The sequence below is a fragment of the Lepidochelys olivacea genome (assembly GCF_965140295.1).
Source record: "Lepidochelys olivacea isolate rLepOli2 genome assembly, chromosome: 7".
NCBI lineage: Eukaryota > Metazoa > Chordata > Testudines > Cheloniidae > Lepidochelys > Lepidochelys olivacea.
This window is the reverse complement of record NC_140417.1, coordinates 84,617,985-84,679,014: the sequence shown is the minus strand read 5'-3', so window position 1 is coordinate 84,679,014 and position 61,030 is coordinate 84,617,985. Positions and strand designations below refer to the sequence as shown.

The following is a 61,030-nucleotide window of genomic DNA, read 5'->3' as shown; positions in this document are numbered from 1 at the left end:
AAATTCTGAGGAAATATTAAAATTTATCATTTTTTTTAATTTCTGGGGACTTTAAATATAAATATTTGAGCTACCTGAATGTTGTATTTGTTTTTAATCCATTTTTGGATGAATCTCATTTCAGCACCTTGAGCAACTCATGAGTCCGGAACTGTGGCACAAGGAGGAAAAACCTAACTAGAAAGCCTCAACCTTTTAAAAAGCCACATTTATTGCTGTTTTAATCACCCACCAAATATGGTTACTGAAATAAGTGGAATTCAAACTGCGAATAGCGAAAATAGCTATAATGCTTTGTTTGTTTTTGGTTATAAATCAAACACCAATCAGCTGGAAGATTGTAGTTAAAACAGATTGAGTGTTATTTGTGTTGTGTTAATCAGCCATAGATTTTCATGAGAGGCCTTTTGGTCATCTTAAAAGATTTTATTCCTCCAATTAGAATTACTCCTACCTAAACTATGTCCATGCTCATGCAAAGACTTACACATTTATTTAACTTTATGTGCTGCAAGTAGTCCCTTTGACTCTGCAGTACATAAAGTTAGTCACAAGCCTAAATGTTTGCAGGATCAGGAGGACCTATATTTGCCTAATCTGAATGCATAACAATTGTGTAAAGAATTAAACTGTAGTCCTGCAACTGGTTTCCTGTGGACAGATGACTCACCAGCACAGAGACCCATTGACCTCAATGTGGTTCCATGTAGTGTGGCAGTCTGTGAGGATAACAACACAGGATCTGAACCATAGGGTGGAGGAGGGAATGAGGAGAATTTGAGCATCAGTGTATCTTGCTCTTATAATCAATTACTCCTTCCATAATTACACTGACAAAACAAATAAACTAAATAACAGGAGAACTGCAGTGTTTTGAGTTAGGTTAGTTGGATTGACTTCATATTGCGAACATTCTATTCTAAATCTGTAGAAACCATTTGCAGTGAACAATTCATTCAAATTAAATATGATCCTTTATCTTTCCTGAATTTGTCGCTTTAAATTTAATCTATTACTTGAAATTATTCAAATAACTATATAAATTATATTGCAGATTTTTGTGAATAAATTTCAGTCTATGAATTGTTTACAAACATTGTCTGCCCGGTGTTCATTAGCACTTTGGTCACATGATATTGTTTTTGTTCCTTGATTGGATAAGTGAAAATGTTGTTATAAAGGGTATATGTTTGTGTGAGATCTAGTCACTGGACCTTTGATTCTCTCAGGAAAATGGGTCAAAGAGGTTCGGAGTATCTGTAGGCCTCACCTGAGATGACACTACGAGGCAATATATTTTAATATTGGTTCATGCTAAACTTAAAACTAATGTTTTCTTGTGGTCAAAATAATTGTGTGTGGTGTCAATTGTAAAGTGGGTGTATGAACTATTTAACTGCATCTATGCCAGGATTTTTGCACAATCCTAGTTCTGAAGGATGTAATTACATACTCTTGACTTCTCATTTAAATATTAGTGCAAGGGATTTAGTCAACACAGGGAATCCTTGGAGGTCCAGATCGGCTGACTTTACAGGTTCTTTGTGCTACCAGAGTAGCTCACAGTGGCTGTAGCTGGGCTGGATCAGCCCCAGAGACATATACACTGTAATTTTAGTCAATCAATGTGGAGTAAATTAAAAGGAAATGGGGCTGGTGTGACATATGACACACTCATAATGTATTTTAAAAAGCCAACACATTCCTCACTCACATCTCCTATAGGCTATCATTAGTTGAAGCAAAGGTTGCAATTCCTGTTTGTAGTCAGATTGTGGAGCCATGTTTAGCATTGGGAACATGGGGTTGAGGAGTATGCATTATGTTTTGAGAATTATGCCTGGATTTTGTTTACTGATGTTTTAATTGTTGATTCCCATTTTTTTAATGAGCTGGTATTATGCTTAGGTTAGCAACACTAACTTTCTACAGTACTGGTTTTTGTTTTTGAATTATCCTAAACTTGACTTTGACCAACATTTGTTTCTAATTGTAGCCTGAACGATTTGATGCTTGACTGATGTAACTCCAATTGCTTTGTTGTGAGACCTAATGTTTCCCTCAGTAATTCTATTTATTATATATCACAGTAATGGCCAGAGGTGCTAGCTAAAATTATGGCCCCATCATGATAGACACTATATAAATACAGAATAAGAGACAACCTTTGCCCCAAAGAGCTATACAATCTATAGAGATGAGACATCTAAAGGGATGGAGAATCAGACACAGAGAAATAAAGTGACTGGCCCAAGGTCAGTGGCAGAGCCAGGAATAGAACTGGGGTCTCCTGATTTCCAGTCTAGTACCCTTTCCACTGTACACTGTTGTGTGTTTTTTTTTTAAATCCGTCCTTATAGATTGAACAACTACACATCTTACTGCTTGCCACTTCTCCTTCCCTTTTTTCTCCTATCTTGCCAGATTTATTTTCTCGTTAGAGTGAGCAGGTTGCCTCTGATATGGGATCTTGATGTCACCTTCATGATATTCTTCAGCAATCTCAAGCCCTACATACAATCTCAAAAGAATTGTAGAAGGATCAAGTGTTACTGAAATTTCCAGTTTCAAAATCTTTCTTCTAAACCTTTCTTCTTATAAAAGCATTCTAAAAAGGGAGAGGGGTATTGTGATCCAGGAACCTGTTGGTGCCAGCTGGCAGAGGGAGTGCAGGATTTTAGAGGGATCCCCTGGGTCAGATATATGCATAATAGTTCACCAAAGGGTGACATGTGAGGTCTCTGACAGCCAAGAGCCCACTGGTTGTCATATAATCAGAGTGAAATGTATGTTTGGGTAATATTTAAGGAATTATATATCTAAACTAAAAATTACATTAAGGCCTCAGCATTGGTAGCCCCATCTCAACTCTCTATCTTCCTGTTAGCTCTTCAGGGATGTGGAAACAGACAGGAAAGGGCTAAAAGGTGTGGCGCACATGCATATTCTACCAGGCTCAAGAGCTGGGCACAAAAGAAGGAAGTAAGCTGTGGAAGCCTGGGTCGGGACTGACTAGGTAATATAAAGAAAGAGAGAAGGCTGGTCTCCTGCTTGAATCCTAAAAGCAAACCACTTTTATTTGAAAGAGGGTAGATAAAGTCTGAAGAGGGTACTATAGCTATCCACATCATAAAAACCCTGGTGAAGGTAAGGGTATTTCTTTGTCAGACTATTCTATCGCACGCAACTGAAGGCTAATTTGTTTTCATTTGGGTGTAGACTGCTCACACCTCTGGCGTGTGTGGTGTCCGCCCAGATACTTGCTCTGTTACAACACTCTTCACCTGCCACTAATGTATTTTGTTTTAATCCACCCACTCCAGAACATTCCTAACCTCCGAATTCTGAACAGAGGATGGGGTTTTTGTGCTGCAAGATCACCCCTAACAAACCATTCCATGATGCCATACAGAGTGGGGTCAGGATGGAGGAACTTTTTTTATTTGATTTAAAAAAAAATGATTTAATGAGTATTTATAAAGGCTTCTGAAGTTCTTTCCTTCTAGAATTAAATGTGGCTGGTTCACAGCTGTGCCATTACTACCGCACTACACTCTTATGTCACTATCTACATGCCAAGCTTCAGGCTGGTGTAATCCTGTGGCGGCTGCTTCTGTCATGAAATGATCAGCTGAAAGAGGTAATGAAGATGATTGCGTGAAAAACCCACTCTAGGCACTGGCTGCAGTGGACTACTGACATAGCCTTACACAAGACTGAGTTCTGAGAATGACTTCAGGATTCCGAATTCTAGTGCTGGCTCTTCTTTTCCTGAGAGAGAAGCAGTAAGGAGAGAGGCTTGAGGAGTTTAGGGAGTAAGGAGGATGTGAAAAGAGATGTACATAGAGCGATGTTGTAGCGTGTTCAGAGTAAGGCTGCAAAGGATAAGAATGGAAGCCATTGAAGGGATTCAGACTGCCCAGGGTTAGATCAAATGATGATATGATTGTTAGCAGCACTATTATAGTGACATACTAAGGGAACAAGAGGTGAGAGGCAGGGAGCTTGGAGAAGAGGAGGTCACATTAATCAAGCTGTGGGAAAGAATCTAGACCTAGAACAAGAGTTTTAGCAATGACGCTAATAGGGAAAGGGTGGATTTAGGTTAAAATATTGACAGGCTTGTGCAAGAGGCTGGATAAAGAGAAGAGTCGATACTGACACTAACATGAATGTGGGAGATAGAAAAGAGGTGTCGAGGAGGGAGATTATGGGCCCCTTCCTGAGCTGGGCAGAGAAGCATGGTACAGGTCAGGCATGGTGTATGCACAGTGGCCTAAAGCAACCCTTGTGCTCCCTGTGTATCTATACCAGGCCAGTGCCCTTTCCGATGTCGCTTTAGTGCACTAGTCTAAGTGGGCTGTTGTAAACTGGGCCAGCTGTCTGTGGCCCCCAGAACCTGTGCCGGCCGCTGGGGCTTGCTGGAGCAGAGCACCCCTGAAGAAAGGTCACTCAGTTGTCACCTAAAAACTTGAACATTTTCAACCAGCTGCAACCCCTGGTAACCTCCAGTCCCCGGCACATCTTCTCCGCACTGGCTGCAGGAAGAAAGGGTAGCCCCCGGCCTGCTGTGCTAGGGGAGGAGCCCTTGTACAGCAAGAACCCTTGGGCGCTGCATAAAGCAGCACTGGGGCTGGTTGCAGGGGAAAAGTGACGCCAACCCACCATCCCCTCAAAGGAAAGCCAGGCTGAGGAGCTGTGGGCTCTGGCCTGTCTTGGGGGTAGGGGCTAAGGGGGGAGCCCCGCAGCGCGGCCTGGGTGTCGTCGGATCAACTCTGCCCCAGCAGGGGGCGCTGCGGCCGCCTCCCTGGTGGCGGGCGGGGCCCTGTTCTCTGAGTGATAAGGCAGCGGGGGCCGGGCGAATGGGGCCATTTTCGGGCCGGCAGCGCAGGCGCAGTGAGCGGCGCTGCTTCCAATCTCAGCCCGGCCTGCGCGCCAGGGCCAGCAGCCGCCGCCGCCAAGCCGCAGCGCAGCGCCCTGGTGGGCTGAGCGTGGGGCGGGCCCGGGGAGGAGGCGAATCCCGTCCCGTTCCGAGGGGTCCCTGCGCGGAGCAGCGGCGACGATGGTGAGCGCCGGCCCTTTCCCCCTGGTAGCTGGCGGCGAGGATCGGCGTGAGCCGGCCGGGGGCCGCGGCCGCTCGGGCTGTCACCTGGTCCGTGTCCAGCTGGGCTTTAGAGGGGGTTTCGGGGGCAGCCCCGGCCCGGCGGGTCGGAAGGGTCCGTGTGTCTCTTGCGGCGGTGTGAGCCGAGCCGCGCCCCCGGGAGAGGGGGTTCTCGGGGGGAGCTGGTGACGACCGTGGGGTTAGCCTGGCTTCTGAAAGGTGGGGGCGTCTTTCGTTGCTCGGGCACACTAGGAGGCTATGCAGTGAGGTTGTACCAGCCGAGATCTTGTCCGGACATAGAGGTTGTACTGGTTTAGTGGAAATCCGGCTTTCGTGAAATCGGCGCGAGTTTCTGTGTCTATAGCACGCTCTTAGGTTGTTTTAAAACCGGATGTATTGGTGTAGCTTACACCTGAAATAAACTGGGCTGAAGCCGCTATAAGTGTCTGCCCATGAAGTTGAATGAGTAGAAATTCACAGCTCTTGTTAAACCAGTGCAACTTTGTGTGTAGTTGTGGCCTTAGAAGAGTAATACAGACTCCTCCTTATTTATATTGGACAAAGGCAGTCCTGTCCGGCTGCTACAGGGTGATTTAGGACGTTCTGAGGAGGATTTACAATCGACCATTCTTGTATATTTCACACAAGGCACAGACAACCTGTGGGACTCTTTCGCAGAGAATATTGAGAAGGCCAAGACTATAACAGGGTTCAAAAAAAGAACTAGATAAATACATGGACAGTAGGTCCATACATGGCTATTAGCCAGGATGGGCAGGGATGGTGTTGCTAGCCTCCATTTGCCAGAAGTGGGGAATGGGCCATGGGATGGATCACTTGACAATTACCTGTTCTGTTCATTCCTTCTGGGGAACCAGTCATTGGTCGCTGTCAGACAGGAAACTGGGCTACATGGACCTTTGGTCTGACCCAGTATGGCCATTCTTATGTTCTTAGATCCAGAAATGGGAAGTTATTGAAACTTCTGGGGCTTGTTAAATGTGTGAATAATTAAGTCCATACTTGTAAAACTACTACCTCCAAAGCACTTCTAGTGGTGGGTGAGGTCACTAAGGCAAGAGCACCTATCAGAGAGAATACATCCTGTGTTCAAGTTAATTGGGCTGGGTCCCCTGTCATCTTCCTCTCTCTCCAAGGGATTTGCTTCCACGATGTTTCCCCCTTAAGTGTGTTTGCCTGTCTAGACAATTAACACAAAGAAAACTGATCCTTTTTCATCCGTTGTTCCTCTTCTGTCCCCCACACCAGTATATATCAGTGAAACTGATCTCTTTGAAGATTGGTTCCTCTTTATTTCAGGCACATCTGCACCCTCTTAATAAATAAAACTAGAATATGAAGTGTTGTGGGATAGTAAGCTGTCATTTGTCTGTCATGCGTTGCTCATTTCTATGGCTTGTTATGTGTGTTGTGAACTTAATTATTTAAAAGGTGTAATTAAGTAATGTTCCCTTATTGTAGGCTCTATCAATCTGACTGCTCTCTTGGGGCTGTGCTCTGCTGCTATAAAAATGCTTTTCCTATAGCAACAAACAAAAGGAGTTTTGTGTGGTGGCCTAGGGAGGATCAGATAAGATGATATCCAGAGGAGATTACAAGCAGGGCTAGAGTTTGGGGATTGGGGCTGAAGAACAAGCAAGCAGGTTGTTTTATAAACCTGATCGCCAGGAACTGTGTCCTAAAACTCAAAATTCAGTCTTTCCAAAGAAAGCTATTATTTCTTGATTGTTACTCTGTTGTTGTACAGCTTATTTTCACATACTCTTTTATGACTCTGATCTCCTTTTCTGTATATAAGGTAACTATAGTGACTGGCAGACTTGTTTAACATTAGGAGTAGGATAGCTGGTTTTACCTCCCCTCAGTTGCTGGGCAGCATCCTTAAATGCAAGTTTTACAATATTCTAGGAAGAGTTTAGTACAGTGATTCCCTTGGGTAGACTGGGGATGGGGAACTATAGGCAGAAAGCAAAGAGCTCAGATGTATGCGTGCGAAGGCACTTGCTACACAAACTACTTACCTTTCAGAGAAGGTTTAAGGATTGTGGAAAAGGGACGTCTGAGAGACAGTGTGGGATTTTCAAACACTAAAATGTTTTAGGAGTACATGTCATTTAGGAGTGTTTGAAAATCCAATCAACTGTCAAAAATGCATTGCACGTAGCTGTTCCCTCAGTGCTAGTGTTCTGATTGTACTGTACGTATACCAGAGTATTTTGCAATAGCAGTGTCCTGGGTATGCATTTAAATACAAGATGCATGACCAAACGTCATCTTAAACCAGGTTACCATGCTCTTATTTTTTTAGCCATGGGCCCTTTCAAAGTCAAATATAGAGTATTACAGAAGGTAGAACAAAAGATATGGTCCTACTTATTCTCTTCTCTCTCCCTTGCCTCGTCTTGTGATCTGATGGTATGAGCTGCCTAGCAGGAGAGCGTGACTTGTGGTTTCTGTTTACTGTTAGAATTTCAGTGAAGTAATGTCTGGTAGTGCCTATATATCCATTTATAGGATATGAGCAATACCACATTATATTGAGGAAACTTTGCAATAGCCAGGGCTGACACAGAAATCTGGCATGTGCAAGAGATCACTTGACAAAAACAGAACCTATTTTTTTCTTTTGCCAAAAGTGTTGGAGCAAGTAACTGCACCAGTTAGGCTGCGTTTGAATCAGGATCTCTTGAAAAATTGCTAGGTGTAGCGTATTGCTTGCAGATTGGCATACATGTCTGACTCTCTTCCTCAGAACTTGCATTCTAACAGCAGAACAGCATTTAACTGTCATGCTAATTTTTTTTTTTATTTTTTGAACTACATAAACACTTCGCATCTAGACTGGCCCGGTGTTCTAGAAGCCATACTGCATGATCGAAGTCTGTTTGGTCTACGTCCCTTCCTCTAAGAGTGCATTGAGAGTACCTTATCTTAACTTGCTCTTGAAAAAGCGGGACAGAAAGGACAGTAAGGAGCTCATTCGTAATGCCTATGAGCAAATAATAAATGTGGAGGAGGAGCAAACAGAGATGTTGAAGTCCATAATCATGCTACAGCAGAGGTAGGCAAACTACGGCCCACAGGCCACATGCAGCTTGTGGGACCGTCCTGCCCATCTTGTCAGCTCCCTGCCGGGGAGGCTAGACCCCAGCTCCTCCCCTGCTGGCCCCCTTCCCCTGCAGCCATGCCGCCGTGAGGGCAGCGCTCTGGGCGGCGGGGCTGCATGCTCCTGCAGGGTAGTGCAGCTGTGTGTCTGGCTCCGGCTGGGGCCCATGGTGGCCAGATATGCCGCTCTGAGCGGCATGGTAAGGGGGCCGGGGTTGGGGGGCTGGAGAAGGAGCAGCGGGTCCCAGGGGGCAGTCAGGGGATGGGAAGCAGGGAGTGGTTGGATGTGGCAGAGGTTCTGGGGAGAGCGGTCAGGGGACTGGGGGGGGGGGGGGGAAGGTTGGATAAGCGTGGGAGTCCCGGGGGCCTGTCAGAGGGCAGGGGTGTGGATAGGGGTCAGGGGATGGGGAACGGGGTGGGGGGGTTAGATAAGTGTGAGGTCCTGGGGGGCATGTCAAGGGGCAGGGTTGTGGATAGGGAGCGGGGAGCAGGGGGGTTGGATAGGCATGGGAGTCCCGGGGGGCCTGTTGGGGGCAGGGGTATGGATAGGGGACAGGGAGTACAGGGTGGAGTCCTGTGGGGCAGTTAGAGGTGGGGGGTCCCGGGAGGGGGTGGTTGGATGGGTTGGGAGTTCTGAGGGGGGCAGACGGGGTGGGAAGTAGGAGGGGATGGATAGGGGACAGGGGCCAGGCTGTTTGGGGAGGCACAGCCTTTCCTACCTGGCCCTCCATACAGTTTTGCAACCCCAATATGACCCTTGGGCCAAAAAGATTGCCCACCCCTGTGCTACAGTCAGAACAGATGCATGCTCGCTGCTGCCCCCCTGCACGTGATAGAAAATTGTTTTGTATTCCCTCCCCAAGCTCCTCCCACACATTCCTTGCAACTTTCCAGAACTTCTTGGTATCCCGTTCACTCCACCCCTTCAGGCAGCTTCCAAGATGATAGTTGGACTTATGCACGGCTCTGAGAGCCTCCAGTGCACTGCACTGTTACCTCTCTTCCCACCAAGGTTTTTGTGTGTGTTAATTGGTGTTTAATAAAAACACACTCTCTGAAAGATGACCAATCTTTATGTGTGTACTACACATAGTGATTGCTGCTGGTAGTAAAACATACATGCAGTTTAATCATTTTCTGATTACAAATCCCACTCAGGAATCATCACAAGCTTTAGGCAAAATAAGATAAGTGAAATTAGTGCAGCATGGAAGATTTGTCATATTACTGGTGCTCATTATCGAAATGTTGCCTCAAAGCCTCGCTGATTCAAAGTGGGCCCCCCCGTTGCGCCTCTCTAATAGCCATGGTATAGGCTGCTCAAAATCAGCAGTCAGGGGATCTGTCTCAGCACTCCACTCCTGGGGAAAATTTTCACTCTTAGCCTCAAAAGATTATGGAGCAAGCAGCAGGCTACTATGACCATGGGAATGTCTTCCTCATTTAGATCTAACTTGCCATAAAGGCAGTGCCAGTGCGCTTTTAAGCTGCCAAACGCACATTCCATGGTCATTCTGCACCCACTCAGCCTATTGTTGAAGCGCTCCTTGCTGCTGTCCAGGTTTCCTGTGTAAGGCTTCATGAGCCATAGGAGTAAAGGGTATGCTGGGTCTCCCAGGATCACTATGGGCATTTCAACATCCCTCACTAGACTCTTCTGATTCGGAAAGAAAGTCCATTCCTATGATTTTCTGTACAGGCCAGTGTTCCTGAAAAATGTGTGTGTCATGCACCTTCCCGGACCACCCTAGTGAAATGCCCCGGTGGATCAACAAGCACCTACAATACCATGGAGAAGTACCCTTTCTATTGATGTACTCCATCTCAAGATGGTCCAGAGCCAGAACTGAAATGTGCGTTCCATCTGTCGCCCTGCTGCAGTTAGGGAATCCCATTTCTGCAAAGTCATCCACTATTTCGCGCACGTTGCTGAGAGTCATGGTCCTTTGTAGCAGTATGTGATTAATGGTTTTGCACGCTTGCACTAATGCAGCCCCAACAGTCGACTTCCCAACTTCAAACTGATTTGCGACTGACGGGTAGCAATCTGGAGTCGCTAGCTTCCACACTGCAATCGCCACGTGCTTCTCCACCGAGATGGCTGCTTTCATTTTGGTGTCCTTGCACCACAGGGCTGGGGTGAGCTCTGCACGCAGTTGCAGGGTGGTGGCTTTCCTCATCTTAAAGTTCTGTAGCCATTGCTCATCATCCCAGACCCGCATAATAATGCAATCCCACCACCCTATGCTTGTTTCCCGAGCCCAAAAGCGATGGTCCACCGTGTGCAGGTGCTCCACGAATGCCAAAAGTAATCTGGTGTTTCTTTCCATGGTACTCGGTGTCCGGCAACTCTGATCCCTGTTCATATTGGGAGCTCATGATATACTGCATGACGATGCACGATGCGTTAACGCTTACCACAACAGTAGACAGCATTGCGGGATCCATCCTTTCACACAGAGGTGGCAGGTGCACAGCAAACGGGCCGTTGGAAAATGCTGCGAAAAGCAGTTGGAAATCTGTGGAAAGCTGGGACAGAAAATAATGCTTCATGAGTTATTGAGCCCGCACCCATGATGTGCTGCGGTTTACTCTGCCTTCTCACAAGTCTGAGCTGCAGAAGATGGCGAGTAGCACCATGGGATAGCTACCCACAGAGCGCTGCTCTCACCGCCCACGCGAGAGCACCAAGTGTGGATGTGCTCTGCCCACAGACGAGGCATAGTGTGAACATGCATTAACGATGTAATTATGGCACTTTTTGATTGACATAAATTTTGTTGGCAACTCTGTGTAGACAAGGCCTTGGTTATTTCAGCCATTACAGGGTGAAAGCAGTGATTCTCACAGGATTATTTTGTTCCTTAGAAAAATCCTTTTTAAATTGTTGAAGTGCTGCAGAACCTAATGAAACCAGCATAGACATCTTCCTTTTCCTCTTACTGCAGATCCTGTTTTGGAAGTAAGACTAATTTAGGAAACGTAATTTAGAAACTTATACAACATAATCTCTCTGAATTCTTATCTGTGTTTCTCCATCTCTTTGTAAATAATAGCATACTCGAACTATTTTAATTTTTTCCCCTTCTCTTAAGAGAGTAAAGAAACACTTTTTTTTTTTTTTTTAAAGTTGCTGGTTCTTTGTTCTAGGGTATTTAATTCCCTGGCTGGTCTTTCTATAGACTAAATGCTCTATTGGTCTTCCTATCAAATGGGCTCTTTCAAAGAACTATGAGCAACATGTTTATGCTTTCTTCAGTTTTCTAATGAAATCTGTGGAGTGGGGAAACTGAAATTGAGGCTTCTCAAAATTGGGTGTTTTTTTGAGAACAGCATATGGTCTGGCCTGTTGGCAGCTGGCATGATTTTTTTTGTAGTGGCTTGGTTTTTTGTTTTTGTTTTTTTGTAAAAGAGCAATGAAATTCTTATTTCATAAAATGTGCATGCAAATATAACTTGGAAGTTTTGAATTTTGAGACTGTGTCCCTTCAAGCTGACCAAGAATGATCCATGTATGCAAAATGTCAGTAAGGGCATATGACCTGCAATGAGGTATATTTCAAAACCTCTTGTTGTTCTGACAGCATCAGTATTTAGAAGGGAAGGTGTTTTGATTGTCACAGAGAAGGTGGATCCTTAATGTGTAATAGTTTCATTCATTTAGCGATTATACTAATGGTTTTCCGTAACTGTACAGTATTACCTCAGTTATGAATACCAGAGTTACAAACTGACCAGTCAACCACACACCTCATTTGGAACCGGAAGTACATAATCCGGCAGCAGAAGAGACTGCACCCCCCCGGCAAATACAGTTCTTTGTTAAAGGCAAACTACTGAAAAAATAAAGGGGAAGCAGCATTTTTCTGCATAGTACAGTTTCAAAGCTGTATTACATCAACATTCAACTGTAAATTTTTTGAAGGAACAACCATAATGTTTTGTTCAGAGTTACAAACAACCTCCATTCCCGAGGTGTTTGTAACTTTGAGGTTCTACTGTATTGGTTAACTGTGCCAGGCCCTGTGCTAGAATTCATCAAAAAAGCACAGTTACCATTTTCTAGTCTGCTTTACAGTTGTCTACTACTAAATTTCAGTATTTAATGCTGCTGATACCTTTGCATGGTGCTGTATAAATGGTAAAGAGTTTGTGCTCTAGAGAGCCATGAGAAAGTACATTATGATCACAACACACACCGTGCAAACCAAATCAGTCAATGGATTTCTGCAGATAAGTCATAGAAAACAAAACTGAACACACTGGTGTTCTGTATCCAGAGAGTTTTCAGGTCTCTGCTCTTCTGTGAACTGGGAGAATGGGTTCACTTTGGGAATCTCGAGGTAGCCCTTAAATCAATCAAGAGAGTTGGCAGCTCTTACCAATATGAGGTTACCTAGAAACCCATCAATTTCTTCTTAAGAAATTCTTGGGGTAAAATTTTCAGAACTGCCTAAGTGACTTTGGCTCCTATGTCACTTTTGCAAAAGTGAATTAGGAGCTTTAAAAAATGTTACCGAGTCTGAGAGAGGATGTGCCACCTACAAAATCATTGCCTATCGACATGAAGCTGGGGCTTGTTTACACTACCGTGGTAAGTCGACCTACACTATACAACTCCAGCTATGTGAATAACGTAGCCGGAGTTGGTGTACCTTAGGTCAAGTTACCACGAGGTCTACATGAGAAACTCTCGCGTCGACTTACCTTACTCTTCTCGTCGGAGGTAGAGTAAAGGGGTCGACTGGAGAGTGATCTGCTATCAATTTGGCAGGTCTTCACTAGACCCGCTAAATTGACTGCCAGTGGATTGATCTCTGAGTGTGGATCCTGGTTGCAGTGTAGACCTGCCCTGAGTCCCATTTTCAGAAGTAACTTGGGCTCTGTCCCTTATGTGCTCTTGAAAACTTTACCTCTGAGAAATGCGTGTTTTTTGTAAATACAGTTTATTTTAACAAATTAGCTTATACACAGCAATTTGCCTACAATTCAGAGTAAATGCTGTCGCTTTGCAACCTGGATTTGTGCTGGAAATCACTTTAGATAAGCTATTACCAGCAGGACAGTGGGGTGGGAATAGGTATTGTTTCATATTCTCTGTGTATATATAAAGCCTGCTGCAGTTTCCACGATATGCATCTGAGGAAGTGAGCTGTAGCTCACGAAAGCTTATGCTCTAATAAATTGGTTAGTCTCTAAGGTGCCACAAGTCCTCCTTTTCTTTTTGCGAATACAGACTAACACGGCTGCTACTCTGAAACCTGCAATTGGAGTGTAATTCTTGTTTATCTAAGGCAGTCAATATCTAGTCAGCTTTCTAGTGGGGACAACTGTAAGGTTTCTGGGGTTTGACTTTTTGATAAAAATCTTTGGTTTGCTTGTGATATCTTAGCCTTTACTTATCTTTGTCTTGCTCTTGGATTCCCTTGGGCACTTCATATAATTACACATTCTTTAAGACTTGCTTAAAGTGGGCCCCTGTCTTGCTTTTAATGGTTTTGTTTTTCCTTTGTAAGGTGGAACTTAGAATTCTTCTGTTTTATTTTTAGTTACTGCTCTGTTTATTCTGCCTCAATTTATTTTTGTGCTTGACCTGTACTAGGCCTTTGCATAGCCAGTCATCCTGATTTGCTGGGGCGGTTGGTACGTATGGGTGTTCTTTCAGTTTCTGTACCTTTAGTCTAGCATAGAATTTATCTGGCAGAGAAGTTTTCTTTCTAAATGGTAGCTTTTTATATTCATTTCAGTGTAGTAGTTTTTGGAATAAATTTAATGTTCATGTAACTGAATAAGTGTCGGTTATAAAATCTAAGGCCAGAAGAGACCAACAAATGACCTAGGCTGAACTCCTGTATATCACAGGCCACCAATACGACCCAGCACCCACACGCTAAACCAGGGATGGGCAAACTTTTGGCACGAGGGCCACATCTGGGTATAGAAATTGTATGGTGGGCCATGAATGCTCTCAAAATTAGGGGTTGGGGTGCGGGGGGAAGATGAGAGCTCTGGCTAGGCGAGCAGGCTCTAAGGTGGGGCTGGGGATGAGGGATTTGGGGTGCAGGAAGGTGCTCCAGCTGGGACCTGGGGGATCAGGGCTGGGGTAGGGGGTTAGCATGGGGGCTCAGGGGTGCAGGATCCGGATGGCACTTATCTCAAGCAGCTCCCGGAAGCAGCAGTATGTTCCCCCTACAGCTCCTACGTGGAGGCATGGCGCCGGCCAGACGGCTATGCACCCTGCCCCATCTGCAGGTGCCGCCCCTGGAGCTCCCATTGGCCATGGTTCCCAGCTAATGGGAGTTGCAGGGGGCAGCATGCAGCACCCCTTGGCTGCCCCTACACATAAGAGCTGGAGTGGGGACATGCCACTGCTTCTGGGAGCTGTGCAGAAAGCTCCCAACCTCACTGCCCGGCAGGAGCTCGAGGGCCAGATTAAAAGGTCTGATGGGCTAGACACCCCTGTGCTAAACCAAACAACCAAGCCCACAGGACTGTTCGACTATAGACTATTACGTACCACAGGCAGAGAACAGGTGTGACTGAGGAGCACTCGTTTCTGCTTGTTTCCCTGCCATTGTGGGATATACCCAGATAATTCTGACAAGTGACCAGCACCAGCATGCTGCAGAGGAAGGTGAAATATTTCCCAAGGCCACTGTCAGTTTGACCTGGGGGAAAATTCCTTCTAATTTCCAGACTGAATATATTCATAGCCAGTTTATATCCATTTGTTCTTGGGCCAGCATTCTCCATTAATGTAAAGAGCTCTTCATCCTCCCTGGTATTTACCCCCGATGTATTTATAAAGAGCAATCCTATCCCCCCTCAGCCTTCTTACTGCAAGACTAAACAAGCCAAGCCCTTCCATTCTCCTGATCATCCTAGCAGTTGTTCTCTGCATCTGTTTGTTTAAATTCATGTTTCTTGTACACAGCATTCCAACAGATCTTACCAGTGCCTTGTATAATGCCATTAATACGTCTCTGTCTTTATTGGAAATGCCATGCCTGTCACATCCAAGGATCGCATTTTCCTTTTTCCCAGCTGCATCATGTTAGTGGCTCATAGTAATCCTGATCGACCCCCCACAACCAGGTCTCTCTCCTCCTCTGTTGCTTCCAATTGATTAGCCCCAAGGTGGTAGCAAAGATTTTTATTAGATCCAAAGTGCATGTTCTTGCAGTTTGTACTATTGGATTTCATCCCACGTCTGTCACCCTAGTCTTCAATGTCATCCACCTCTTTCTGTATGATGTTCCAATCTCTTTGTATTGATGATGCCTCCCAGCTTAGTACAATCAGCAAACTTTATTAGCGCACACCTACTTTTTGTACCAAAGTCACTAATAAAAATATTGAATAAGATTGGTCCCAAGACACCTCTTTGAGGAACTCCACTGGTAACCTCCCTCCAGACTGATAATTCTCCTTTCAGCACAACCTGTTGTCTTCTCCCCTTACACATCTTGTACTGATCCCCATCTTCTCTAATTTAACTGTTAACTTCCCATGTGGCACCATGTCAAATGCTTTACTAAAGTTCAAGGATATTAATCTATTGCATTTTCGTTATCTTTAAAAAATCAGTTATTTTCTCAAAGAAAGAAATCAGGTTAGTCTGGCCTGATCTACCTTTGGCAACCCATGTTGCATTGCATCCCCCTTTACCATTTACTTCTATGAATTTGATTATTCTTTCCTTCATAATGTGTTCTAAATATCTTAAATATAGGCACAATGTTAGCTATTCTCCAGTCATATGGCACACTGTTCAGAGTTAGGTGGCACACAAGCATGAAGTGTGCATGCGTTTCCTATCAGAGTTGCTTCATTCCTGGGGAGCTGGGGCCTGACACACCAGTTTTACCTATAGCATGTAGCCCCAGAATTAGAATAATATTACTTCCCTGATATACTGTACTGGCAAAGCATTCCTACTATGGATGCTGCTTCTGTCTTTTGCCAGCATAGCTTATTCCAGGCCTCCCCAGGGTAAAATCAACCATACTGGCAAAACTGCAGTTTTGCTGGTATAAGCTGTGGCTAAACTCTACGGGCTTTTGCTGGCACAGCTGGTCAGTTGCAAATATCACCCCTGACCAACACAGGTGTGCTGACAAAAACTTGTAATGCAGACATGGGCTTATTTTTTAGCTCTAAATAGAGGTGACCTAGCTAATAGGGTTAATATCTAGGCCAGTATATCTTTTAAATTCTTACTCTGAGTAGTCACATCCAGATGCAATGTCTGTCCAAATATCAAGGTTTGTTAAAGTGAGAAAATAAGAGGAACATGATCAACTTAAATCTTAATATTTAAACATAAGAAATGTCTGATCAGATAATATCTAAGCTTGAAAAATAAGTGAATATCATTTAGCCACAGTTTGTGAAATAACTACACTGTCTTCAACATTGATCCAGCTCTGTTTGCTGCTACACCCATTAGCAGCAGCAGATGTGTAAACAAGGCTTTCCTACTTGAAAACTTTCAGAGTAACAGCCGTGTTAGTCTGTATTCGCAAAAAGAAAAGGAGTACTTGTGGCACCTTAGAGACTAACCAATTTATTTGAACATGAGCTTTCGTGAGCTACAGCTCACTTCATCGGATGCATACCGTGGAAACTGCAGCAGACTTTATATATGCACAGAGAATATGAAACAATACCTCCTCCCACCCCACTGTCCTGCTGGTAATAGCTTATCTAAAGTGATCATCAGGTGGGCCATTTCCAGCACAAATCCAGGTTTTCTCACCCTCCACCCCCCCACACAGATTCACTCTCCTGCTGGTGATAGCCCATCCAAAGTGACAACTCTTTACACAATGTGCATGATAATCAAGTTGGGCTATTTCCTGCACAAATCCAGGTTTTCTCACATCCCCCCCTACCCCCATACACACACAAACTCACTCTCCATACTCAGAGCATTTAAATTGGAGTTTACAAGTTGACAGGTGAGTAGCATTTTCATGCCTGTCAAGTGTGAAGAATACATCATAGTTCAAAACAGGCTAGTTTGTAAACACAGTTTAAAAAACTGTCATGACCAAAACTATTTATTTCTACTCTTGCTGTCTTTAATTTAACCCTGAGGAGCCCAGTGACATTGAACTGAAAGATAGTATCACACCAAAGTCCTAGGTATTACACAGGTGTAATCAAGTTAGGGCGCAATGTTCAACAAACACTGCTTCATACAACATTCATTAGATAAAAATGAATGCAAGCTAAGTAACATTTGTGTTAGCCATAATGTCTATTGAAACATCAGAAAATAGTATTCAGTTCCTGTTTTTTCAATGTTTTGAAGAAATATTATTCAATATTTTGAGGAGATTGTAGGAATTATAAATGGGTGCTAAAATGAGGAGATTTAAGTATTCTGTGTATGCCAAGCCAGAAAATGTCCTTCCTGAATGCTGAAATTGTCATTCTAATTGTATCTCCTTTTGCTGTCATGTACTTTGGGATGCGGGTATCTGTAAAAGATACAATTTGGACTCTAGGAATGGTTCTAAACATTTAATGATGTAATGAGCACAGATTTTCTCTTGGTACTTAAAATAACCCTATACTTCCTTAAACAGCTAGTCTTAGTCCTCAAACAATTTTATGTGATCCTACTGGGGGAATCCTGTTTCCTTAAGAGACCTTATTTTTAGCTCTTCCTATAAGTGAATTTAATGTCAGTAAATGCTGTCATTTGGATACCCATGGAGACCTACATTTTAGTTGTTCACTGTTGCAGCGCAGAGCAAGGTTCTCCACATGATCACTTGCGCAGTCTGTTAATCTGGTGCGCAGGGACCTACTGAAGTTTTAAACTTAATTGCCAGGAAAATACTTTTCTGGCACAACTAAGATGTCCAGTCTGGTTAGCTTTAGCTCAGATGTATGATTTTCCTTTTGATGGATTTTTACTGTGCTGTCTGAATGTAATTCCTTTTGAGGTGGAAGATGGTAACAGTTGTTAACGTTAATATGTTTGTGATGGCATGACTGCTACATCTGGAACCAACCCAACCAACTAATGGACTTAAAAGTGGGGTCATCAGGATGTCTTCCCAAGCTTTATTGATAAAAGCGCTTCAATGGCGCAGGCTTCTGAATGCATTTACATTGGGAAAAAAAATGTGAATATTGCAAGTACTAATGATGTAAACAATTGAATGCTTTATCAAATATTTGGATCCTTCTTTCTGGAAGGCAGGGAATAAATGATCTCATGGTGAATTTCTCCTTTAGGGGACTGTTTTAGTCAATTAGAAACATAAGAACTTATCCGTGTGCTCATGAGTTTTGTGTGACTTGGAGTTTTTAAGGCATAAAATCATCACAGAAGTTGACTGACTCACACCCTCAAATATAGGGCCTCTTGTGTTGCTCCCACAACGCGCACATCCAGTTAGAACAGGTTTTTGTTTTTTTCCACAAAGTTCTGTAGTTATATAAAGGTTGATTTAAATTCTGTCCAGGCCACTGAGCTTATCCAGCCTCGAGAATGGTTGATGGAAGAGGAGCACTGAAGAGGGTCGGCTGACTTCTGTAAAGCTAGAAATATATTCCCTTTAAGCACAGATGGTCAGTAGCTCCAGTGTTGCTGGAGGAAGAAGCAGCAAGAAACTAAATGCAACCTGTCTGTGAACAAGATTACAAGGGAGGGGATTGTTATCTCTTGTATTCAGGCAGAGGACTGTGGATTGCAGGATTTAATCAGTGCATCTCTGTGCCAATGTCCTAAAAATAGCAAATGGTACAGTTGTATCTGAACTTTGACCCTCAGTAAAAGTAGAACTTGACTTATTGCTAAGGATACAGTTTAGTCATGGAGGTCATGGCAGTCATGGATTCTGTGACTTTACCAGACCTTTATGACTTCTTTGGCTGTCAGCAACTGGACTTGAGGCTGGAGCTGTGCACCTCCTTTCCCCTCTGGGGCTGGGGTCGGGGCCATGTGCTCCTGCCCCGTGGGTGCCAGTGCATGCTCTCCCTCTCCCCCTGTGGCTGAGGCTGCTGAGCGAGGGTTGTGGCCCCACCCTACGGCAGTGGGACTCCAGAAGTCATTCCTTCTGCTCCTCCTCCCCTCCCCCCCCCCGGTTATTTTTAGTAAAGTCACAGGCAGTTATGGGGTTCCAGTGAATTTTTGTCTATTGCCTGCGACCTGTCTGTGACTTTTACTAAAAATAACCATGACGCAATCTTAACCTTAGTTACTGCATAAAAGACAGAATGGAAGACGCCCAGAATCATTGTCCAGGACTTGTGCAAACCTGCCTCCTTGCGTGCTCTGCTCAGAGGAAAGTGAGAAAAGTGTGGGACTCACCGAGTGTTGCAGAGTGCAAAGAGTTAAATGGGCTGTGTGGCTCAAGCAAAGCTAGCTAAATAGCTGTTAGGAAAATGGTGTAGAACTATGTTAAAGTTGAAAACAGCATTGCTACACCAATTTACAATCTTGTGCCAATTGGAATGAATTAGTGTGGACTCCTTTCTTTTTTTTATACCGGGTTTTGGTCTTATCCTATTAAACTCTAAAATTAGTGATGCATTCTAATTTGCTGATTACTTTTGGGCAGGGAAGCCCAATATATTATCAGTTGACATGTTAAAAATGCTCAACGCTTTACCATCCAAGAAGCTCAGAATTAATGAATAATGCTTGAATTACTTACTCCATATCCAGTCCCTCCCCATCCTGGTCTCCACCTGCCTCGTTGAGGTGGAGTACAGCCGTCAATTTTAAAAGCCCTGTAGGGTCATCAGGAAGGGCAGTGTAGTGTAGACAAGCACGTTATAAATTCGACCCAATATGGGGAATGTCAATCTAACGATGTAGTGTAGACCAGCCCTCACATTGGCAGTACAAAGCTGCAGGGCTAGAAACTTACTACTTTAAGAATGAAGGCTGAAATCATCATGTAACCCCTTGATTCCAGGAGCTGGGGCTTTAAGGAAAACAATTATCAAGAGACTCATGATGAAATTCTGACCGTTGACAACACTGTAAATACTGAATACCTTCCTTTTTAGTAGGAGCTCTACCTACCTGGGAGGCAGTTCAATATCTATTTTAGGAATAACTCTTCTTCAATGCCCTTATTCATAGTGATTTGAAAAGGTGTGGGGCGGGTTTACCTTCTGTAATATGTGTGTTTTTTGTTTTTTCCCAGGACACCTTTGTTCCCTATAAGGAAATCATCCTCATGTATTTAGAAAAAGCAAGGAGCTTTGTGAATGGACAGTGTGCTGGGATTGAACCCTGGCAACTGATTGGCTCGACATTTGCTTCTACTCTGGTGGTGGTGTGGCTGCACAGTATCCTCTTCCAACCAGAGAGTGAGTACCTTGGCTTGTCTCTCTGGAGTTGAGTTTCCTAATGTGCTGTGGGGGCAGGGTTATTTCTCATGTAAATATTTTTCTGTTTATACATTTGTGACTGGGATCTCAGTGGGGGCCAGCTGAGGTCACTCAATTAGGATGTACTGCAAAGAATGGGGCAGACAATCCCAAAGCTGGTGGATATTTCAATACTTAGATTTACCAAGCCAGCACAAAACAGCTTCTTTACTACCTCACTGGTTGCCCAGAAACTAACACGGTTCCCTTAAAGTGACTCGGCCTCAGGCCTCCATCTAGGTACCCAAGTAAAATCTAATGAAGATTTTCAGAAAATCTTATTTCATCGTATAAAAGAAAAGGTTCTACCAGTCCCAAAGGATCAGACACATTGCCTCCCAGGTTAATGAATATTCCAGATCTTACCCAAATACGTGCTTACAGCCAATTATTATTAACTAAACTAAAATTTATTAAAAAGGGAAGGAGAGTGAGTATGGTTAAAAGATCAATATACATACAGACAAGAGTTCAGTTCTTGAGGTTCGGATACATAGCAGAGATGGTGAGCTTTGTAGTTTCAAAGAGTTCTTTTAGAATTTAGTCCATAGGTTATACAGGCAGTCCTCGGACTTACGACACAAATGGTTCTTCAAAATTGCGTTGTAAGTCAAAATGTCATAACTCAGAACCACAACGCACTCCACTGCGGGACCGAGCGTTGTAAAGTCAAAACCAATTGTCCAAAGTCAAATCAGGGTGTCAATTCAGAAACGTCGTAAGTGCTGTTTATCGTAAGTTGAACATCAAGTCACGGACTGACTGCCTGCTGTCCAATATTATATTCAGGGTGTTTCCAGCTGAACTGGGACCTCAATCTTGAAAAGCAAACTTCCTCTGATGAAGCTTAAGCAGATCTGAGATAAAAAGGATTGGGACCCAAGGATCTTTTGTACAATTTCAGGCTTTCTTTGACAGAGTTGGAGTCCCTTGGGGAACAATAGGGCCTCATTTCCTAAGCATAGTTGTTAATTATTCTCACAGATTAGCATACGACAATGTCTGGTTTCTCCACCATTGACAGATGATTTGCTATACATTACAAAGAGATGAATACAGTGATATCCCATGTTTACAATTAATTTAAATGTTAGGATGTTCTTTTGATCTCTGAATTATCAGAATACAGCATAATCAACAGTCCCTGTCTACATTGTTGACCACTACCCATATTTATATAAATACACTAAAACACAAACATTATCTCCCCATATGTCTTTAAGGGTTGAATTTAAGTCCTTCATCCTGCAGGATGTTTAACCCTTTCTGGCCATGCATCACAACATTCTAAACAGGCTTCTGCCGTAACCCGGAATGTACCAGTAAAATCTCTGGTTATCCTATTAAGGACAAGACGTGGCGACATTTCAGTAGCTAAACCATTCCATATTAGGGAGTGGTGGAAGACAGTCTAGAGTGTGCCTGTGTGATGCAGAAAAGTTGCTCTGCTCTTCCCCTCCCATTGGACTTTTGGTTAAACACTCATTTGCTGGTCATTCCTGTTGATCAAAAGTCAGAAACAGTCACCTTTGAGTTCTGTGCTCTGGTGAGGTTCATTATGGGGAATCATGACACAATAGCAAAACACCAGGACTGGAGGATTGTCCGGAACACACATTGGGCGGAAGAAGGGGGCTTCCTTTCCTTTCTGTTAATCATACACATTTACTGTCTGAGAGTCCGTTATTTAAGGTACATACCCACATGTTTTCATCTGTTCTGAGCCTTTTTCCTTGTTTTGAAGTGTAAAAAATTAAATTGGATCTCTTGGTCTATTGCTGTGCATTCTTCTTTATTGTGGCAAGATGGTACTAAAAATCACTGGACCTATCCGAGAGAGGAGGCTGTAGTTCCTTGTGAGTCCCATAGGAGTATGTAGTAATTTCTAGTGGCTGTTGTTAGGAGTAACAGCATATTAATTTGATGTTTAATTTTGTGCTTTCCCACAGTTTCCCAGGGGAGGGAAAAGTACATTTGAATTGCTAAAAGCACTCTTTTTAGCAAGAATAAACAGAAGATTTCTTGGCTCTGAGTTTTAAGCTCACACAGTACTAGTACCTGAGTTTATTTTTAATTGTTTTTTAAATACTAGCATAGTATTGGGAAATCTTAGATTAAACATCTTGAATTTTATGTAAGTATATAGTAAAAATTTGAAGAAACTTGCACACCTAGGAAAAAACAACAAACAAAAAGCAGATTATCAACGAAGTGTGTAATACAAATTCTTTCCAAAATCTAAGCTATTAAGTATTTACTGCAGAACATTAGTGCTAAAGTTAGCTGAGTTTGTATTCTCCTGTTGGTGTCTCAAGATGAAAAAAGAAGCAAAGCAAAGAAGTCATATTACTATCAAAGATAAAGATTGTGAGGTCTTTAGAGTGAGATTTTAAGATAGTTTCAGATGTTTCTTCATGAAAGTGTTACCTGTAGCTGCCAATGTTTACCTAAAAGTGTGTATAAAGTACAATGTCTTTAATTCCTCTGATCTGATCTAACCTTAAATCACTTTTCTGTGGCTAAAGGATCCATGGCATCCCTCTGCTGGATTAAATCCCAATAGCTGTCAAGAGATTGTCTTCCAAAGATGGTATTGAGAATAGCTAACCCTATCATTGCTTCTCCAGCAAAGGTCAGAAACAGAATCTGGATTTCAATGAGATTTCTACATAACCCGGATGGAAAATTGGATATGTGTGGCACAAATCAGGTGACTGCCCACACCAAAAAGGAGACAGTAGTTTAGCCAGAACACGTGTCCAGTATTCTCCTGGTACCTGGCCACTTGCTCTGACCATTTGACAACACAATCTCTTCTTTTTGTTGCAGAGTGCAATCACTGGCCAGTGATATTCTGCAATGAGATGGAAAAATGCTCTCAATAAGCATCTACTTCTTTCTCTACTGAATAGTGGTCCTCCTCATAGAAGTGAGGTCCCCCACAGTATTTAGAACTCTACAGACAGGTGATGCAGGCCGGTGCTATTCATGTTTGTTCTCCTCCTGTCTCACCTAAAACATGCTGGACACCTGAGGTGAAATTATGACTCCACTGAAGTCAAGAGAGAAACTGCCATTGATTTTAATAGAGCCAGAATTTCACCTCTGGTATTCCTGTTACAGCTTTCCTGTCCAGAATGCCAAATAATGTGAGAATATATGTATATGGTGAGTTAGACAAATGCCTACTAATGACTAAACAAGGCTCTTAAATCACCTTTGCATGTAATCCGAGTCAGATTTGAATTTCCTTCTCCAGTGTATTACATCTCTGCACCTCAATCCCTTCTTCATTGTTTCATTTAGCCAAGAATTCCTGCCATATATCAGCAGTACTAAACTTGAGGAGTTTTTTTTGGTTTATTAGCTCAGAGCAGGTTGCTCAATTTTGATTTTTGTTTCTTGTTTATCTCAGGTTTAACATCACGAAGTAAAAAATGGTTCTTTAAAACTCTAAGAAAACTGCCTTTTCTTGGCGCCATAGTAAGTATCTGACGAGCTTTCCTCAACATTCAGCCAGCTCTGTCTTTCTGTCCTATTTGTATTGCAATAACGCCCAGGAGACCTTTGTGCGAGGCGCTGGACAAACATGAAGTCCCTGCCCCAAAGAGCTGACGGTCCAGGTAATCTTTCTGTAGCAGTATTGGCTTCAGAAAAGGGAGACGACATTTTCATTACCAGTAATACCAAGTGGCTGAGTTTCCCCAACTCCTTTCTGTATATTATCAGACTTTCTGAAAATAGCCTCAGCTGGTGGATGAAGGCCACAGAGTTTACTCTGGGTTATTTCTCTACCTAATTTATCATTCTGTTTGTGTCATCACTATGTAGTTAACTGAACGAATGTGATAACTGAACCTTGTGTTATGCAAGAGGAAGAGGTTATTTTCCTTGTCTTTGATTGGCTTAGAACTCCTATCTGTGTTAGGAATGGCTTGGACTCTACTCTTAAGAGAGCAGATGCTATGTAATCATTACAACAAGAAATACAATGGAGTTTCTTTTATTGAAACCTATTTACTACAAGATTCAGCAATTGTCTTGAATTCTTAGCATCAAGAAAGGTATAACTTTTAAAATGCATTTAGTAAATGACAATACTGCATTTGGTGGCATACAAGGTACAGTCCCTGCCCTGAGGACATCGGTCACAATAGAAAGACTAAATAAAACAAAGGATTCAGGGGCTAGGTTTGTCTTAAGTTTGTCTTTTGATGTAACAGATGTATGGTTTAGCACTGTGGTTTTCAACCTTTTTTTTTTTTCATTTGCAGACCCCTACAAATTTTTTTTGAATGGAGGTGCAGACCCCTTTGGAAATCTTAAACATAGTCTGCGAACCCCCAAGGGACTGGGGACCACAGATTGAAAACCACTGGCTTAGCATGATAAAGAATGCTTTCTCTTCCAGATCTTCTCTTGGCATTATTACTGATGCATGGAACTAGTTTTAAAAACTTTTATCCAGCTCTTATAAGCTACAAGTATCTCCCTTTTTAAAGGGGTTGATGTGCTTATGCTGAAGTCCTGACCAACACATTCTGCCATCATTGTACCTGGTTGTCGTAGCCAATGAGCTGGGTCAGATGAATTCATAACTCCATATTATATTCCATTTATATCTGTCCCTTGCTTACTGGCAAAGGAGACACAAAGTAGTTCTGGGCTCCCTACAACTGTTCCTTATTTGTATATGACCCAAACTTTCAGGATAGTGCTAGTGAGTTGTTGGCCTATTGCAAAGAAATGTGTTAGTGTTTCATTTGCCAAGCACGTCCACTGATCAGTAGAGTCTGACACATAAACCTATCATGTTGCTTACAAGAGACCTTCATGTCCAGGCATTCCAATGTTCAAAAGTCTCTGTTACTGTTGATATCTCAACAGCTATATTAGATAATGCTTCTGGGAGAGAGATCTGTGCTGCTGTGAGGGCAAGTCTGGGCCTTCAAACTGTAGACTGGGGGAGAAGTTAGTGTCTCAGTCTTATCTGTATGTTCTTTCATTGTGTTATGTTGTGCAATATAGATTTTTTTTTTTTTTTTAGAGTTTCTAAACGTATATCTGATTTCTGAAGTGAGATGGTCCTAAAGTAATCCATCTTGAAACTGTAACTGGTATAAAATCAGCTGTTTATATTATCATGGGCTTCAACACCATAAAAAGGCTGAGGTGGAGGGAAGCCCAATATCTTGCTTTGCTACATTTGACAAACAAAATTATTTTCAAGACCCTAAATAGGCATTAAAGGATGAAATTAACATGCACAATATTTGACAGTATCCGTTTAAGAGGTTAACACAGTTCAGTGTTGAGCTTATTGTTCCAGTCAGTAGCACTGAATGTTCTGGGTACAATAAAATGTATGCACCCTGTTGTTGAAGGTATTTAATTTTCTTTTTAGATACAGAAGCAGTTTAACAAGGCCTTGGATGATGTAGCCTCTGGTTTGCACTTCCTGAATGATGGAAAGGGTTATATCAAAGCATTGCCAGCTCAAGGCATGAGCCAACCTGTACTACTAGAGAAGATGAAGGAGTACAGCTCTATGGGTATGACAGTGAGCATATACTGGTGTATATATGCAGGCAGAGACGCTGCCTTTCTGAATTCCTGGGGGGTGCTTGACCCCCCCCCCCCGGCCATGCCCCTACTCCATCCCTTCCCACAAGCACCCCCCCGCCTCTTCCCGATCCCTTGCTCCTCCTCTTTCCCTCCCCTCCTCCCCAGCACCTCCTGCCTGCTGTTGAACAGCTGATCCGTGGGAGGCACTGGGAGGGAGGGGGAGGAGCTGATTGTGGGGGCTGAGCACCCACTGTTCTGTCCAGGAGTGCTCCAGCCCCTGAGCATCCACTGAGTTGGCACCTGTGTATGCAGGTCTACTTCGTAGGCCTAATATTAGAATTATGCTATATGTTTACGCACCTATAAAGGTAAAATGGACCCTGGTGACTGCTACAAATAGTTTCAGCTTAAATATTTTTCTTGGTGTTCGTCAAATGTTGGTTGATGCTGTCCTGTAAATGACTAATACCAATCTTCATGTTTCTAATTAACTACAATTATTAACTAATACTCAGGCATCCCATTAAAAAAAAACTCGTGTGCCCGGTGTTCTAATGCTGAAGGTAATGTAAAAGTAATTCTGTTCCATCATGGTAGTGAAATATAATGCAGACAATCTGGGTTTGAGGGTAATGGTTACAAAGGAAATCGGAAAGTTTTTATTCTGTTTCACTGACCAGTCTGTCACAGTAAGGAGGAAAGGATAGTCTCCTGGTTGTCTGAGGTGGGGATGGGCCAATTTGACCATTACTCTTCTTGGGATCTTTTTTCCAAAACAGATACATCAATGCACTTTCCTCCCTTCTCCTCCACCTCCAATCCTAAGGGAAATAAATCGGCTGCAGCAGTTCAGCTCTAATGGGCAACCCCACGGAAACAAATCAGTGATGGGGGGGTTGGTGTGGGGGAGAACGGGACACTGTAACTGCCCTTATTGAAAGAGTGAGGTCTCTCTCTTTAAACTGGTGCAGTGTCCTGACACTAAATCTTTGGCCCAGAAAAGCAGGACAATTTCTTCTTGACTGGCACTCGTAACTAGGAAAATATTTTGGAGTCAGGTTTGAACATGCTTCAGAGCAACCCAATGCTAGGCTCTTGCCAGAAGCATGGTTTTTTGTTTTGTAAAGCAAAGTACAAAACATTGCTTACATAGAATTTTTCACTTCTCTCCGTCACTGTGACTTGTAGTTTGTTTTATGCCATAGTGTTTCCTTGGCTTGGTTTCACGTAGACAGCACCTGAAACTTCACTGTTGAGTCGCTTCTGTCGTAAGAAATCTCTACTCCAGTTAATGTACCTGCCACGTTCTAATCAGAAAACTTAGGGGAATTTACAACTTCCTAAAGAGTCTGATTGGGAGGGCTAGCTAATATTGTACCTTTCCTGGCTTCGGGACTTTCTTCATGAAACAGTTTGACACCGCTAAACCTGAAATAAACAATATTGTATGTAGGAAAATTTCAGTAAAACCAATCTTACAATTTTCCTATTCTCCACACTTCTTCTAGAGCTTGCTGTGTCCTCTTTTTCCATGTCTGTTTTCTATGCCCTCAATTTTCTATCTATTTTCAAAATGCTTTTTTCCTCTGACTCCTCAAAGGTGCCCCACCCTCCTCCCAGTCTGTTTTTACCCTTATCGTTCACTTCTACGTTCTCCAACAGCTATTTGGGACCTGAGTTATATGTATGCAGGTGAAGTTGACACTCCCTGAGTTATGAAAGTTTCCCCTTCCAAGTGGAAGAGGAAGTTTTTTTTTTTTTTAAGGGTTTTAAAAGGAGGAAGATGGTATTGGGTAAAGCGGTGAACTGAATCCTATTGAAAATGTTCCCTGAAATGGTGCATTTATGGTACAGCTTTATTTTAGAGCTAAAAGGTTACCCAGTTAAAACACTTGGATGATGGACAACGTGTGGAGGTGCTTATTGGTAAGGGCGCAGCCCTTGCTCTGCCAGACATACCTGCTATGTTCTGAAGTTGCAGTAATTTGCATGTACTTTTAGGTGAAAACAGGAACTGGAGTTTGCATTGCATATTTTACCAGTACAGATTGGTTTGAATTGTTTTTCAAATATCTTGTAACATGGTTGAATGTTCTGTTTGTATAGTTATCACCTTCAGCAAATAGAATCCAGCAGTGTGGACAGGTTTTTGGAACTTGAATGGGAATTATTGCAAAGTTGTTTACATCTATTCTCTTGTAGTTACACATTGCTCAACTATTGCATCTTTTATAGCCATTGGATTCAGTAAAAAGTGATGGAACACTTATGGCTTCTAATTTATTACTATGAAATTTGTTTTGTGCTAATCTAATAGTGCTAAATGTTTCGTGCTAATACTAGGGAAATAGGAAATATGCTATAGGAAGGGTTTAGCATTTTACATTCTGAATACTTCCATCCAAGTATAGTCTGGAAGTAACATACTAACCACAGCTCTTTTTTTCAAAGCTCTTTTATATTATGAGCCAGTTGTAGACAATCAACAGGAGGAAAAAAAAAACTTGACTTAAACATCTGCAAAATTTGGACAAACCTACATAGGACTTGCCAATTCTTAGCAGCTGCTAGTCAGTCAGGCACTCCAGTTAAGTTACTTTCTTTGCCATGATTTTAAAAAGTAGAGTTTCCTCATGTTATTCTGAGCTATTTTAATGGTAGTATGGAGGGAATTGTTAGTGCTAATCAGTAACTGAGAGGATCACACTTGTGGTATGCATTGCTACTAGGATAGATGCTGTTTTTGGCACTTTTGGGTAGCTTTCATATTAGGATGTTTGCTTATGCAAACGTATGCTGTTTATGCTTTTTATTTTTCAGGTAAAGTACATTGGGAGGATGGGAAAGTCTCTGGGACAGTATACAGCGGGGAAGAGAAACTCACTCACTTGCTAGTGAAGGTAAATAAGTGTTCAAGAGGTATAATTTATGTGTGAGTCACACAAATACCTTTTTGTGGGATGAATATCCATAAACACCTTAATTCCCTATTTATAATTCCTATTTATCTTGTCTTGGAAGATGGTAGAACAAAAAACATTGGTCTGAAGCCAAGGGAAAAAATTGAGATAGATATGGCTGAAGGAGGGAGAGTCCTAGCAAAACATTTGTGCCATGGAATAGATGACCAAAGGCTATGGCTGTCAAAGCACCGTCACTGTAGATATTCAAGACAGAATGGGTAAAACATTTGGAATGATGAAGCAAGTAACAAGTTACGAGGGAATGGATAAACTGACATTGACTGACTACACCTTGAATCTTGCCTGCAGCTACCTATTCCAGGATTAAGCTTCTGTGGAAGTTCTGACTGGGACAGCCTGTTAAGCTGGGCCCTGCAGCCAAGGCAAATGAAAACTTGTAACAAACTGTATAGTGCAGCCAATATTCAGACGGTGGTAGAATCGGAAGGCTGGCTTGCTTCAGCCAAGTCCCTGTTGTGTCATAGCCAGAAACTTCTCTCCTTGGGAAGGTTGAAAGAATTCTAAACAGCCCAAAGACCTGTTTAGTTGCCTAGGTCAGAAATTCTTCCCCCAGGAAGAAAGAACGTCTTTCCCTTAGTCAGCCCTGTCTTCTGGGGGTATCTTTTATAGTAATTGTAATGAGCTCCATTTGGGTACTTAACTCGGTGTTTGATTCCTATTGCCTGTTAATTTTCCTTGCTTTCAGGTGCTTGAGTGTATAAACCCCATCACAGCTTTTCTTTGGGAAATCTTGCTAAATTCTTTGGTTCTAGATATGTGGACACTTGTTCTGTATTTTTGCTGATTACGCTGTCACTGACTTCAGTAGAATTGCTTCTGGTTCTGGCGAGTGGAGAACAGAATCAGGCCCACACTAGCTTTTGCTTGTCATGTAAAGCCATGGTTGCAAAATACTTTGGTGTGAAATGGTAGCTTTTGAGAACAATTTTGATGCATATCAGGTGGACAGTCTTACTGCTTCAAAGAGTTTGTTTTCCCAGCTGAACTATCTGCCTGTAGTTATTCCAGAATTCTCCTCTGGCCACAAACTTGTCTGTTACTGTTATAGATCTTGTTCTAAAGTTAATTATTCAAAGAAACATATCAGCTGCTTCTTGTACTAACGAGAGTTTTAGTTGCTTTTTTTTTTTTTTAAGAATAAAAGCTGGTACTTGTAAAAGTTGATCTTGTAAAGCAGCCATTTGTTTTCTTTTAATAGAGGTAAAATGAGAACAGGTGTGTTTGCACCTTATAACTTATTTAAACAACATTTGTTACTAAAATAGGCCATTCCTCACGTCTTGGTTGTTGTTGCATAATTGTACCACAGGCCAGATGTGCCCTAGGGTAATTCTGGAGTTAGCCACAGTGGGTAGACTACGTAAGTGTCTCCATCACATCTATAGCTTCAGTTACTACTACATCTAAAGGCTGCAAAACACTGCTTTGGGCTGCCTAAGACCTGCTGCTCCTTGCTACTGTGGCTAAAAATAGCTAATTGAATTAGCTCACTTCTAAGGCGGTTTGTATTGCCACCTTTGATTCCCATTGCAGAACTTGTTAAACAGTAACCTAGATCTTGTTCTGCAATATATCATTTATAGGTTTATGAGGAGTTTGCATGGAGTAATCCCCTTCATCCAGATGTGTTTCCAGGCCTGAGGAAGATGGAAGCGGAGGTGGTGAGGATGGCCTGCACACTCTTCAATGGGGGACCTAATTCCTGTGGAGTAGTAAGTAATCTAGAAGCTAAATCAGAGCCCCCCTTAAACATATGAACTTTCCTAATTGGACGCTGCACACTTCCTTTTCTACTAGCTGTGCTAAGATTATTCCTGTATGTCGCGTTAGGCTTTTTCTACACTAGAAAGAATTTGCTTGCATAGCTACACTAGTAAAGCCTCCTAATGGAGACTCAGTTTATACCAGCAGAATTGTTTTATCAATATAGTTTTATACCAGTTCCCTGAAAGAAAGAAATTACTCTGGCATAGCCACATAGCTATGTCTTAATAGGCATGTGTCTTCTGACAAGGCTATACTGGCAAAATATTGTAAGCGTAGACCAGGCCTTAGATGGGGAAGGACATAACCAACTCTAAAATGTAACTGGCTTGGGGTGGGGTGTTTGAGAGCAGGTAGCCTTTTTTCTTTAATTTTGCTCTAATCTAGAAATCCATCAGCATGCCAAAACTAGGACTGCAAACAATTCCGGCTGGTTGGCTTGGAGACCACGAAGAAGCAGTTGAGGGTATTAAATGGCTTTGATCAACAGGGTGTGGTACATATTGTCCTTGTCCAACTTGTAAGCTGTCTGAACAAGTTAGCTTGCATGGTTTTAAAGCTCACAGGCACTGAAATTAACAATTTGAAAGCATTGACTGAATTAGTTACTTGCAAAACGAGTTTTAGTCCATTTCCCTCATTTCATACTTTCTAAACAGTCACACTTTTTGTTGTACTAACAAATGCATCCTTCCCATAAAAAGACAGCACTTATTTTCGTGTCTCAAAGTTAGATTGTAAATTTCTCAGGGCAGGGACTATTTTTTTTTTTTTTTAATTTTGTTTTGTAGTTGTGTTTGTGCAGTGCCGAGCACAGTGGCATCCAGTCAGTAATTGATGTCTCTTGGCGCTACTGCAGTACAAGAAAGAAGTAGGCTGTGTTTGTAAGTTGTAGAGAACTAAATATATCATGGGCAAGGTATTGGTGGCAAATTATGAATTAAGTTGTCAGCACCTGCCATGCAATTGCTGCTGGTGACTCTGCAACCCATGTGCTGGTGTACTGTATGGCCAGTTGAAGGTTTAAAAAAAAAAAAAAATTCTGTGTCTCAGACACTTACTTAACCCCACCTCTTATTCATACTGACTTGCAGTTGCATAGAACATTGACTAAATTATCTGAGGAAGGTAGCTTGGATCACAGAGATCTCTCTCTACAATTGTGGTGTTAATTGGTCTCTAATAGTTGTCCATGTACTTAGCAGAATTTTGCAGCACTTTTCTCACGTTTGGAGAACTTCACTCACAAACTTTCAACACTTAAAATGGTTGGTTTTTTAAATTTTTTTTATTGTTCATGATAGCTTTAAAAAGTGTCTAGCTTTTGGTCTAAGTGCTATTACCTAAATGTAAATACAAGCCACATATAAGATAAATAAAAGATTCGCCAGCTGCTTCTCTTCATAACTAGAAAATTATAAAAATGACATTAAACCCTCCAAATGCCCCCTAACAAAAATACCAGCACTCGTCCTTCCCCCTTCCCTAAAGCCTGAGTAGTTAAACGGGCCTTGCAGCATGCCCTGAAGCTCTGCAAATTGCGGTATAAGGCATTAGTCCCTGACTGCTTGGCTTAGGCTTCTGCTTGAATCTCAGCAGGAAGTGTAAAAACTTGGTGTGGAAGTTGCCTACTACCTTGTTGAACAGTTACCCAATACGCAAGGCCAGTGGGAGAGTTAAAGTGGCTATCCAGAAACTACTAAAATTGACCTAACCCTGTAATTAACTTCCTGAAACTAGTCTTGCAGGTATTGAATTCTCACAGTGTACAAGATAGATGCTTTGAAACACCAGATTTCAAAAATGGAACTAGCAGTTTGTGACCAAGGGACTTCTTGGATCCTCACAGTCCTGGGGAAGTGTCTCAGAGCTAAAGGAAGGCCCTGGAGAAGTGATGTGGAGGCCAGATGTTGTTGTTTGGGACAGTCTGTCACACTCACTGCTCAAAAGGGTCAGAAGTGGGCCATGATTTCAAAACAGTAACGTCTAGGTAAGGTTTTGTACCTAAAATATTTCATCAAAGTTTCTGATGGCTCAGTCATTCCAGAGAGTTGTGCCAAACAGTTAACGGAATATTTCTTCTGAGACTTTTCAGACTTGCATGTTTCCCCCCAACCTTCTGTGGTTCAAATTTCACACCTACGATCATGGTCTCTGAAGGGCCAGAGAAAAAGCATTTTTATCTGTGCTTTCACTTTGTTTCTTCATGTATTTGACACTGTTGAGCTTGTATGGGGCAGTCAGCTTTCCCTCTGTGTGGCTCTTTCAAACTTTAAAAGACACACATTTGAGGCGGGGTGTGAGGCAACAAAATGAGGCAGACCATGGACAGATGTAGTGCTTGAATCTACTTCTGTTTTTTTTAAACAAACTTGAGCAGTCTGAAAGTTGTTGTCCTTTTTTAATGTATAAAGTCTGATTTACCTTTATTCCACCTACAGTCTTGTAGTTTAAAATATACATTTGCTCCTGAAATTGTTGGCCATAACTGCTGTTTCTGAGACATATAGTCTGGCCATGTCTGGAGATATTACTGTCTGGTTTCTTCCATTCTGGAGGAGGTGACCACAGTTGTTACTAATCTGAAGCAGGGAATTGGGACTGCTAATACAAATTCAGTGATGCCCCCTCAGTGGTCTATTAAAGCAGGTGGAGGATGTTGGATAAACATAGTAAAAATTCAGTGGCCAGGGTGCCTTTGAAAATATAGGAAACTGTTTCTGTAACTGCTTTCCATTGAGGTCAAATCTGTTTCCTTGTTACTCTAAGAAATAAGAACTCCTGAGAGAAATCCAGTTCTAATCATGTATGACTGCTTGCATTACTTTGAATGATGCTGATGCATTGGATGAGTATAAAAACAAAATAGAATAAATTATCAGTGTAGTGAATGTTAAAGTAGACGCACAACTTTCATTATTTATAGGAGTTTTCTTCATTCTGGACACGTTCCTAAAACTGTTCCCCTTATGTTTTAAATACTACTATTGCTAATCCCTTGTAGGAGTTTTCAACTCACCTTTTTTCCCCTGAATTACTTTTTAAGATGATGCTCATCTTTCTGGAAATATTTCAAGCTAGTCTTTTCCAACAGGAAAATGTTTCCAGTTTTTTCTTAATCAGTTCTTTTTTTGCGGCACTGCACCCTAAAATTAACAAGAAGACTCCAGATGGAGGCTTACAATCAGTTCTGAATCATTTAATGTTCACTTCATAGTCTGGGGATTTCTTTCTCCTATGATGCGGGGTTGGATTCTCAATGGCAAGCTTTCTCTTTTTGTAGAGGTCCTTTTGAGCATGTGTATGGATTTCCCCTGTAATTCCAGTGAAGAGGGGTTTTTTCCATGTAACCTCTGTTAATGAATTTCCTTTTTTTTTTTTTTCCCCTCCTGTTAGTCTTTAAAATGTCATGGATTTTGCTAACACTTGGTTTGAGTGCCGTGTCATTGAGGAGAATTGACCACTTTAAAAAAAACAAAACAAAACTGTCTCCGTTCCTGTCTCCCTCACGCCCACCCTGTCCTCAGCTGGAGACCAGCAGTCAACTTAGAGCTCTTTTGCTGACTTCTGTGTGCATGTGTTTTTGCTACCATAAAGTCCTGGTGTTGTTTTTCTCTTTTTAAAGCTTTGCCTGTGTCTTAAGTTATTTGCTTAAAGTGTATACATGAGGCAGAAAGAGGAAGGAAAATGAGTCACCCCTGTATCTTCTCTAAAACTTGGCATGTTTGTTCCTTCTGCCATTCTCTCCAAATTCCAGTGCTTTGAACTTTTGTCAGGTAGTTAGCTTCCTGTTGAAAATTGGCTTTTAAAAGTGTAAAGTGAGCACTGTTCTTGTGGACTTATCTAAGGCTTGCCCATCTGCAAATCTGTGAGGTTTGATCTACCAAGGATGAGGCTGGATCACCTTGTGAGGTGTAAGTAGTGGGATTGACAGGAGGTTGGCTTTTAGCAGCCTTGTGTGATGCTGCCCACATGGAATAGCTGCACTGGACCTTGGTGTACATGCTTCCCCAGCAACAAACTACAATTTGTTGATATCGTTCATAGGGCTAGTACAACCTGGAAAGTCTTGAGGATTTTTTGCCAGCTTTGTCTCCCATTTCCAAAAGTTTTATTTCCTGATCAACAGTTAAACTCTGGAACCCACAATTCTGTGAAAGGCCTTAAAATAGGGGTCAGATGGCCGGTTTCTTTTTAATGCAGAGATAAATGAAGAGGGATATGTTTTAGGGTGGTGGTTCATGGTAACTTGTAAGGACCCATAAGCTTTCCTTCCCTTGAAAATGGGACAAGGATAGAGTCTAACTCTCTGGTTAAACATCACAGTTTCACTTTTAAACGCTAACTTCACATGTATAAAGAGGTACTTACCCATTGCCTCAGAACTTCAAAAGCAAGGGAACAAATGACACATTTTAGAAAGGGTGGAGGGATTCTATTCTTTCTTATCCTCCATTTCCCAAAACACACTCCTGTTCTTGATTTTTGCGTGTGCTTTTCTGCACTGACTTCTGAAACTAGAGTACTCAGGTAGGAAAAACACAAAAGCAGTGTCTGATTTTAATCCTTTCATACTGGACAACTTCTGTTACTGTAGAAGACTTTCCTTTGAAGGGAGCAGAGAGAAATATCTAAGAAGGCTGTGAGCTGGTGCTGAATCACCTTGCATTGGCCAATTGTCTAGCTCACCACAGACACTAGAGGAAGAGAGATCCTATGACGTGATTCAGGTCTTGTGTACACGAGAAACAGTCTGCCAGTATAGCTATATACTGGCAAATCCTCCTAATCGAGCCACAGCTTATACCAGCGCAAAAGTGCTTTTGCTGATGTAGTTTATAAACTTTAATGGCAAACAAAATAAGCTTTAGTGGCAAAAGGACATTCTCACTGGTATATCTGCATCTACCCTAGGGCTTTTGCTGGTCCGTTAGAATCATAGGAAACCTTTAACACCCATATCTGACTATAGCTATGCTGACAGAAATCTTAGGGACTCTGCGGCCTGGCATATACTTTGGTATGTGGCACAAACTGTACATGCAGGCAACTGTCCAGTGCAACAAGCTAAACTTCACAGCAAATAAGTATCTACTCAATTTGTCTATGGGGGTGTCCTCCCGAAGGTGAAGGAGAGACGGAAGCAAGTTTGGGAGTTCTCAGCGAAGTCTGAGAGGACAGATATGGAAGACTAGGGTTGTAAGCTCAGTTTGAAGGGTAAGGGGATTGTTTGTTTAAGTGGGCAGAAGCCCCCCCTAAGGACCTGATAGGGTAAACCACCTTGCATCTAATAGTATAAATGGAAGATAGTGGTAAATAAGTAGCAGAATATAGTTGTTTCAATAAATAAGTCATGTTCATTTAAATACCACTAATTAATAAAGAGGAACAATTTTGTTAGTATTATACTACATTTAAGTAGGGAGGTCTCCAAATGTGTCAGCAGTCGTGCCCCCCTACCCCCCCCCAAAAAAAAATTAGGGAGCTTGCAGAAGAATTTGGGAATGACTGATGTGGCTTATAAAACAGCATGTTTATAATATTCCTGCCACCACCTGCTTGGTTAACAAGAAACACAGTGGTTTCCCCCTCCCAGTTTGTAGCTTTGTTACCTCAAGCCTTTCAGTTGCTGCTTTTGCAAACTATGAAGAGCACAGTTTGTTTTCAGACCCCTGGTGTGGATACTGCCTGAAGCAGCTGTTGCTGGTTGGCACGGAGAGCAGCAGGAATAAATACAGGGGGACTTTTTGTTTCTGTGACCTTTGTTCCTGATATCAGTATGTATTTACTCACTGTTGCATTTCCATTTAGTTTTGCAGATGTTACTTTTGGGATTTTGTAGCAGACCAGCAATACATCTTAAGGCATGAAAACATTGACTGTTACCTTTTTTCTGATTTACCTTCCATTAGTGTTGCTTGGATCAGCAAGCAGGGCTGGTGATCAAAAAGTAAAGATTTCCAAAGGCATTGGATACCCCTTCACCTTTAATTATGAACATCTAGCTCAGTTAATTGGAACCTTTAGGCCACCCCGACCCAGGGTGGCAGTAACTTTTATATGCAGCAGGTGGTCAGCAAATAACAGCTTATAGTCTGAGATGACTAATATGAAAATTAAATGATCCGTTTTTCCCACAAGAGCACCCTGGAATGTTCTCTTTAAAGCTTTGTCTATGCTTTTTCTCCCTTATACCTATTCCTCTATGCTCCAAAGTTAACGGAGGCAGAATCAACTATATAGGTAGCTGTAGTTACACAACGATTACTGGTCTGTATTAAACAGTTTTCCCATACGATTAGCTCTTTCTCCTTTTTAGAGTGCTTCAGTTAAAGCTCTTTGTGGCACTGGTGTGCGGTGATATGAAGATCAGAAGTCTGTAGATTTTTTTTTTTAATTTTATTTTTCTGTATTGTGATCGAAAAAGCACCATTCAGGTGCTCTATTGCCCTTTGTAGTTTCATTTGTGGTAAAACCAACTCTAACAATTTGTGAATGAGCAACTATTCTGCTACCTGTCTTCCGAATGAAGATCACTTGTGTTTTTAGATACACATTTTGTGTTATGATGGTCCCCAAGCTACTGTAATCTTTTTTCTTTGGTTTCTAGTTCACTTGTAGAACTGAGCCTTTCTTATGATGCTCTGGCCTGAAACCTCACTCAGAGCATCAGCATGTTCATAACCTCTCAACTCCTCCTTTCCCCTCCTACCCCCATTTCTGCAAATGCACTTAGTGTTTCATTTGTTTCTTCTATTCACAATAGATGACCTCTGGTGGGACTGAGAGCATTTTAATGGCCTGTAAAGCCTACAGGGATCTAGCCTATGAGAGAGGAATCAAGCACCCAGAAATGTATGTAGTACCTCCATGGCTTGTTTTTTCTTTCAAAGATTGGTCTGATTTTATTGTTCCTGAAAAATGATTGCTCACAGCCCTGGCTTGGGGCAGGTGGTATGCTGCACTTTTTTCTCTCATTTCTCTTAATCCACCCCCACTCCCCCCATTCATCTGTCAACTTTGAGGGCCAAACCTAGGACAAAAACCCAAACTGAAAGAAATAATGCAAAATAGAACAGCAAGCTTTCAACAGTATGAGATGATGTTGACGTTAACACGAACAGCATTGCTTGTGATTCATCACTCCTAATTTGAGTGTATATGTTCAGGGCATAGGTACACTTGAATCTAAAATTAGAGATAGGTGAGAAGCATCTACACTTCCAACCCCCAAAAGCTTTGTCAGTACCTAAATGCTCATGTAACCCACACACCTTATGGGTGTGATGTTCTGTCTAGTGGCACCAAGACCACTTAAAGAGAGAGATAAATGAGTCTGCTCTACAGCCTTAACTAAGAGCCAGTTCGCTTTTAGCTCATGCGGTAGAGGCTCATGCACTAAGCTCCAGAGGTCCCTGGTTTGATCCCGCCCGCGGACAACCAGGGTCTGTTGGCGTTACTCACCTACAAAACCCAGACCGTTTCAGCTTTGGACCTCCCTGGAGCAGAGTTTGTCACCACTTTAAAGTGTGTTGGAGTTTTGATTTGCTCAAATAGAGGGGCTAGACTAAGACTACCAAAATACTTCTTGCATATGATTTTGAGCTTGAATTTGAAAGGCTATTGTATTGAGCACTACATCATCAAGCCCCAGTGATTTCTTCTTCATACAGTGCATAATCTTTTAAAGCTTATGAAGCAACAGTAAGCGTTCCTTTGGTAAATTGCTTATGGAGGAAATATTACAATAGAGATAAGAACAGTGTTCTTTTGTCTTCTTCCAAATTTGTAATCCTGAAGGAAGGAGCTCTCTTCCTGACATTGTTTCAGACCGCTAACCAACTGCGAAGTATCATGAATCCAAGTTAATCCATTTTTGGTTAATCTTTTTGAGCCTTCAGTCACTGCCATCTATTGGACTTACTATAGATTGCATTTGGTCACAGTTTGCAGGGTCAACAATCTGGGTGCTCTCCCCCTCCCGGAAGGCCTGGGCCACCCGCCGCCACAGGAAGGTGCCCAGGTCCTGGCCCCATACCAGCGGGTTCTGAAGCTCTGTGAGGAGTGGCTAGTGGAGGAGACCAAGTAGGGCCGGGACCTGGGCACCTTCCTGCGGCAGCGGGTGGCCCAGGCCTTCTGGGAGGGGGAGAGCACCCAGATTGCTGACCCTGCAAACTGTGACCAAATGTATGAGAGTTTAGTCAGAATCCACACCAATTTCTATAGATTGCATGTTACTTTCCTTTAGTGTACTTGCATCCCCACATTTGTATTTTGATGTGCTCCTGCAGAGCAAACCTCAGTGACATTGCACAATTTTCAACACTTCTTATAAGCAGGACTTCATTTTGGAAGAGATGTGAGAACTTTATTTTAAAGAACTGGAGAATTATGAGTTGTGTATTTACTTCATATAAGTCCATGAAGAGAGAGAGAGTCCTTTTTGAAGCAGTTTCCTCTAACTATCCCTTTAAAGTTTGAAGTGAATGGTGGAACATTGTGTATTTTAGTTCAGAAAAGCACAGGGCCTGTGTGCCCAAAATAATCTTTGGCCCACATTTCCTGGTTTTTTTAAATCATGCCAATAGGCTGACTATCCTGCCTGCAAGGGGTCAGGTATAAAAATGCCTGCTGTATGAATTTTGGCTTATACCTGGACAGGTATTCAAATTCAACCTAAACATACCTTGGTTGAAGTATTGCCTTTCCTTCTTTTCAGACTGGTTCCAGTAAGTGTTCATGCAGCATTCGATAAAGCAGCTCATTATTTTGGACTGAAGATTGTGCACATACCGTTGACCAAGACCATGCAAGTGGATGTTCAGGTATTGCTCTTAGACAGCCCTAGACACCTCTTCTGTGGAAAACTTTCAATAATGTTCCTGAAATAGCAGTCTTCTGCCTATTAGGGATGGGTTGATAGGTAGAGATGGTGGTGATGAACAGTGCTTATCAGAAACAACAAATAAAACTGCAGCAAAAATAATTGTTGTTGCATTCTACACTGGGCCATGCTGTAAACCAGTGTTTCCCAAACTTGGGACGCCGCTTGTGCAGGGAAAGCCCCTGGCGGGCCCAGCCGGTTTGTTTACCTGCCGCGTCCACAGGTTCAGCCGATCGCGGCTCCCACTGGCCGCGGTTTGCTGTTTGCTGGGAAGCGGCGCGGGCTGAGGGACGTACCGGCTGCCGCTTCCCGCAGCCCCCATTGGCCTGCAGCGGTGAACCGCGGTCAGTAGGAGCCGCGATCTGCCAAACCTGCGGATGTGGGAGGTAAACAAACGGGCCCAGCCCGCCAGGGGCTTTCCCTGAACAAGCGGTGTCCCAAGTTTGGGAAACACTGCTGTAAACAATTTAGATTTAAACCTTTCCTTTGACCTAGCACACTAATTTAGAATTGAATGTATCCTTGTGTCTAGGCATTGCAAAAGCACTTTCAATTGGGTTTCAGACAAAATATTAAAAAACCTGGGATAAAATCTTGAACTTGCAGGGGCTGGGTTAATTGACTTAATTGGTCTCTTATGTCTTTAATGGAAGCGCTGAGTGTGCTACTTCATTACAACTGCTATGAAATTGAAGTGACAGGATACAGACTACTGTAGTTAGTTACAGTAATTTAAAGTTTTTACAGAAAGCAGAAATGAACACCCATCTACAGCCTGTGCACAAAGGTCCTCCTATATACACTGCTTATAGGCTCTTGTGTTTTGGTTTATCTTAAATCTAGTAGCTTCATTTTTTGGCAGGGTGGACAATGGCATGTGATTATCTTCTCTCTTTAAATCTTCAGGCAATGAGAAGGGCTATTTCGAAGAATACTGCAATGCTGGTCTGTTCCGCTCCCCAGTTCCCCCATGGAGTTATGGACCCAATTGAGGAGGTGGCAAAGGTAGAGTGCCCCTTGAAATATGAGGTTGGAAGGGAAGAGGGGTTAAATAAGACTTGACTATCCTGGGCAAGTGTTTTCTTTGTAGAAAAGAATGTAAATACAGAATTGTGACACTGCTGAATGAATCTGGTAGAAGGAGGAACAAGCTAGTGGGAAATATAGCAACTGTTTTCAAGCAGATCAGCTGCTAATGAACAGTGATGAGGCTGGGAAGGGGTGGGGAGTATAGGATTGTTAAGTTTTGGTATAATTTATTATTTAGGCATTTAAAACTTGCCCAAGAGTGCAGGATTTAAGTATTTGAAATGACAACTGGACATTGTTATAAAACTGGCTATTCGGTGTTCTTTAAAATTTGAGCTGTTTCATACAGTGATATGTCATGCTGATGAGGATTCTTGCAAAATGGCAAATTTTAAATGCATGCTTCTGCCTTCAAAAGTGGAATACACTTTTGTATCTTCCTTCTTCTGGTGCTGAAGATGCTTTGTCATAGGCTATTTCATAATTGTTTGACTTCTTCACTGCAGGACCAAGTCTGGGGAGAGCAGCAGGAGGATGAGCTGGGGTGGGGAGGTGGAGGAGAAACAGTTTCATTTAAACAAATATGGTTAGAAAGCTACTTGGGGAAAATCAAAGGGTTTAGAAATACCTTTAAGTGGGCTCATAGCTGGAGTGGTGGGAGGAGAGAATAATGAGATATATTTTTTTATTTATATTTCACTTCATTTTTTATGTTACAAATCAGGGGAACTCTACCTTTTTTTTTTTCTTAATGTGGAAGACGCCTTAATAGTGTATCATGGACACCTCCTCCCATTTCAAGTCACGTTACATTCTGTGTCAATAAAAGGACACGTAATACATTTTTAGCAGTCTCTCATAATGGATTTTTTAAATCTAGAAGCAAGAAGGAACAACATCATATGATCAGCCAGATCTTCTGCACCCTCTCCCTCCCCCCGTCCCCACCCCACCAAGTACTCCACTGCTTGAGAATTGATGCTTTCTGAACCCTTCTGGAGATTCCGAACACTGTCTCAAATGTGAAATGCAAAATTAACTCCGCTGTCCCAAGAACTCTATTAAATTCACCTCTTTGGTTTTGCTTGAGTGAGTAACTAGAACCTCTTGTCTGTGTTCAGCTGGCACTGAAGTATAGAATCCCCTTCCATGTGGATGCCTGTCTGGGTGGCTTCCTCATTGCTTTCATGGAGAAGGCAGGGTTTCCACTACAGCGTCCATTTGACTTCCGTGTGGAAGGCGTGACTAGCATTTCTGCAGACACCCACAAGGTGAGAAGGGGAAATGGTTGGGGGCATCCATCTAATTAAATGGTACTGCTTGCACCAGATCCACTTTCTCTAGGCAGTTATAAGAGACGGTTACTGTTTAAAAGTGGAGTAGCCAGGCCTGCCATAATGGACATTCAAGCAAGAGTTCTAATGTCAACCCTGTCTGTAGCATTCCTAAAGCACTTTGTGTTACTTCTATTGCATTCCACTAGAATTGAGCTAAGAGGAGGATGTGGCAGAAGTACAACAGGAATAAAATTGCATGTGGCTGTGGGAACTGCTAGGGAACCAATGCACATGAATGAGCACCTTAGTGCTCTCTATTCTTGCTGGCATTAGGGGTTGATCTTAGGAGTCTGGAGTAACATTTTTCTGCTTGGGTATGGTCCAGTCGTACTGTATTGCAACAGTATGTATTTAAATGTCCCTTTTTCTTATGGACCCAAGTTCCAAAGCAGGTAAGAACATCTCAGATTCACTGCTGCAGTTCAGAAAAGATGTGCTTCATGATGGGTACAGTAAGTATTGTTTAGCCCCCTTTTCAGCCCTGTTCTTTAACACACAAAGAAACCATCAGTGAAAATAAAGGGCAGTCCATTTAGAACATAAGAACGGCCATACTGGGTCAGACCAAAGGTCCGTCAAGCCAAGTATCCTGTCTATCGACAGTGGCCAATGGCAGGTGCCCTAAAGGGAACGAAGAGACAGGTTATCATCAAGTGATTCATGCCCTGTCACCCAATCCCAGCCTCTGGCAAACAGAGGCTAGGGACACCATACTGCTTGATGCAGTATTTCATCATTCAGTGTACTTTGTGTTGAAGTTGGATTTGCACTCTTCTTTGTCTAAAAAACATATATCTAGTACTTATAATTAGTATATATTTTTCTTTTCATATCTTGTGAGTTCAACAGGTAGGATGAGAATGGACAATTTTATGACTATGTAATACTATAGCTGTGTACTAAATAAGGGCGGTGTACAACATCGTGGTTCAGAGGATAAGTTGATTCCTTCCTGCTATGCTTTGGCATTACTCCCCAGGCAGACCGAGTGATTGGATCTCTGCCAGAGTTTGTCAGATTTTTTCTGGTGCCACCACTGTACCATAAAGTAGCGCTGATATCCAGGAAAGGCAGGGGAAGGGGAGGTGTTAAAATGGACTATTTCTATACCTCAAAACATGAGAGAGGGTGGGAATGTGGATGCCAGCAGTGCTTATCTAATGTGAGCTTGAATTTATCTGTAGTCTTTTACCTGTGTACGTGCTCAAACATACCCATTACCTGTCGTTGTGTGTGTGTCTTGCAGTACGGCTATGCCCCGAAAGGCTCTTCAGTGGTATTGTACAGTGACAAGAAATACAGGCACTATCAGTTCTTTGTTGCACCTGACTGGCAAGGGGGCATTTATGCTTCCCCAACCATTGCTGGCTCCAGGCCTGGTGGCATCATTGCAGCTTGCTGGGCAACCATGATGTACATGGGAGAAGACGGTTATGTTGAGGCTACTAAGAAGGTCATTAGTACTACACGGTTCATTGAATCAGGGTATGTTTTTTTGGCTTTATTTTTGTCATCCCTCTTGACCCTTTCTGGAGCTTGAACATAGAACTGCTCCCAAAACCTTAGCTCTTACCCTTCAGACTGAGGAAGCTAGAGCCCAAAGTCCAGTGTTACTCAATATGCTGTGGGCTTATCCAAATGCAGACTAGCCATAAGTTCGTGCAAAGGATGAGGGTGAGGAGGGGACTGGATCTCTGACAGCAAAGTTAGCAATAATGCCGTGGTTCAAACCCAACCCTTCCCTGCAACTTACAGTTTGGTAGAAATTCCTACACCTTTTCCCCTCTTCCCATCCCAAACTGTTGTCCCTGAACCTTGCTTTGGGGGGTGTCATCTTTTGTATCAGCCACTAGCTAATGGGTTATGAAATGTGAAACTTTCCACTCCACTGACTGAAAGAAGGAGCAACTGTTCTCTCCAAGACCAACCTTGGTGCTTTGTGGCCTCAAAGGGCTAGTGCTCTTTGCTTCCCCACTCTCTTCACAGCCTCTATTTGTTTGAGCGCTCTTGGTCGTTGGTCTCATAGCTTTCCTGAGTGGTTAGCAGCTGCAGCAGTGTGATTCTGGACAGTGTTGCTGCTCCCATAGGATTTGTTCTGATGATTTTGGCAGAGTGATGAACAACGAGAACAGGCATTAAAGCTGTCTGTAGACTTACAACAGGAAAGTAACATGGCACCTTTGTTCATCAGGTTGCTGTTAAGCATTTGAGCTAAACTTTTTTTAAATGAAAGGTTTAAATTTTCTAGAAATTAATGTCTTGTACCAATAAAGCATCCCCTGGGCCTCTAGTGGTGACCAAGTTGTTCCTGACTCACCCTAACGTGTAACTTCCATAGTGAATTGGCTCCCCTGATAAGAAAGCTTGAGGGGGGGGGAATGCCTGCCCTTCAGTAAACATCGTAAATACACAAGTTCATTTCCCCCACAAGAAGTGGCAGGGAGATAGTGAGTCGTCATCCTTATGTACTTGAGACTCTTGGGAGACATGATTGTTTTGAATAAGGTGGGGTTTGGATAATCTTGGTTCTATTCTAATGGATTTATTAGCAGCACGTGATAATGTAAATCACTAAATCAATCCATGCCCACACAAGGTAAAGTTTAGGCTAACCGGCTGTGTCCTAGATACATACTGACTCCCTGAACCGTTACTCATCGCCGAGGGATTTTGATGCCATGGATGCAGTCTGTCTTTCACTTTCTGGCTCCAGTGCTATGGAATTCCCTCCCTCTGGGCCTGAGAAGGCCCACAAAATAGCTATCTTCTATTACTATTGAGAAAATAAATCACTTTTAACTATTTCAAGGTTGCGGAAAATTGACAACATCCAAATCTTTGGGAAACCTGAGGTGTCTGTCATCTCTGTCGGATCAGATGTTTTTGACATCTATCGGTTGTCAAATTTGTTAAGCACTAGAGGATGGAACTTAAATGTCCTGCAGTTCCCGTCAAGGTGAGTTGACTGCCAAAATGGGAACTGTTAATTTAGGCCAATTGTAGCCTAGAAGATGGGACAAATACAACTGTGGTCAAGAAATGCCTTTAGATCCAGGAAGAGCAACTTTACAGCACTTCTTACAGCCAGTTCTCCCAACATCCCTGTGCAGGAGGTAGTTAAGTAGCACCCTCACATGGAGAGGAATCAAGTCAGAGAGGTTATGTGGCTACCCAAGGCCACACAGTTAGTCAATGGCAGTCTGGATTAGAATTTCAGAGTTCCTGAAACCCAGTCACATGTATGTGTCTCTGCACCATGTTGACTATCTGTTGAGATAGATCTCTGGTTTTCAGGAGTTTGTAGTTGTCTGCAGTCCTTAGCCAAGTGTCTCTGAAAGCAGACTTCTAAAATGTGTTCATAAAAAAACAAGCACAACCAAACAAACTGCACAACACTGAGAAAAAAACCCACTGAGGTGCAAAGTTGTAGGGGAGCCTAAATTATGCTAGGTCCTAAGAGTTTTCTGGAAGCCTAGAAAGTTGTAAAATTTTGTGGGGTTTCTACAATATGTAAATGTTCCCGTTTGCGCTGTCTGCATAGCCCAACAAAAAGCAACCATTTTGTTTAATGTTCTTTGTATGAAGTGGCCCCCCTTGCTTTGTCAAGAGTTGGTTATGCACATCTGCTAACAACTTACATTTAGGCCTTGTCCTCACTGCTCATCAAAGTATGGACATTAAAATCCTAAGAAGACAAGGCAGTTCATAGCTTGAACATGAGTTAGGTCAAGGCAAATGCTGGGCTTCCCACTCATAGTCTCTACCTCAACCTGCTAATGTGTGGAAGACTACAGACTGCCTTGTCCTTACTAGTATTGTATCTCATGTTAGTTAACGTGTTGGCTAACACAAGGTAAGTACACACTTCCTTGTGAAAATGCCCACTAATTACAGAGCCTTTGAGGGAGCTTGTGTTAAAAGTTGACCACGTACAACAATCTGCTAGAACTTGGTGAGTATTTCCCAAAGGGTGGGACCCATGCCCCTTGAGGATGTGAAGCAGTAACTGAGGGGGAGGCAAGGACAGAGCTTCCTTGTTCTCCAGATTCTCAGTTTGCAATTAAAAAAAAAAAATTCACTGTGATTGCAAAGAAACCCTTCAAAACATGAAGCTATGGTAGAGGTGAGTATGTAGAGAAGCTGAAACAGTAGTTCTGAGGTGTGAGCGGCCCCATTAATTTGAATGGGTGCTAGCTCAGATACTAATAATAGTTGACATTTTAAAATATTTCAAAGCATGTAACAAAGTGGAGGGAAGGATATTATGAAGATCCACACAAGCATTTCCTAAAGTGTGTGTGTTGGGGAAAAGGATGAAAGATTAGCTGGGGAAAGGTGGGATGGAGTAGTTATCTGTTAAGATGCGTGGTCTTCAACATGTGGTGAGGTTGCAGAGGGAGGTGTGACTGCCATTTCTGTAACGAAGGGCTCAGCTTTCAAAAGTTTGGGAAACCCTGTTTAATGTGTGTTCTCCCTGGATTTATTGTATTTGAAGGGGGCAATAGCAGTGAGTGACCTGCTTTTCCTTTCTGAAAATCAGTAAACCCGATTTTGTTCTTTAGAATACCTAAGTGCGGGTGCTGGCAGGCCTAACAGGTTATACCTTAAGCTTTCAAAGGGGCCTCATCAGTCAAGGGGAGCGGCATGACTTAAACCCTCGTAGTTACTCTGAAAATGTAGGGAATAGTTTTCTGCCCTTTCCATTGTGAAATGGCTTATCTTTCCTCTCCCCTTTGCTTGTAGCATCCATCTCTGCATTACGCTGTTGCACACAAAACCTGGTATTGCAGAACAATTCTTGGAGGATGTCCAAGACTGTGTCTTAGAGATCATGAAGGACCCTAAAGCCAAGACCACTGGCATGGTAAGGAGACAGTGTACAACAAGGGTGAAGTTGGATTGAAATGATTGAAATGAAATGATCTCTAAATTCACACATCCCTTTTGGGATAGAGTTTTCCTGTGTTTGTTTGTTTGTTGTTGTTGTTATTATTATTATTATTTTTTTTAAACCATAGGGTGCCATCTATGGAATGGCGCAGTCCATCCCGGACAGGAAGATGGTATCAGAGATTTCTCATGCATACTTGGACTGCCTCTATAGCACAGACGTCCCTTCTAGTGACAAACACATGAACGGTTCTCCTGGACACTCCTGAATGCAGTAACTGGTACTTTGCCAGCCAGCTCTGAGGTGGTATTCTGAATTCCTGGAGGAAGATGATCATACTAAGCTACTGTCTTTGATCAGATCAGGCAGCAGCTTTATCTACAGAACTTTCCTCCCCTTTCTCTTTGTCTCATCCCTCTACTTTCTGAAATCAACTTTTGAGTAATTTCCACTGTCTTTGTCACTTCTCAATAGTTGGTTTAGTTTTAATTTTTCTATTGTATCACCTTGGTTAGCTACCAAGACTAGTCTTAAAAGTCTTGGATGGAATGGCATTATTATGGCAGTTGAATGTCCATTCCACAACCCCCTAACTCCTCAGGTATTCTGTTTTTGTTTATTCTGTACCGTTTCTTTTCCTGGAAGAAAAGCTGTGGATCTTTTACTTAGTGAATGCCCCACTAGGATTTGGGTTTTCTGTAATTGTCTGAAACATAGAGACACTGAAGCAACCTCCCCAGAAGTTGGAGGTAGAAAGTGAATTGAACACAAGTATTCAGTGACTCTTCCAACTGTACTGCTACCTACTGTAGGAAACCGTGTTTAACAAATTGCGTGATGGGGGTTTATATCTTGCTAACTCTGAACATGATCGTCTTTTCTGTATTGATTCCCCAATCCAGTCTTTGAATTCTTTACATATGGAGATCCAGTTAGACACAGTTGTCAATTTATAGATAGTAATTTCTTTGGATGACTTTCTTAATGTAAGCAACTCTTCCTGAGTCTTGTATAAATTGCAGTAGAAGTAGAAAATTAATTTTAAACCAAATGGGTAGGATAGGGGAAAGAGTCTGAAGGTACTCCTCAAGAACCACTCTTAATACAGTATCATTGCTTTCCTGCCTCTTGTTCTAGAACTTTTACATTACCACCCATCATGCTGTTGTATCTTGCACAACTCCAGAGGAGAGCAAAATGATTATTTTATTGTATGTAACTTGAAGGTTTTGCACTATCCTAAAATGCTGCAGTGAAGTCAGTTGAGCCTTGCTCTTTGTAATGGCTGGGGATTTATGTGCAAACATGGCACCAAAGTTAACTTTTTTTTTACACCATCTTTTAATATGAAGTGGTGAGTTTTGTAAAAGAAAGTAGTGGTTTCTGTCTGCTCTTTGCACTGACTCTTTTAAGGCACATTTTCAAAGGGCATTCACCAGTGTGCCTTAACACTGCTCCAGCTTTTCCTGAGACTTCAGGAAGAGTATGATGGATCAGCTGCTGACTGTGATGTTACCATGGTCATCTCCTTATGGTACTATATTGAAAATAATCTGTAGCAAATTGGACTCAGGTACAGTACACTCCACCCTCAATGTAATAGTCTTATTGGGCCAACTGTTTTCAGTGTTACAAAGGTGTTGATATAGTGCTGAGCGTGAAGTGTTAAGGTGGGATCTAATTAATATTGAAAGTATGAAGGCCTTGGGTTCTAAGGAGGGGGTCTCTATCAAGAATTATCCCCACCTTCCCTACTTTTTTGCATCACTTTGTCCTTTATGCAGACTGCATTGAGTAGCCTTGTAAAATGGTTGCAGCCCCCTAAACAAACTAGAAAAGCTTTTGATGCTAATCATTGGTGTGGTTAGCCCGGTAGAGCTTTATAATTAGGGTGGAGTGCATTTTCCAATACTCGTTTTTTTGATCCATTTCTGCATACTACTAGACACTTCAAATGCAAACAACTCTCACAGGAGGTCGTTGCATTATGCAGTGCTTTCTGGGGGGGGAGTGCTGTAAATCTTAAAGGTGGGCTCCCCCTCAGCCACAGTACTGTATTTGCTTGCATCCAAACTGCTTCTGAGTGACTCAACATGTCTGAAACGCACATTTGCACAGTAGCTATGCAAAGTGAGAGTGAATTATGAGCCATTGCTAAAGCAACCTTAGTGCTGGGTTCAAAGTCTGTGGACAAGGATATTCTTTTTAAAATATATCTAGTATTCTGTACTCTGAGTCAATACAGCTTAGCCATTTTATAGACTTCAGTAAGATAAGGCGGGCACATGTCTACTTACTCCGAGAATTCTTTTCAGCCCTCTTCTTGAAACATTGAATTCAAATTGCCAGATACTTAATTTGTGTCTTGCTGACTTGGTCAACATGTATTGGACCTAATAATTAGCATCCTGCCATATGAGGATCACTACATCTCTCACAGTATACTGTGCTTTGGAAAGGGATCTTCTATATAAATACCCAGCTATTTTGATAGTTGACTTCCAACCCAGACCTAAAAAAAGGGAAAAACCGTTCTAAAAAACCCTCCTCATCTTCTTCCCCAGGAATTACATGGGGCTAACAAATCAGTGTTTCAATTCACATGTTTGTTTTTTTTGATGTACTTGAAGAGGTATTTGTCTCTGTGTACTCCATTCTGGGCTTCATGTACTGTTAATGGTTGTGACTCTTTGATTATGTTTTATGTACATTTGATCTATACTGTAAATGTAATCTGTTCTGTACACTGTATTTTACTATTATGCAGTCTTTATTTGCCTTTGTCATTTAATATAGAATCTGTATCTGCTTTATCATGCATACTGTTTTTAGAAAAATGGCGACATTAATACATTATTTACTGGCTTTTAAACTCTACAGTGTGGATTGTAATCTGAAACTTGATGGTACTTTCTAGGGGCAGGAGGTTCCCAAAATATCAAATTCTATCTTCCTGTAAGAGAGTTTTTCAAACAAGGTATATAAACACTGGCAGTGTTTCAGGGTGGAGAGGAATTACTGTGCCTGTGAAGGGCTCAAAGGAAGGTAGCTGCTTGCAGATGTTTGAACTTTATTTGCCAAATGGAACACTATATCCTATGTAAAGTGTCAGGGTGCAGTCGATACTGCTGAGCCATTGATTCCATTTGTGCTTTCTTGTTGCTTTCAAAAAGATTAAAATACATACAATGAGAATATGACGCACATTAAATATGCACCCATTGTTTTTAAGGGGCTTCCAGGGCAGGATTTGCTCCGATGGTAATATTCTGTAACATTCACTCTCACTTATTACTGGTTAAAACTTTGTAGGCTGAAATTATTGAAGAGATCGTAAAATGCTGTAGTGGAGAGCCCTTTTTGTATTAAAGTGGTTCACTTAATTATCCAAGTCCACTGTATCCGTTCTTATTGAAGAAGGGTTTTCTAAACCACTAGCCTGAATCCTTGGTGATCCCGCCATGATTTTGCAGGGAGGTGGTGTCTTTTTTTTTTTTTTTTCCAGCGCTGATACATAGCCTAGGCCACTGCTCCCTGGCTTGTGCATTCGGTGTGGTTTCCTGTTCATTAATGGTGAATTACAGCTTTGCAACTGCTTTTCTTCCTGCTGCCCAGATAAGGGCATTGACTCTGACTGCTCTTCATGTGTGGTGTTTAAGGATATTAAAGGAAGGCTATATGAAGGAGCGGTGGATTTTCTATAGTGAATTCTGGCGTTAGACAAATATAAGGGTTAGACCTGAGTCAGCCACTTGTAGAGCTCCTCTTAGAATTTTGGTCTTGTGGTTTGGCAACATCAAATACCCATATTATTGCATCCATGAGAGGTGACAGTACTACAGTGCCAAAATACCTTTTAGGGCAGAGGTGGGCAAACTTTTTTTGGCCCAAGGGTCACCAGTGGGGTTGCAAAACGGTATGGAGGGCCAGATAGGGCAGGCTGCGCCTCCGCAAACAGCCTGGCGTCTGCCCCATCCCACTTCCCACCCCGTGACTGCCCACCTCAGAACTCCCGACCCATCCAACCACCCCCACTCCTTGTCCCCTGACCACACTCTCCCCAGACACCTGTTCCTAACTGCCCTCCCCTGGGACCTGACCCCCACCCCCTCCACTCCCTGTCTCCTGACCACGTCTGCCCCCTTATCCAACCCTCCCTTCTCCCTGCCCCCTTACCATGCCACTCAGAGCAGCAGGACAGGCTTACTGGAAAGCATGAGAGGTGGACGGGCGTAAGCCGCGCTGCCCATGCGGTGGCAAGACTGCGGGGGAGGGAGGGACAGTGGGGTGGGGGCCGGGGGCTAGCTCCCAGGCCAGGAGCTCAGGGGCCAGGCAGGACAGTCCCGTGAGCCGTAGTTTGCCCATCTCTGTTTTAGGGGAAGTCTATGCTGGAATAAAAGACTCTCCCCCACTCACAGGGTCCCAGAGCTCGGGCAGCAGCACCTGAACACAAATGTCTACACAGCAGTTTTGCAGCCCTGCAGCCTGAGCCTCACCAGCCTGAGTCAGCTGAGCTGGGCCAGCCATGGGATTTAATTGCTGTGTAGACATACCCGTAGAGTCCAACTGCTTTCGTCCCACTTTGGCTTAAAGGCAGAGTGCCTTTATACTTAAGTCTGCACTATGCTCTTTTACATGTTCTCCTGTTTTTCAAAGTCCTACCCCACCTACAGTACAATCTTGAATACTGACTCTTCAAACCCTGTGAGCCAAAGCTACCTTTCCCTACTTAGAATTGTTAGATATTTATTACTACTAGCTTTACCAGCTCCATTTCATGGATGTCCCCCTCTGGAGCCTGTTTTTTGTAGTTTTTTGACCACTTCACTTTGAGGCACATGCAACTGCTCCAGAAGTTATTTATGCCTCAGGAAGGCTTCCCCATGCAATGACCTGGAGACGTGTGGAGTGAATTATATGGGGAATGGGAGGAGAGAGTAAATATGAATAACTTGCTTAGTTTTTTCAACTTAGTTTCTTCAGTCAAAACTATGCAGTGAATGGTCCCTTCAAACTGACAACTGGTATGTTATAAGAACTTTTATTGCAAACACTTAGGTATTTTCAGCTGACGTTCCTGGCTCCCATCTCTGTAATATGGCCAGTTGCAACACAGGTAACCCCACATACCTGCTATAATACTATTTGAACAAAGCTTACAAATGTAACCAAACTGCACATCACAGATACTGGTCTGCTAACAGAAGAGACCAGGGGACATAGGCTTCACTGTAGACAAAACAGTATAATTGTAAAGTAAGAAGCAAGCACACAACTGACTGGGTAACAATAAACTCAAACTGCTTGCACTGTATAATATTACTTTCTTCCACTAAAGGCCAGATATGCCAAAAGTGCCAGAGGTCAAGCAATTTTACACTGGTACTCACTGGACTAAAAAAGAAGGCAACTTTCCTCCTGGTAACTGAGAAGTAGGAAGTATTTTTACGCTAGGGCAGCTTATTCCCTCTGAAACTTTGAGCTGTGGTGGAAGACGAGCTGAGCTGAGCATAGCATTGTCTTCTGCTTGGATCAGGAACTGCGTGGAACCGGCAAATGGTTCTAACTACAGTTTTAAGAATTAGAGAGGAGACGGTAGCTGCTCAGCCAATTCAGGCTTATGTATGCCCAGCCTCGTTCAAGACAGAGAAGCTGCAACTTGCTCTATGAAACTGGCCAAATTGATATCCCGCTCGGATAAGCCTGCACACTCGTGTGTGCTCAGGATAATGTGAACCTAAAACAAAACAAAAAAAACTTGCAGTTGGTGGAAAGAGCAGTCATATTCTAAACTTGTTACAACATTGTAAATGGTTGTCTGTCTGAAGTAGTGTTAAGTACTTTCATTACTTTTTCCTCAGCAGTACCCATAAAATCTCTAATAGTGGGACCGCAGAAACAAGAGATGGGTGCAAATTTCATGGCACTCCAACTTTTGTGAGTTGGATGAACTACTAGAGCTTCATTGTGATGCTACAATACTATTACTGAGGCTAGGCACGATTTATACAATGGTCTGACATAGTGAGGCAAGATATTTTTGCACTACATGTAAACAACCTCCTCCCTCTTAACAGAAGGAACTGCTAAGTGTTATTTATTTGTATTATCATAGCACTAGGGGCCTGAGTCATAGCCCCCCAGCATCCCATTGTCCTAAGTGCCCTACAAACAGAAAACGTTATACTGTTTATCCGTTGCTAAACCTGGAACACCTTCCATGTTAAGAGATCTAATCGCTCACTGCTATCCTTTACCTTGCTGTAAACGTTGAACCATTCAGGGTGGTGGTCCAGTTTTTCTGCTTGCAAAGCTACTCTGGTCATGAACCCAAAGGCCTGCCCAGAAGGAACAAAAGATAAGTTAGTTGTAAGCCAACTCTAGTGGTGGCTCACACTTATTTATGGTTGGCATGTCCTTGATGGAATTAACTTCCTTTCCTTTTTGGGAATCCAGGTAAACACAAAACTTCCCTAACACTACATTGCCTTTGCCTAAGATTTCCACGATGTCCACCTGTTTGTGTGGGAAAAGTTCTGCGAAAAACACTGGTTGAGTAGTTGGATGTCTTCAATAATCGATGCTGTAGCTCAGCCAGAAGCTTATGAACTGGATGCAGGAATTACTGGGTTAGATTCTATGGCCTGTCTTATGCAAGTGTTCAGAACAGATGAGAATGGTCCTTTCTGGTTTAAACATCTATGAACAGAGGGAAACAGTTTAAATAAAATAAGCATTAACTTTCTGGGTGGGATCCCTAAACTGAAATGCAGACCACTTGCAGTATGGACGTAGGTGTCAGTTTCTGTACCCGACTGAAGTCCTTGAAATGGAACTCTTTGAAGATGGCATCTCTCCCTTCCACCTCATTCCACCCTACAGCTTTCAGGTTTGGCAACAGTTGCTCCCTCTCATCAGTGCTCAACCTGTGGGCTTTTCCTGCCTAGGAGAGAAATAAAAAGTAGAAGAATGGACCAAGAAGACACCAGCTATTGACATTTGCTTGAGCAGAGGTAAGACTTCCTTTCCTAGAGTAAATAGAAAGTAGGTGCTCAAATCAGTGAGGCACAGATAAAGTATACATGCAATGAGGCTTTCCTTACTTCTGTCATGAGCTGCAGCACCCACCTAGAAACTGTAAAATAGCCTAAGAGGCTTAAGTTATCAATGCATATTGGTCACGACCTGCAGCACTCCTGTCATTTCAGGGCTAAGCCTGCCTTCACCATGCACTACAAGAGTGGTTCCCAAACTTGTTCCGCCATTTGTGCGGGGAAAGCCCCGGGCGGGCTGGGCCGGTTTGTTTATGGCCGCTGCTTCCAGCAGCTCCCACTGGCCTGGAGCTGCGAACTGCGGCCACTAGGAGCCGCGATCGGCTGAACCTGCGGACACAGCAGGTAAACAAACCGGCCCGGCCTGCCAGTCGCTTTCCCCGCACAAGCGGCGGAACAAGTTTGGGAACCCCTGTACTACAAACTGGGCTAAAATGAGTGATGGCTGTATGATGTGAACCATCTCTGTTATGCACTACTGAGAGGCTCCCAAACAAGTATACTTTAAACTTCAACTAATGCTAGAACTAAATTATCCAGAGGGATAGATATTTATGAGTTCTGTGTAACTGAACAGTTTTCCGAAGGGAAGAAAAGGCAGTCCAGCACTCTTCACAAAAGGATCTATCCAGACTGCAGCTTTGGTATGGAATGCCCCTTTCAAAGTTAGGGGAGAGAATCCTCAAATTAACCAAGATTTATTTACTTTGAAAGCTGGCTGCAATATGCTATCCTACCCAAACTGCAGTATTTTCCTTCCAGGAGGGTATAGGGAAAGTTGCATGAATGGAAAAACCATTTCATCGTAACAGATTTATTGCTCTGTTAATGTTTAAGCAATTGCTTTCTCCACTCTGCTCTCCCTGGATGACTTTGGATCCTGGGAGGAATATTTTGTGATTGGTCAGATTAAACCAGTGCTTAAACTTTTCCATATTATGCTTGTACATTACAGCAGAAATTTCAGAATGCCTCTTCCATCTAACCACTAAATAAAGGGAGGCTATTTGTGACCAACAATTGGAAGGGAAGAGTGGTTATTTTGCATTGTCTTTCATTATTGTTGGCTAGAGCTGTTGCTGTTGTGTTTTTTTTTTTTTTTCAAATAATACGCGCTTGGGTGGAGTAATTCAGCCCAGATAAATTGGGGCATGCTCCAGTTTAATGTGAGCATAAATGGGGGTTGGCCAATAGCACCTATCCTGGGCTTATTGAAGAGGGAAGGTGCAATATGTGAGCTGGTGTCAGAGCCAACAGTCATAGGTAGAGGATTATGCTTTATTTCAGCAACCCAAATCCTTGCAGATTAGATGATGCTCTGTTTTATAATGGGCCTTTTAAAAATCCTAGCTTCACTGGGGCTGAAGTTTGATGTATTTTTTGGAATTGCATACACGTATTTATGTAAGATGTGGAATCTTAAATGGTGAATAGCCAGGATGCCTTGGGAGAATCTCAAACGTTTGATAGCTGCTTAAAATGGAGCATGTTGTGTGTGCTACTTTTGAGCATATTATTCAAACTAAACTCCCCTCTGTCATCTTAGTCTTTGGTCAGTTACACTTGTACTTATTTTATGAATCATCTGCACAAAGAAATAGAACCCTGGTTTTCTCTGATTCAGGTAGTCTGAGGATGCAGAGCCCAAAAGGCTGGTGACTGAGCAGATACTATTTCTCTAGTGTTGTGGGTTTCTCTTCTTGTGTGTGTGTTTGGGGTTTTTTTGTGCTCCACAAGCCATTCAGTATCGATACTCTTTGAATGCCGATGTTTAAGCACACTGGACTATAACTACACATGTAGGCAAAGGCACACTATACTCCTCTGCTAGATCGGATTTATGATAAATCTGCCTACTAACCAGTAATGATGAGGTACAGGTATGTGCCCTATAGTGACACCCAAACTTAAGTTCAAACCAGTGGCTGGGCTGTGGATAAACTGTATCAGAGAAAATGCAAGATGAAACACTACGTTAAATGTGATGCTACTGAATTTATTTTGTAACTTCTCTTGAGATACAGAACAATGTCAGGTATCCTTTAAGGTGTACGATTCATTCAAAATGTATTTTGTGAAAGCATTCATTGTACCTGTCTACCAACAAGCTAATTATAAGCACCCTCCCTGCTCACAGAAGCATTACTTTTTAATGGTATCCCTGTTGCCGACTTCAGCCCTATACCCCATCTGGCTGCTTTGTTGTGTGATCTGAGTCAGATTTTTTTTTTTTATTTTTATTGAAGATGCAGTGTAAACACTGATCAGCACGGTAAAACCTCAGTCAATGCCCTTTGTGTGATCCTAGATAAGCTTATTCTAGGTATCTTAGCAACCAGGATAAAGCAGGGTGGAAGCTGACTTACGAGAACGCCATCAGAACCAGACACTTTCTCCTGTGCTGCACAGACACTAGCTAGAAGGGAAAAGCTGTTAACGTACCCCATATGCTGTATGTTTGTGAGTGAGGCAGGGGGAGAATCACTTCGCTTATTTCAACACTTTTTGAAATGATTACCGGGCAGCCAGAAAACTGCATGACAGCCTGGAGTACTAACCTCTAGGAGTTCAAGTACGATTCCTCCAGTCTGACCTGCAATATCTGAGGAAGAACAGTCTGGCCAGAGTGTGGCTCTGATTGGGTTATTGCTTTCCTCTTTGTTTGCTATAAACTAGCTAGACCCACCTGAATGCCTGAACAGATGCGAACAGGTTAATAATAGTCGAGCCACTCTGTCACTATGGAGGTGTGTCAGGCTTCTAGGCAAGAATTACAGTGGGGAGGGACTGTGATGAAAGCAAGATAAGCTAGTGCTGACTAAGCAGGGTACAGGTGTACTTTCCCCTTTATTATGGGAACATGACCCTTATGGTCTCCTCACCCATGCTTCCCCCCACCCCCCATTTGCAACGGTCTCTTACAAAACAGCAGCTGTTGTAACAGACACTGGATCACCATAAACTGCACTGTGGTGGCTGTAGGATGACAGGTCCTCAGTTCTGCAGGTATGTCCTTGCCCACTATACTGAAATCAACCATGTTCCTATTCCAGTTCTTAATGAGTATTCCCTCCCCGCTTCACCTGTGACTCTAGATCCAGCTGCTTTTGCACCGAGCTTTACTTTCCTATTGAATTAAGGGTGTAATGAAGCTATGGGATTTTCTAAATCCTAGCTTCACTAGTGGGAGTACCTCAGACACAATCGCATGTCCGAGTAACTCAAAGCCAGGGTGAGGGGCCATGACAGTTTGGGCAAAGAGGCAAAACAGTAAAGCTAGTCTCCCTCATCAAGGCTTGAACTTGCTATAGGATAAGGCATAGCCTTGAATTGGTCTCAATAATCTTTAGCTTCTGAATCCTCTTGCTGCCTCCCCTCATGACAAGTACACAAACTTGCCCTCCTCCTAGTTACCAAAGCTGCCTGAGTTCTCTAAACCCAAATGCTCCTATACAGCCTCCTCTCCCCCTTGGACGGTATTAAAAGTGTCCTAGTTTTCTGTCCTGAAGTCTGGCCCTACAAGGCTGCTTCTTTGTCAGTACTGCCAGCTAATGCCTTCCACATGCTCTCACTGGTTAAAACATGTTTCCCATTACAACTAATTTAATAAATCTTAAAATGTTTTGCTGGATTTTTCCAGCAGCCATCTTGTTGTTTGTTCTTGTCCGAAACAGCAGACTTGCCACACAATGGTGCACAGAAACCAACTTGACTTGTCTTTGTAATTTCACGTGAACCTTAAAAAAAAAAAAAAACGCACCAAAATCGCTGTACACAAATCCAGCAATTCCCTTTTGCTTGTTTGCTTGTTGCTTATGAAAGTGAGAAGCCACTATTACTGATTAGAGATAGATAGATATATTGCAAGCAGGGCTGCAAATGACCAACGTGACCAAAGCAGTGCATCTCAAACCTGACATGTAGCATCCTCTGCTCTTGTAGTGCTCCTCCCGTTCCCCTTGGCCCTGGTCTGCAATTTCTGTTATTCTAAGGCTGGGATCCCATGGAGCTCTGTTAATAAGATACAAGTCCAACCTGCAGCATCCCTGCTTTAGCTGTACCAGAGCCCTGGCCCTATGCAGCTGGAAAAAAAATACAAAGGTTTTCTATGCAAGAGTCAGTGGGACTGTATATAAGTTCAGTAAGCGGTGCTATAAATCTGTACTAATGTGGTTCACAAGAGAAAGTGATTGCAGTGGATGTTGCATCTTTGATGGAGTGTTAACGGGGACTAGTCATATTTGTAACTCCCTTTGCAGAAAGGGAAGCCCAGCAACACCCCCCAGAGAGATTCCCATTGGTGAAAACCCACTTAGTACTGGAGTAGCTGCCTATAGGTTTGCCAGGGTTAGTCATTACCGAAGAATAAAGCTTTGTTCTTTTCTCCCTCCTCTTGTACAATAGAGCAGCCGGCTTAAACCTTTCTGCCTTTCCAAATAGCATAGCTGTTACTTGCAAAGCAAAGTCTGGCCTTCAAAGCCGTGACTTACCATGGCTGTAGATTGCCTGTGGACTCAGTAACTGGTATTCAGATGCAGCAAATGCATGTGTGTGTATACATGAAAGACCAGATGAGCAACAGGCAGAGGCACAGTTTGTCTGAGCTCTTCTTGCAGATGGGGAGGGGGAAGAGGAGGCGTGGCAAGTGTTTTAAATCCACCCACTACAAACAGCTGCAACTGCTGCCCAGGTCCTAATGATTTATCAATAGCAGAATCAAAGGGCAAAGATTGCCTGTTTTCTGCTGCACTCTATCATGGACACAGCAGGACCTATTGGCTGTCTATTGAGGTATGCTAAAATTGCCCTGTGTTTTCATCCATTTTATGTAGAAGCATCAATGGTCTGTGTCCACCTTTCCTTTCTCAGACAGAGACTAACTGTTTCTGCTGTCACAGGCGCCTTGCTGAAGCAAGAACAGGATAATGATTAAAACAGAAAGCTTACATGTACAGTTGCTGGCGGGGATACATTTGATTACATAAGAAGGTGGTATGACTAATCACGAGATGGTGTGATAACATCTTATTTACCCTTCCCTCCTGGGATTGCATAATGCAGTTTCTGAAAATTAGCACAAATGAAAACTTCAGGGGGGACAGGTCAGATGGCAATAGGGGCCAGCCTATCCAACCTCTTTAAAAACACGTAAATAAGTTAAGGGAAGAGTCTGCAGGGTCAATGGCACATATCCATAAGGCATTCACTTTCATCACCAACAGAGACTGAAATTATATGCACTCAGCTTCATCCAACTAGTGATCTGACCAGATCCTTCATGGCAACCTCAAATGCTCTTGTTTCGGCAGATCCACACACAAAAGTCTCATGGGCTGTTCATTTGGAAAGTTATTCCAACTCAATGTTGCTGAAGCCACTGAGGCTCTAATGAAATGCAAATAAAAATAAGTCTTGGAGTATTACATACAGCTCTGTGTATACTTACTGCGCAGTTTCTCTAAAACAACGTGCTTGGACAACTTAAAACACTTCCCTACCCGCCAAGTAAACTGTGTGTGTTGGAAAAAGCAGAGCTTGAGTTAATCATTACATCACCCACTCCTGAAATGCAGGCATTTCCAGTGTCTAACATTTGCAGCATTATACTGGACAAAGTAATGTTATATGATGATGTAGGCAGGAAGTAAAGAATACAATATCCTATTATATGGTAGATAGAATTTATTGAAACAAAATGGAATTGTTCACACTTAGATTTGACCAACGCTAAAATCTGACTCTTGTGAAAAATGCAAAGGAACTTCTGACAAAGATCATTTGGGGCATCTGTGGGTATGTCAGGGTTAGTGAGACTCAAGTCTGCAGACTCTGAGTTTGTAAGCCCAGGGCTGGAGCATCTACATTCATTGGTGACCAAAGGTTTACAGTTTCTGGACTTGGCCTCCCAAACCTGGGCTCCAGCATCCCCATGCAGATCCAAGTCAAATGACCATATCCCAGGCTTCCTAGCATCTTCTCCAGCTCTGGCCGCAGTAGTCTTTGGCTCGTGGTTCAGTGTAGGAAAACTTGACTCTCCATCCCGGATGTTACAGGAAATTGTTGCAAGCTGCCAAGACATCCTGCTGAACCCTCTTGAGTCTGTATGTTTGTGGCTACCAGAGCCAGTAATGTGGAGAAGTCACAACTTGGAGACCTTCTCTTGCTTGGCCTTTCCACTTCTGTTTCAGGAAATGGACAGATCATCCATGAGATGCTGGTGGATGTTCCAGTGGCCTTCTCTGATCTACCAAAGGTACCTGACGGAGGAGGATAATACAAGCATAGAAGACTCTGACTGGCTGATGCTGTTTGTAACTCTTGGTATAACTGCTGATGCCCCCGATGTAGACTGGTGCTTCTGTAGCAGAGCCATACGCACAGACTGGTGGGATCACATCATCATGTGGACCTGGGGCAACCAGCAGTGGCTCCAAAACTTTTACATGAAGAAAGCCACATTCCTGGACCTTTCTGACCAGCTTGCCCTGACTTTCCAGCATCAGGACACACATGAGGGCAGCCGTATCGGTCCAGAAGTGGGGTGCTATCATTGTCTAGAAGTTGTCTTCCCTGGACTGTGAATGGCATCTTGCTAACAAGTTTGGCATTGGAAAGTCAGCTGTGGGGGAGGTTTCTCAGGCAATCAGGGGTGTGATTCCACCAAAGATGGTGGGCACAAACAATATCCTTGAAGTAACTGCTGGTTTTGAGAGAATGGGGTTTCCAAACTGCACCAGAGCACGAGTACATAAACCACACATGCCACGACTCCATTGTTATACACAGGCTCATTTATGGACACCCATGTGGGCTGCACTGGAAAATTTCATGATGCTAGGGACTTTCTGATAATTGGGAGTCTACATTCATAGGCGGGGACACTTCCCACCATAGGACC

At 42.6% G+C, this 61,030-nt stretch overlaps 2 protein-coding genes across 4 annotated transcripts; one reads left to right on the top strand and one right to left on the bottom strand.

Moving 5' to 3' along the window:
- The first annotated feature begins 4,899 nt into the window (after positions 1–4,899).
- On the top strand, positions 4,900–50,466 carry SGPL1 (sphingosine-1-phosphate lyase 1). 3 transcript variants are annotated; one of them, XM_084633798.1, is made up of 14 exons: positions 4,900–5,152; positions 20,401–20,566; positions 24,042–24,109; positions 26,031–26,178; positions 29,012–29,091; positions 30,759–30,887; positions 37,706–37,794; positions 39,659–39,764; positions 40,730–40,828; positions 41,974–42,123; positions 43,436–43,674; positions 44,999–45,145; positions 46,933–47,053; positions 47,208–50,466. In XM_084633798.1, exons 1-14 carry the CDS (start codon positions 5,063–5,065, stop codon positions 47,346–47,348), a joined length of 1,773 nt encoding a protein of 590 aa, XP_084489924.1. In that variant the 5' UTR covers positions 4,900–5,062; the 3' UTR covers positions 47,349–50,466. The 3 variants fall into 3 exon arrangements, with proteins under 3 accessions (XP_084489924.1, XP_084489925.1, XP_084489926.1); XM_084633799.1 differs by having other exon boundaries at positions 4,901–5,065; XM_084633800.1 differs by lacking the exons at positions 4,900–5,152; positions 20,401–20,566; positions 24,042–24,109 and adding an exon at positions 24,949–25,207.
- A 1,639-nt stretch (positions 50,467–52,105) lies between these two features.
- On the bottom strand, positions 52,106–58,756 carry PCBD1 (pterin-4 alpha-carbinolamine dehydratase 1). Its single transcript, XM_084633797.1, has 4 exons — positions 58,623–58,756; positions 53,892–54,023; positions 53,338–53,418; positions 52,106–52,817 (listed from the first exon to the last, which is right to left on the bottom strand). Exons 1-4 carry the CDS (start codon positions 58,623–58,625, stop codon positions 52,719–52,721), a joined length of 315 nt encoding a protein of 104 aa, XP_084489923.1. The 5' UTR covers positions 58,626–58,756; the 3' UTR covers positions 52,106–52,718.
- Positions 58,757–61,030: the final 2,274 nt, after the last annotated feature.

What these genes read in the sequence shown, in the direction of transcription:
- SGPL1 (XM_084633798.1), top strand. Translation starts at nt 5,063, where the DNA reads ATGGTGAGCGCCGGCCCTTTCCCCCTGGTAGCTGGCGGCGAGGATCGG. An exon ending in TATCCTCTTCCAACCAGAGA is followed by an intron (nt 20,567 to 24,041) that starts GTGAGTACCTTG and finishes TGTTTATCTCAG; the next exon opens with GTTTAACATCACGAAGTAAA. An exon ending in GAAGGAGTACAGCTCTATGG is followed by an intron (nt 26,179 to 29,011) that starts GTATGACAGTGA and finishes TTTATTTTTCAG; the next exon opens with GTAAAGTACATTGGGAGGAT.
- PCBD1 (XM_084633797.1), bottom strand. An exon ending in ATTTCAAGGACTTCAGTCGG is followed by an intron (nt 53,419 to 53,891) that starts GTACAGAAACTG and finishes CCTTCTGGGCAG; the next exon opens with GCCTTTGGGTTCATGACCAG. An exon ending in GGTTCAACGTTTACAGCAAG is followed by an intron (nt 52,818 to 53,337) that starts GTAAAGGATAGC and finishes GTTTTGTTTTAG; the next exon opens with GTTCACATTATCCTGAGCAC.